Source organism: Scyliorhinus torazame, chromosome 14, assembly GCF_047496885.1.
Source record: "Scyliorhinus torazame isolate Kashiwa2021f chromosome 14, sScyTor2.1, whole genome shotgun sequence".
Lineage (NCBI taxonomy): Eukaryota > Metazoa > Chordata > Chondrichthyes > Carcharhiniformes > Scyliorhinidae > Scyliorhinus > Scyliorhinus torazame.
This window is the reverse complement of record NC_092720.1, coordinates 115476265-115548353: the sequence shown is the minus strand read 5'-3', so window position 1 is coordinate 115548353 and position 72089 is coordinate 115476265. Positions and strand designations below refer to the sequence as shown.

The 72089-nt window shown below is 50.0% G+C and overlaps 1 protein-coding gene and 1 pseudogene across 3 annotated transcripts in view; one reads left to right on the top strand and one right to left on the bottom strand.

Moving 5' to 3' along the window:
- Positions 1-16841: 16841 nt before the first annotated feature.
- LOC140389348 (ras GTPase-activating-like protein IQGAP2 pseudogene) lies at positions 16842-17876 on the bottom strand (annotated as a pseudogene).
- A 40109-nt stretch (positions 17877-57985) lies between these two features.
- Positions 57986-72089, top strand: part of uggt1 (UDP-glucose glycoprotein glucosyltransferase 1) — a 220278-nt gene continuing 206174 nt past the window's right edge. For 2 of the 3 annotated variants that reach the window (XM_072474684.1, XM_072474683.1), the window contains exon 1: positions 62926-63014. In XM_072474684.1, the coding sequence (XP_072330785.1) occupies positions 62939-63014 (76 nt within the window). In that variant the 5' untranslated portion in view covers positions 62926-62938. Of the gene's footprint in view, positions 58139-62925; positions 63015-72089 lie in introns of those variants that run through there. The other variant, XM_072474685.1, reaches the window with a different exon arrangement.

Below are 72089 nucleotides of genomic sequence, written 5' to 3'. Positions count from 1 at the left end.
TGTCGGATTTATTACCTAACATCCCAATCAGACCGTGATGCCTGGACTCTGTGCCTGAACACTGCGGGAAGAAACACCATGGGCGCAGCGGCCAACATCTGAACACCCAGGCGATGGGCACAGCACCTGGGACATTTCCGCGACCAGATGGTGGATGTGTGCACTGGGAGGGGGATCAGCGTCCCGGCCATGTAATGTTATGTGCAGGTGTCTGGGGTATACTGTCTGGGGCCTGGTGACCAGAGGCCCACACTGCGGCCTGGGGTGTATGGGCAGGGTCTGTTAGATGGCAGGGGATGCGCGTGATGGGGGTGGGGGGGGGGGGGGGGGAGGGGGGGGGGGAATGGAGTGTCTCAAGGTGAAGGACACCGCTGGTTGTGTAGCCACCTGGGTTGGCCACTTCCCGACTTAAAATGGAGAACCGCAAAGGCTGAAGGGAAATTCAGCCAACACAGGCAAAGACTAGCAAATACAGAAATCATGTATATTGAAACCTGCAAAACAACCAGACAGCACGGAAACCAGCAGCCATCTGCATAGCAATGCAGCAGCCATCTGCATAGTAATGAGTGATTCCAAGGCACAATGGCAACAGTTAAGGTGAATAAAGCCAAGCCAGACTCCTCGGCACCAGCAGGAGGCAAAACAAAGGGAGGCCAATGGACATTTAGGGACCGCCCAACGATCAGGGAACAACTCCAGTATTGGAGAAATCGATCCAAGTGATTGGAAAGTAGTCCAATCACTTGGAACCAGGTACGGGGTCCGCCCCGAAGGGCGGGAAGCCCCCGGGGACTATAAAGTAAAGCCCCCAAGTTCAAATCATCCTTCTTTGGCAAGGTCACTCAGCAAATTGAATCAACCCGTGAGAGTGATATCTCAGCTGCCGCCAACCAAGTAAGTCTCAAGTCAACGCTCGCTACGAGATAGGCGCTCCTAGCTACAAGTCCAGACCAGCTTTTGAATCCTGCAGACTGAGGACCTGAACAAAAGGCCATTTGTTCCCCTGACCTGGTGGGCCAGTCCGAAGCTAAGTATAGGCCTTTTAGTGATAGGAATAGCCTAGAAAGTAGAGTTTATGCATGAATAGTGATTTACTGTGTATAATAAATGTGTTTTGATTTGAATCTTACTAATTGGTGTGTTGAGTTATTGATCATTACTTGAACTTGAACCTCGTGGCGGTATCAGAAAGATACCTGGCGACTCCAGAGCAAAGGTTAAACAAACAGAGCAAATTACGAATTAAGAGCCAACCAAAAGTTAGCAACAGTTGTCAGTTGCTCACCCTCATCAATTCCACGGATATTACACGGGATGGATGATATCTTTGATCCTGCGGTGGCTGCCCTCACGGTGCTGCTGATAGGCCAGGCGGCCAGACACCGGAGAAGGAGGCGGCGGCAGCGTGGACAGAGGATTGAGGTGCTGGCCCATGTGCAGACTCCCACCCCACATCCTGAGGACAAAGCCGCCCATGAGGTCAGGGAGTAACCCAGCGGGGAGAGGCCAACAATGGCCCAAGCTGTACAGGCTTCGCTGGTCTTCTGAACAGATGACGGACAATGTGTGCCGCAGGAGGCTCTGTCTCAACAAGGGCCCAGTGGGGCACATGTGCCATGTCCTTGTGGACCTGAATCTCAAGGCTGCACCCTATCGACTGCATCAGCTCTGAGTAAACCCGGTCCAGAGGCTGACTGGGACCCAGCTGGATCCGGCTGACCTCCGACTGCTGTTTTGCCTGGGTGTTCCTGCCTCTACCTTATGAGAGGTATAGACAGGGTGAATAGTCAGAAGCTTTTTCCTCGGGTGGAAGACTCAATTACAAGGGGACACAGTCCAAAGATGTGCAGGTTAGGTGGATTGGCTATGATAAATTGCCCTGAGTGCCCAAAAAGGTTAGGAGGGGTTATTGGGTTACGGGGATAAGGTGGAGGTGAGGGCTTAAGTGGATCGGTGCAGACTCGATGGGCCGAACGGCCTCCTTCTGCACTGTATGTTCTATGATAGCAATGTTTAAGATGTATCTTGATAGACATTTGAACGGGTGGGGAATGGAGGGATACAGATTGTTTGGGTAATGCGTCATAGGTCTAAATAAGGAATCTGGATTGGCACAGGCTGGGTGGGCTGAAGGGCCTGTTCCTATGCTGTAATTTTCTTTGTTCATCTGATATGCATCAGCAACTGTGTGTTCTCACCAGAATGTGCCCCATTGCTGTCGCCAACCGAGGTGTGTGTCTCTGTGCTGATGGAGGGTGGGGATGACAGCTGTGCCATGAATATGGTGGTCTCCTCGAAGTTCCCCTCCGAGATGTTCTCTTGGGAGGCGGCTGGGAGACCATCCCAGATGGGCTGGTACCGGTGGATGGAGATCCTGCGAGATAATGGACATGTGGTCAGTAGAAGGGAAGGATCATTCTGTATGGCATTAACAACTCATGTCTGACATGTCATCTTGGTGGCGGCCGGTGGGTCCTCACCTCTGTGCCACACGGCAACCACTACGTCAGTGACCGATCTGTCCTCAGCCACCCCGCGACTTCCAGGGCTCGTTTCTTCTTCGGGTGGGTGAGGATTCTGATGCCCAGCACCTTGCTGCCTGCCTGGGCCCCCTCCCATCTGTTGTGGACCAACTTTTCCTGTGGGGACCCAGAGATGGCAAAGTGAATCGCACAATTCATTCATCACGGAGGAATGGGGGTGGGGTAGATGGGATGGGACGCAGGGGGGATGAGGGGGTGGGGTAGAAGTGGGAAGCACTGCTGGACATGGGTTGGGAAGGCACAGAATGGTACTGGGCAGGGTCGCTGCCAGGCACAAGGTCGTCAGGGGCAGTGCCAGGGGTTGGTGCCAACCCACGCATGTGGCCCGGTGGGAGGTCGTTGATCTTCTTATGGCACTGGGTGCCGGTTCTCCTGGTGACGCTTGCCGAGTTGACGCCCACTGCTACCTCCCCCCAGGTGACACTGGCTGCCCTGTGGCTGACCCTCTGAGCTCCTTGGGGGAACAGGGTATCCCGTCTGCACTCAACTGCGTCCAACAATCTGGCCAGGTCTGCATCCCCGAATCATGGGCTGGTCTCTTTGGTGGCATGGCTGCGAGCTGTGTGGGGTCGTCTCTGCGGGATTAGTTTAAGTGCTGTTGTTGGCGGGGAGCCGGCGGGCGTGGTCCTAGCGAAGCAGGTAGCAGGACCATCATTTGCAGCGTGAAGCATGTGGAGCCTCGTTAAGTGAGCCAATCAACGTTTGATACCGATGACAGCCTCACCAAGTCAAGCATCAGGAAGTTCGTGTCACTTCCTGCTCGCTACCACCCAGAAACCTTTCCATTATATCGCACCCTATGTTATTCACTTGGCAGCTTCCCTTCTGCAACCGACGCACATAAGTGAAGGGATTGGGCAAAAATAGAAGTTCTTCAAAAAGAAAGTGTTATTTTTGTATTTTGAAAGCAAATTCCAATTAAGGCATGTACATATGAAAGTTTAAATTAGATACAAATTACAACACAGAAGCACTCTTCAGCCAAATTGCCTGTGTTAGTATTTATTCTCCATCTCGTTTTACAGCACCATTCACATCTTTTTCCCCTTTTCCTGTAACCCCCGACCTAACGGCTGCACAGTGGTTAGCACTGCTGCCTCACAGCACCAGGTCAATTTCGGCCTTGGGTGACTGTCTGCGTGGAGCTTACACCTTCTCCCGGGTCTGCATGGGTTTCCTCCAGGTGCTCCGGTTTCCTCCCACAGTCCAAAGACTTGTGGGTTAGGTGGATTGGCCATGATAAATTGCCCCTTAGTGCCCAGGGATGTACAGGTTAAGGGAATAGGGCGGGTGGCTGGGGGAGTGGACATGGGTAGAGGGCTTTTTTTGAAGAGGTCGAATGGCCTCCTTCTGCACTTTGGGGATTGTATGATTTTATGATTCTAACTGACCTTGAGGAAGTTTCTAAACCCTTTCTAATATCTCGTCATCTCTTTTGAATAGCAGACACATGCTGAGGAACAATTCCTCTACCATGTGGCTAGATATTGTGTCTGAGGCTATGCAGTATGAGTTGACTGACTGTACCACCATGAGGTGCATCACAGCTAAATTTATTCCTTGCCCAGTACCGACCCTCACACACTTTCCAAGAAGATGAATTTCCTAAATTCGGAAGGCCTAACCTCCGAAGGCCTCTCCTCTCGTTTCTAAATCTAATCTCTCCTCCCTACCTCTCTGTCCTCTTTTAAAACACTCCTTAATACTTATCGCTTTGGTGAGCTGTTCTGATGCCCTAGATTTTTCCGCAGAGTGGAGACTCCACGCCTTATCCAAAAACACACCGATCCTGGATCCTGAAGATCCGTCTGACATCTTCTTGCGGGGCAGACTCGGAGAGGACGGCAACCACGCATGCGCGGGTTGGCGCTAGTTATGCGGCGCTGGCCGCGTCATGTATGTGGCGGCGCCTTTACGTGGAGACAAGGCCTGCCGCATGTAAATGACGCGGCTCCGCTCCTAGCCCATTATTGGGCCCTGAATCGGTCGGGATAGGGGCCGTTTCGCGCCGTCGTGAACCTCAACGGCGTTCACAGCGGCGTAGGCACTTTGGCGCGGGAGTGGAGAATCCCGCCCGGGGGACCTGAACCTCATAGAGCCATTTGAACTTAGTGCTGAGTTCGAAATGACCCTATTTTTGCTGCAGTGAGTTCCGTTTCCCATAGTGGGCAACTTACAATTCTTAAGAGACTTGCATCGAGTTGAAAACAAAATAACATTTGCAATTTCAATAACTGTTTATTGACATAACACTAGGGGCTATTACTATCGTATTATTATTGTTTGACTGCTTCCACAACATATCATTATCACATTGCTGGGGACTGGAAAACTATAACTTCACAGTTTGATTGACAGCACCAAGAGGTTATTAAGTGATGAAGGGCTGGGTTCTCCATCACCCACTGCCGATAGTGGAGCTCCCAATGCGGCAGATAATCCAGCATTGAGTAAACACCGGATTGGTGCCTTTCCAATGCTCTGGTCCCCGGTTGGTGGCGGCATCGAAATTCGTGATCGTGCCAACGGGAGGATCAAATGGGTCAAAATGACTCATTTGCATCCTGTTAGCAGGCTGGACACAGGACTCTCCACGTCTCTGTGATTCTCCGGGCCCTCTGGGCAGGGATTCACGTGGGCGTGGATTGAGAGAAGTATTTGCGAGCATGGCCCTGGCGTGCTGGACCTTGCAGTGGGCCAAGTGTGGAAATATTTGAGGTAGGTTCCCACAAAGTCCATCAGAGGACCCCCTCCCTACCACAATGCTAATCCGACCTGCCCCCACCATATATCCCCCTCCCCCACCAGAAACCTCATAGAAACCTGTAAACATCTAACAGGGCTAGACAGGGTTGATGCAGGAAGAATGTTCCTGGTGGACGGAGATTCCAGCAGCAGGTGTCACAGTTTGAGGATATGGGGTAAACCATTTAAGACTGAGTTGAGGAGAAATTTCTTCACCGAGAGAGTGGTAAACCTATGGAATTCTCCATCAAAAAAGCAGTTGAAGCCAAAACGTTGTATGGTTTCAAGAAGGAGTTAGATATAACTTTTGGGGCTAAAGAGATCAAAGCAAATGGGAGGAAAGGGGGAAGAGGTTAGTGAGTTGGACGATCAGCCACGATCATAACGAATGGCGGAGCAGACTCGAAGCGCCGAATGACATACTCCTGCTCCTGTCTTCTATGTTTCTATGTATGTTTCCATGTATAAGGAGACCCAGGATCTTCTATACTGCACCATTCTGCACTTTTTCTTCATTTAAATAATCTGCTTTTCAATTTTTCTTGTTAAAGTGGGAAAACTCACATTATGCTCCATTTGCCAATTTTTCTCCACTCACATAACCTGGGCGAAATTCTCCGGAAACGGCGCGATGTCCGCCGACTGGCGCCCAAAACGGCGCCAATAAGACGGGCATCGCGCCGCCCCAAAGGTGCAGAATGCTCCGCATCTTTGGGGGCCAAGCCCCACCATTGAGGGGCTAGGCCGACGCCGGAGGGATTTCCGCCCCGCCAGCTGGCGGAAACGGCCTTTGTTGCCCCGCCAGCTGGCGCGGAAATGACATCTCCGGGTGGCGCATGCGCGGGAGCGTCAGCGGCCGCTGACAGTTTCCCACGCATGCGCAGTGGAGGGTGTCTCTTCCGCCTCCGCTATGGTGGAGACCGTGGCGGAGGCGGAAGGGAAAGAGTGCCCCCACGGCACAGGCCCGCCCGTGGATCGGTGGGCCCCGATCGCGGGCCCAGCCACCGTGGGGGCACCCCCCGGGGCCAGATCGCCCCGCGCCCCCCCCAGGACCCCGGAGCCCGCCCACGCCACCTGGTCCCGCCGGTAAGGAAGGTGGTTCAATTTACGCCAGCGGGACAGGCAATTTATCGGCGGGACTTCGGCCCATCCGGGCCGGAGAATTGAGCGGGGGGCCCGCCAACCGGTGCGGCGCGATTCCCGCCCCCGCCGAATCTCCGGTGCCGGAGACTTCACGCCAGCCCCCGGCGATTCTCCTACCCGGCGGGGGGGTCGTAGAATGTCGCCCCCTATCTCTATCCCTTTGCAAATTGTTTGTATCTTCCTCACAACCAGCTTTCCTATCTACAATTGTATTATCAACAAACTTGGCTGCAATACAGTCAATCCCTTCACCCAATTCATTAATATACATCGTAAATAGTTAAGGCTCCAGCATTGATCGCTTTGTCACCCAATTGGTTGCAGTTTGCCAATTTGAAAATGCTTAATGTAATCCAACCCTGTTCTGCTAGACAATTAATCCTCCATCCATGCTAAATATTACCCCAACACCATGCGCTCTTAACTTGTGACACTTATTGAATGTCTTTTGGAAATTCAAATACATTATATCTACTAGTTCTCCTTTATCCATCCTTCTTCTTAAATCCTCAAAGAACTCTAATATATCTTTCAAGCACAATTTCCATTTCACCAAACCATGCTGACTCTGCCTGATTGTACTATGATTTCCTAAATGTCCTGCTTCTATCGCCTTGATAATGGATTTCAGCATTTTTTCAATGACAGGCATCAGGCTAACTGGCCTTTTCTGCTTACTGTCTTCCTTCTTTCTTTAATAGGGGTGTTACATTTTCAGTTTTCTAGTCCACTTGGCCCTTTCCAGAATCTAGGGAATTTTCAAAGATTATAGATAATGCATCCACTATCTCTGCAGACACTTGTCTAGAATGCAGGCCATCATGTCTATGGGACTTGACAGACTTTAGCCCAGTAACTTTTCTTGTACTTTTTCTCTAGTGATTGTGATTGTTTTAAGTTCCTCCCTCGTTTTTGCTCCCCACATTTCTGCTGATTTTGGAAACTTTTTTTGTGTCTCCTATTGGGAAAACAGATACAAAATACTTGTTCAAAGCCTCTGTCTTTGCCTCATTTTCCATTATTAAATCCCCTGACTCACCCTCCATGTCACAGTCCCAGGGGACCATATGCTGCTCTCCCTTTTGTGCTGACTGGTGGTGATTTAACTTTGGGGTCACCACACTTCAGCCGAGGGGCAAGGTTGAGTAGGCCAGGCCTTCATGAATAACTTCAGCTGGTACAGGAATTGAACCTGTGCTATTGGTTTCGCTGCTCCTCACAAAACGAGCCGTGCAGCGAACTGAGCTAACCAACCCCCACTGTTGGAACTACAATCTGGATGGATCGAGACTATAATACTATTAGATTATTGCTATAACCTGCCTGCTTACCACTGGCTGGGGACTAATGGTAATCCCACAATCCTTTGAGAGTATGAGCTTCCCCAATGAGGGGTGCGGCGAAATCATGAGCAGATTCCCTGCATAAATAAAGCTGGCCAGTTTGGAACCGGCTAGAGGAGAGTGAGCAACAAGGAGTTGCTGCTGTTGGAGATATATATGTTATTGTAAATAAATGTTATTTCTTTCTATCCTTCAACTCGTGCTGGATTCTTCGTGGCCCTCACAAAAGTTATAACCAAAGGAGCGCTTAAAGCTATGTTCATACCCAATTAGTAGAAAATCTATCTAAATTCATAAAGAAAATTTGAATTCAAAGTTATGACTCGACAAACAAGTGGACAATAGATGTGCCATTATAATACTGAATCAAAACATTAACTGGTTTATATTAGAAAATTATACTTGCCTTTTATGATTATGTAGGTGGAACTGTGAACAAATGCCAGCTTTGGTTATAATACTACTAAAAAAAGGAAAGAAAAAGCAAAAAAAAAAAATGATACTACTGCATTGGCAGTGCATGAACAGTAATCTCTGATGCTTTTATAAATTAAATTTAGAGTACCCAATTATTTTTTTTCCAATTAAGGGGCAATTTAGCATGACCAATCTACCTAACCTGCACATCTTTGGGTTGTGGGGGTGAAACCCACGCAGACACGAGGAGAATGTGCAAACTCCACACAGACAATGACCCAAGGCCAGGATTCGAACCCGGGTCCTCAGCGCCGTAGGCAGCAGTGCTAACCACTGTTGGATGGATGGATTTGTTTATTGTCACGTGTACCGGGGTACAGTGAAAAGTATTTTTCTGCGAGCAGCTCAACAGATCATTAAGTCCGTGGAAAGAAAAGGAAATAAAAGAAAATATATAATAGGGCAACACAAGGTACACAATGTAACTACATAAGCACCGGCATCGGATGAAGCATACAGGGGTGTAGTGTTAATGAGGTCAGTCCATAAGAGGGTCATTTAGGAGTCTGGTAACAGAGGGGAAAAAGCTGTTTTTGAGTCTGTTTGTGCGTGTTCTCAGACTTTTGTATCTCCTGCCCAATGGGAGAAGATGGTAGTGTGAGTAGGCCGGGTGGGAGGGGTCTTTGATTCTGCTGCCCATTTTCCCCAGGCAGCGGGAGGTATAGATGGAGTCAATGGATGGGAGGCAGATTCATGTGATGGACTGGGCTATGCTCATGATTCCCTGAAGTTTCTTGCGGTCTTGGGCCGAGCAGTTGCCATACCAGGCTGTGATGCAGCCGGATAGGGTGCTTTCCATGGTGCATCTGTAAAAGTTGGTAAGAGTTAATGTGGACATGCCGAATTTCTTTAGTTTCCTGAGGAAGTATAAGCGTTGTTGTGCTTTCTTGGTGGTAGCGTCGACGTGGGTGGACCAGGACAGATTTTTGGAGATGTGTACCTCTAGGAATTTGAAACTGCTGACCATCTCCATCTCGGTCCCATTGATGCTGATCGGGGTGTGTACAGTGCTTTGCTTACTGAAGTCAATGACCAGCTCTTTAGTTTTGCTGGCATTGAGGGATAGATTGTTGTCGCTGCACCACTCCACTAGGTTCTCAATCTCCCCCCTGTATCCTGACTCATAATTATTTGAGATCTGGTCGTATTGTCAGCAAACTTGTAGATGGAGTTGGAACCAAATTTTGCCACGCAGTCGTGTGTGTACAGGGAGTATAGTAGGGGGCTAAGTACGCAGGCTTGCGAGGCCCCGGTATTGAGTACTATTGTGGAGGAGGTGTGTTTATTCTTACTGATTGTGGTCTGTGGGTTGAGGATTCAGTTGCAGAGTGAGGAGCCAAGTCCTAGGTTTTGGAGCTTTGATATGAGCTTGGCTGGGATTATGCTGTTGAAGGCGGAGCTGTAGTCAATAAATAGGAGTCTGATGTAGGAGTCCTTGTTGTCGAGATGCTCTAGGGATGAGTGTAGGGCCAGGGTGTCTGCTGTGGACCGGTTGCAGCGGTATGCGAATTGCAGTGGATCAAGGCGTTTTGGTAGTATGTAGCTGATGCCCTTCATGATCAACCTCTCGAAGCACTTCATTACGACTGAAGTCACGGCCACCAGACGGTAGTCATTGAGGCACGTTGCCTGGTTTTTCTTTGGCACCGGTATGATGGTGGTCTTCTTGAAGCAGATGGGGACCTCGGAGCAGAGTAGGGACAGGTTAAAGATGTCCGTGAACACATCTGTCAGCTGGAATGCGCAGGCTCTTAGTGCGTGACCAGGGATCCCGTCCGGACCCGTCGCCTTCCAAGGGTTCACTTTCAGGAAAGTCGAGCTGACTTCGGAAGCTGTGATGGTGGGTATGGGTGTGTTATGGGCTGCTGGGGCACTCGACAGCGGATCGTTGGTTTCCTGCTTGAACCGAGCATAGAATGTTCATCAGGGAGGGGTGCACTGCTGCTGGAGATACTGCTCGGCTTCGCTTTGCAGCCCGTTATGTTGTTTAGGCCTTGCCACAACCGCCGAGAGTCTGTAACGCTATTCTGTGACTCAAGCTTGGTCTGATATTCTCTCTTGGCATCTCGGATGGCACTGTGCCACATGCCGCCCTTGTGATGCTTTTTTTTAACACCTTTGTGGTGTCACATCATTATAACATGATTCTTTCAATTTGCACATGTTTATTCATAGTAGTTTAATTAAATGTTGCCACTAATTTTACTCATTAACAAAGTCATATAGCCGCATTAGAAACTCTCACTTTTTGGCAACTTCTATGATGTGTCAGCATTAGTTGTCAATATTAAACCCAACAATTAAACCCTGGGCTGTGCGGTAGTATTATAACCAAAGCTGCAATAGTTGCCGAGGTTGTTATCCGAAGTTAGTCTTTCATAAAACTGAGGACATGAAAGAGTTTGAGTGTTTTAAAATTATTTGTTAATTTCTTGAATATTAAATTGCAGATAAAAAATTCCATTGAGGACTTTTAACCTCTGGCAGCGTAAGATTAGGTCTGTTTTTTAAAATTCAAGTCTGTTTTCATAATTCATCGTAAGAGGTTCACAAAAAGACTGACTACTTTCTACTGAAAAGGGAAAAAATTAAATGTTCTTTCTGTCCTTATAATGGCAACAGTAAGGAAGAGCTGCTCTGTACTCTTTGTGCAGCAGCTTCATAAACGTGTTCTTTTTGATTGCAGTTACCATGTGACTATACACAGCAACCAAAGCAATTCTTTCTTACTGTATCAAGTACAATTTCCTCCACATAATTTCAGCATTCAATATTGCATACTTGTCTCACTAAACACAGATGTGGACCAAACAAATAACAAATATGATTGTGATTGTCCAAAAACAAGTGATACGTTTTCATAGAATCCCTACAGTGCAGAAGGTGGCCATTCGGTTCATCAAGTCTGCACCAACCCTCCGAACGACCACCCTACCTAAACCCAATCCCCTGCCCTATCCCTAGAACCTCACCTAACCTTTGGAGCTACTGCGTACCTGTGGCGTTGTTGCATTTCTGTGCAACTGTTGTTTACCCGTGGCGCTGTTATGTACCTGTGGAGTTGTTGTGTACCTATGGAGATGTTGTGTGCCTATGGAGCTGTTGTGTACCCGTGGAGCTGTTGTGTACCTGTGTAGCTGTTGCGTACCCGTGGAGCTGTTGTGTACCCGTGGAGCCGTTGTGTACCCCTGTAGCTGTTGTGTACCCATGTAGCTGCTGTGTAACTGTGGCCCTGTTGAGTACCCGTGGAGCTGTTGTGTACCTGTGGAGCTGTTGTGTACCCATGGAGCTGTTGTGTACCCATGGAGCTGTTGAGTACTGGGCAGCTGTTGTGTACCCATATAGCTGCTGTGTACCTGTGGTGCTGTTGTGTACCCGTGAAGCTGTTGTGTTCCCATGGAGCTGTTGTGTACCCATGTAGCTGTTATGTACCCATGGAGCTGTTGAGTACCCGTGCAGCTGTTGTGTACCCATGTAGCTGCTGTGTAACTGTGGAGCTGTTGTGTACCCGTGCAGCTGTTGTGTACCCATGTAGCTGCTGTGTAACTGTGGAGCTGTTGTGTACCCGTGCAGCTGTTGTGTACCCATGTAGCTGCTGTGTAACTGTGGAGCTGTTGTGTACCCGTGCAGCTGTTGTGTACCCATGTAGCTGCTGTGTATCTGTGGAGCTGTTGTGCACCCGTGGAGCTGTTGTGTAACTGTGGCGCTGTTGTGTACCCGAGTAGCTGTTGTGTACCCGAGTTGCTGTTGTGTACCCGTGGAACCGTTGTGTAACCGTGTAGTTGTTGTGTACCCGTGGAGCTGTTGCGTACCCATGGAGCTGTTTAGTACATGTAGTGCTGCTGTATATCCATGCAGTTGCTGTGTCGCCATGCAGTTGCTGTGTAGCCATGCAGTTGCTGCATCTCCAGGGAGCTGCTGCGTACCCATGGAGTTACTGTATCTCCGATGGGCTCTTAACTATCCATGGTGATTTTAACAGTCTCTGGATCTCTTCAGGGTTCATGCAACTTTCAGTACCTGGGAACTGGTGATTGTTTCTGGTTGCACTGGATTACATTATGGAGAAGTGAATCTCCCATGAATCTGCATAGAAATAATGGTTGTAATGATAATGTTCTTATCCAAAGAATAACAGTGGAGAAATCTGAAGGGGAATGATGTTGACAAAGGAAGTCATATTGCATGTACAGGTGACGATGATGCCGTTGGTGGCCCCCAAATTAGGGCTGGTAAATTTTTTGCCACCTCCAGGACCAGGTAGAAGGCTGGGTGAGGACACAGACAGGTTAATGGCTGAAAAAGAAGCTTCTAAAAATTGAATCGAGCAAAATTGTCCCAACTATTGTGAGACCTCACCTCTACTAGGAGTTAATAATGTGTTTCCCTAATGTAATCTCTCTTTTACGGAATGATCCTGCCTCTGCCTGTTTTAAACGCAGCCAATTTAGATGCAGCAACTCTGGCTCCTTATTATTTGATATCATATGAATTTTATATAAAAGTTCATATTTGTGGTCAGCATTTCTAAATCATGATTCCCAGTTACCCCACAAAGCATTTGTTCAGATTCTCGTCTCTCTGCTTATATTACCTGTTGTGTTATATACTCTGGGATAACACAGGCTGCAACTCGATGCAGCTTTGACCGAAAGATATTCCAGACTTTGAAGTAAGTTGTGTAATGCCCCCTTGTGGTAGTGTCACCTCTGGGTGCCTTGACTGCCTATTGGTTGTGTCCTATTCTTTGTGTTCATTAGCTGTATGTCTGCATGTCATGATGTCTCTGGTGCTCCCTCTAGTGTTTACTTAGTTGTAGTGTATTTACATTAACCACTTGTGTATTTACAGTGATGCATATCACCACACACCCCTTTTTTCGTGTTACATATTTTTTGTACAGTATTATAAAAAAAATTATATTTATTCAAATTTTTGTCATAAAACATAATTTTTGCATAACCGTACGCGACAAATAACAACAAGGAAAAAAACAAAAAACAAATTTAACCATATATACAAAGAAAGGAACAATACAACGTAACGAACACCGCTCCCTACCCCGGGTTGCTGCTGCTGCTGACCTTTACTGCTCTCCTAAAAAGTCGAGGAACAGCTGCCACCTCCAAGAGAACCCCGTCATGGACCCTCTCAAGACAAACTTTATTTTCTCAAGACTGACTCCACCGGGCTACCAGGGAGGCAAAGGCCAATACCTCTTTCGCTACCTGAACTCCTGGATCGTCTTACACACTAAAGATCGCTACCTCGGGACCCAGCACCACCCATGTGCCTAAGATCTTGGACATTGCCTTAGCAAAACCCTGCCAGAATCCCTTAAGAGCCCGGCATGCCCAGAACATATGGACATAATCTGCAGGGCTTCCCGCACACCTCGCATATTTATCCTCTACCCCAAAGAGCTTGCTCATCCTGGTTGCCATAATGTGTGCCCGGTGGACCACCTTAAACTGGATTAAGCTAAGCCTGGCACATGATGAGGAGGAATTGACCCTGTTTAGGGCATCCGCCCACAGGCCTGCATCCAGCTCCCCTCCCATTTGCCCTTAAGCTACTCCACTGGGGCTTCCTCCGACTCCTGGAGTTCCCGGTAAATGTCCGAAACCTACCCCTCCTCTACCCAGGTGCCGGAGACCACCCTATCCTGTATCCAGCACGGAGGTAGCAGCGGAAATGATACCACCTGCTTTTTCAGAAAGGCGCGTACCTGAAGGTGAGTGAAAGCATTTCCAGGGGGCAAGCTGAATTTCTCCTCCAGCGTTTTCAGGCTGGGGAAGGTCCCATCTATGAACAGGTGCCCCATCTTTTTAATGCCTGCCCGATGCCAGCTTTGAAACCCTCCGTCTATCTTGCCCGGAACAAATCTGTGATTGTTGCGTATCGGGGTCCAGACTGAGGCTCCCTCCACCCCCCGTGCCTTCTCCACTGACCACAGATCTTTAATGCCGCCACCACCACCGGACTGGGGGAGTAGCGGGCCAGCGAGAACGGCAGAGGTGCCGTTACAAGTGCCCCTAGGCTGGTGCCTTCACATGAGGCCGCCTCTAACCGCTCCCACGTCGACCCCTCCCCCAATACCCATTTCCTAATCATGGCTATGTTAGCCGCCCAATAGTAGCTGCAAAAGTTCGGCAGCGCCAGCCCCCCCCCCCCCCCCCCCCCGACTCCAGGTACAGTCTCTTTACTCGCGGGGTCTTATTTGCCCATACGAATCCCGAGATGATCTTGTTCACCCGCTTAAAGAAGGACTTAGGGAGGAAGATGGGAAGGCACTGGAAGACGAACAGAAATCTGCGGAGGACCATCATCTTAATGGTCTGCACCCTCCCCACTAGAGATAGCGGGGGAATGTCCCACCTTTTGAAGTCCCCCTCCATCTGCTCTACCAGCCGAGATAGATTAAGCTTGTGGAGGGCATCCCACTTTCGAGCCACCTGTATCCCTAAGTACTGAAAGCTCTTCTCGACCAATTTCAGCGGAATCTCTCCCAGTCCCTTTTCCTGCCCCTTAGCTAGGATCACGAACATCTCGCTTTTCTTTTCGTTTAGTTTGTACCCCGAGAAATTGCCAAAGTCCCTCAGAATCTGCATGACCTCCTCCATCCCCTCTAGTGGGTCCGAAATATACAGGAGCAGATCATCCACATAAAGCGAGACCCGATGCTCCATCTCCCCCCCCCCCCCTGAACCAACCCCCGCCAGTTCTTTGAAGTCCGCAATGCTATAGCCAGTGGCTCTATCGTAAGGGTGAATAATAATGGGAAGAGGGGGCACCCCTGCCTTGTCCCCCGGTAGAGCCTAAAGTATTCCGACCTCACCCTGTTCGTGCACACACTTGCCACTGGGGCCTGGTAGAGTAGCTGGACCCAATCTATGAAACCCTCACCGAATCCGAACCTTCTTAGCGCTTCCCACAAGTACTCCCATTCCACCCGGTCAAAGGCTTTCTCCGCGTCCATTGCCACCATCACTTCTGCCTCCCCTCCCTCTGAGGGCATCATGATGATGTTTAGGAGCCTCTTAGGAGCCTCCGTACATTGGAGTTAAATTGCCTGCCCTTGACGAAGCCTGTCTGATCCTCCCCTATCACCCCAGGGCACAGTCCTCAATCCTAGCAGCTAAGATTTTGGCCAGCAGTTTGGCATCTACATTCAGGAGCGATATCGGTCTATAAGATCCACACTGTAGCGGATCTTTCTCTCGTTTGAGGATGAGTGAAATTGAAGCCTGTGACATTGTTGGGGGGAGGGTCCCTCTCTCTTTGGCCTCATTAAAGGTCCTTAGCAGGAGTGGGCACAGCAGTTCCGAAAATTTATTGTAGAATTCTACAGGGTAGCCGTCCGGCCCCGGGGCTTTGCCCGACTGCATGTCCCCTAAACTCTTTACCATCTCTTCCAGTTCTATCGGGGCCCCCAGTCCCTCCACCAGATCCTCTTCCACCTTTGGGAACCTCAGTTGGTCCATGAATTGCTTCATCCCCCCCTCGGCGGGGGCTCTGACTCATACAATTTACCGTAAAACGCCCTAAAGACTTTGTTCACACCTTCTGGTTCCATGACTGTGTTGCCCTCCTTATCCTGTACTTCCCCAATTTCCCTGGCCGCCTCCCTCTTGCGAAGTTGGTGCGCCAGCATTCTACTCGCTTTCTCCCTGTATTCGTAGACAGCCCCTTTGGCCTTCCTCAGCTGTGCTACCGCCTTCCCAGTGGTCAGCAGGTCGAATTCCGTCTGCAGCCGCCGGTGCTCTTTCAGTAGCCCCGTCTCGGGGGTCTCCGCCTAACTCCTGTCTACTCTGAGTATCTCCTCGACTAGCCTTTCTCTCTCCGCTCTTTCTTTCTTCTCTCTATGGGACCTGATAGAGATCAACTCCCCTCTGATAACTGCCTTCAGGGCCTCCCACACCGTGGATGCCACTACCTCCCCGTATCATTAGTTTCCAGGTAGTTTTTAATGTTCCTCCTTATCCGCCCACAAACCTCGTCGTCTGCCAGCAGCCCCACATCTAGCCTCCATAGTGGGGGCTGTTCTGTACAGTGTTAAAGAAAAATTGAACAAAAACAGGTAAATAAGTAATGACACGTACAAGTTATGATGATTGTGATGATGATACAAGATCAAAGAATAGTTATGAGGATATTGAAGATTATACAATACCAAATAATAGTTATGATGACGTTGAGGATTATACAATACCAAGTAATAGTCATGAGTCCAAAGTTCATGAATTTACACGGTCGAGTGGCTTTCTTGTACTGTTATGGAAGTGTCGATGTTGATGTTGTCATTCCCTTATGAACGCCGTCACTGTCCTGGTGTTTACGTAACCAAGACGTCATCAGGAGGTATTCAAATGGTCACTTCATTGTCTGAGGTGGACTCTTTTTTTATGCTTGTGGTAGCAATTCTTGATGACATCTTTCCTGACAGCTGGTTTGCTTGTCCGAAGTGTGGCAAACATGAATTGGTAAGATGCGTTGACATGCCATGGTATGCTTGCACTCTCGCCATTGTTCTGAGCTGAGCAGTAACATTGTCCTTCATGGGCAGAGTTGTACCCGTTCTTGTTCTATTGTTACATCATATGGCAGTTTACTGGCTTCACCAGTTTGCATCTCCATCTGATTCACCCACGCCTTGTACACTTCCACTGGGTTGGTGTTTATAGTGAGTGTATTATCCTCCATAATCTCTTTCACTACAGGAGAAAGCAGCTGTCTGAGTGCATTCTGCCCACGTGTGCCATGGTTAAAGGTGACCACCATCTTAATGACTGTGGGGTTTCCAGTTACAATATCTTGAACCTGGTCCACTTTAGATTTGATTTCCTCCTCCAAGGCAGTTTTAAAGAGTTTTAGTAGTTGACATTCTTCTCTCTGATTTGACGCATAGTTGTACAGGGAGAAGATGACAGTATCCATAAATTTAGTTGATTTGTTTTGAGGCATCTGGAAGATCAATTTGGCCAAATAAGTTGGATTTGTCTGAAGCAAGTAGAAAAGATGTTGGTATGCTTCCAGTTTTTTCCTATTTTCTTTGCTGAGCGATTTTAACCCTTGCTTGTCACCTGAAATTACTTCCACAGCCTGACCTCTGTTCTTCTTATCCATTTTCTTGCTGTGTGAATCACATCCTGTAGCATTATCTAGTTTTTCACTAGAAGCCTAATCTTAATGTCCATCTGGTTGAGATCTTTTTCTAGCTGCTGATTGGATCGGATTTTGGTGACAACCTCCTCCCTGATTCTTATAACTTCCAGCTCCTCTTGAAAGTCCAGGTCACTGTGATCCAGCAGGTGAACAAATTTACGCACAACATTCAATGGGGGTTCCCCTGCACTGATCAATGTTTTGTAGTCAACTTTAGCTTTATTTGCTCTGAGGAATGCCTGGATTTTAATTATTTGCTTTGTATGATCTTTGAAGTACTGACGCCTTGCACGATATGTTTTTCTTGCCCTCCACATCTACTTGCCTGGGTGCTGTTGCTGGTAGTCACGGATCTTTCTGAGTTGAACTATATAGATTCAACAGGCACTACTGGTACCATGATGTGTTATGCACTCTGGGATAACGCAGGCTGCAACTTGATACAGCTTTGACCAAAAGATACTCCAGACTTTGAAGTAAGTTCAATGCAAATTATTGAACCATTAGCACAGTTCTCTATGAGTTCGACTCTCCTGCTAATCTTTCTATAGTAACTCAGTCTAACTAACCAGTCTGCTCTAAGTCATGTGGTGGGTGTGATGCGTCTGATCTGCCCCTGCCCTACTCTCTAAGTGTCGTCTGTGGAAAGAAACAGAGTATGTGTGCCCTGTCTTTATATATGGGTTGTGTAATGCCCCCTTGTGGTAGTGTCACCTCTGGGTGTCTTGACTGCCCATTGCTCGTGTCCTAGTCTGTATGTTCATTAGCTGTATGTCTGCATGTCATGACGTCTCTGGTGCTCCCTCTAGTGTTTACTTAGTTACAGTATATTTACTTTAACCGCTTGTGTATTTACAGTGATGCATATCACCACATTACCTTTTTGTTCCTAGCAGGCTGACAGCTTCTCTCTTTGTGGGCATTGCTCCATTCACTTTGAAGTCATTGCTGATCTCACAGCCAATGAAAAAGTTCCAATCATGCCAGTTCTGATCAGTCACTTAGAAACCTTTCATGGCCAAATGAAAACAAAGTTCCCAAACATCAGACAAAAATTGCACAAAAGCCAGTAAACTAGACACTAGCTGCATGTTTTTTTTAAAGGAAGTAGTCAGCCTGTTCAAAAGTAAACTGTTAGGTTATAAATGTCAGGTAGTTATGCAAAATGGAGCTCAACCACTAAAAGTGGAAATTGGAAAATTTATGTGCTGTTTCCACGGATTGCACTCTTGAGGTTAGGTTCCAGGTACATTGTTGGAAGCGGTGCAACGTGTGTACCATGAACGAAGATTTCCCCACTCAACATTTCCACAGGACTGGAACAATCCTTATTAAAGTCACAAATAAATATCCTGGAGGCTATTCTCCGTAGCCGCTCGTCCCAGGCAGGAATCGCAATCGTCGGTTGAATTGGGCGTGACGGCCAAAACGAGATTCTCACCAGAAGTCAAACCCAGAAGTCTCCTGGTTCGCTCCACCGGCCCCAATCAGGTTCCCGCCGGCCCCTGATATGGGCCAAAGGCAGGTATATGGAGTTAAGCCACAGCACAGTCAAAATCTCATTTGGGTGACACAGTGGTTTGCACTGCTGTCTCACAGCTCCAGGGACCCGGGTTCAATTCCGGGTGACTAAGTGGACTTTGCACTTTCTGCCTGTGTCTGCGTAGGTTTCCTCTGGTTTGCTCCCACAGTCCAAAGATGTGCAGGTTAAGTGGATTGGCCATGCTAAATTGCCGCTTAGTGTCCAGAAAGGTTAGATGGGGTGACTAGGTTATGGGGATAGGGTGGAGGCATGGGCTTAGGTAGGGTGCTCTTTCCAAAGGCCGGTGCAGACTCGATGGGCTGAATGGCCTCCTTCTGCACTGTAAATTCTAAGTGGCGGGACAGGCTCAAGCGGCTGAATGGCCTACTCCTGTTCCTATGATTAGGCGGGCGAGAACATGCTTACTCCGAAGTTACATTTATTTTATTGGTCCGGAAGCCTGATTCACCGGCCTCCTGGGAAGCTCCAACCTCCCTCTGCTGGGAGTCAAGCGGGCATGAATTAGTGCAGGTCCTGACAAGTGGAGACCTGGCTTTGTGGACTCTGAGGCGTGACCAGGGCCCTCTCTACACTTACTTCCAGGGTGCCGAGGGGTGTCCTTCAATGGCGGTGCGAATCAGGGGGCTTGGGCTCTGCTGGAGGGTCTCAGGTCGGGGGACTTTACCCAGCTGGGGCCCGTGTGGTAGGCCTTTCGTCTTTAGCTTTGAAAATCATTCAACTGTCTGTCAGCATGCCAAGTTTGAAAGCTTTTAACTGTATTGTTTACATTCAATTTCACGGTCCATTACTTTCTTACAAGGTTCTTGATTGACAGGTCCAGGCTATTTCAAAGGAGGGGTGGCGTTGTTTGTTTTTATAGCTCTTCACAATCAATTTAGTCTGACGTGCTTCCTCTTTTGAGCAAGAATTCTTTTTAACTGCAGTGTTTTTAAAGAGGCAGTTTCATTGTTCTCGAGAGCTTTTTGGCTTCTCAGGGGTTTGAAAAAGATAAAGGAGGAACTAAATTGACTGTGAGAAAAGCACTTCAAATGTTTCCAACACATCACAGAAAGACTTTCACCTTCGGTTGACAGATCTTTGAACTTGACATACTTGAAAAGACATCAGAGGGTTTCAAGGCTACACGGAAAGATGTTTAGCCACAACTTGACATGCTGACAGACAGTTGAATGATTTTCAAAGTTACAGAGGAAAGACCTGCCACATGACCCCCATCCCAGAAAAGACTATCGACTTGACCCCTCCAGCCAAGCCCCAGTCCCCCCAACGCCCACCTCACCTGAAGAATGCCCCTCAGCATCCTGGAGGCAAGTGTAGAGAGGGTACTAACCTCTCTACACTGAAAGTGAACTCTCGGAAGGCGACGGGCCTGGACGGGATCCCTGGTCGTGCACTCAGAGCCTGTGCGGACCAGCTGGCAGAGGTATTCGCGGACATCTTTAACCTGTCCCTACTGCACTCCGAGGTCCCCACCTGCTTCAAGAAGACCACCATCATACCGGTACCAAAGAAGAACCAGGCAACGTGCCTCAATGACTTCAGTGGTAATGAAGTGCTTCAAGAGGTTGATCATGAAGCGCATCACCTCCATACTCCCAGAACGCCTTGATCCACTGCAATTCGTATACCGCTGCAACCGGTCCACATCAGACACCATTTCCCTGGCGCTACACTCATCCCTAGAGCATCTCGATAACAAGGACTCCTACATCAGACTCCTATTTATTGACCACAGCTCTGCCTTCAACACCATAATCCCAGCCAATCTCATATCAAAGCTCCAAAACCTAGGACTTGGATCCCACTCTGTAACTGGATCCTCGATTTTCTGACCAACAGACCACAATCAGTAAGAATGAACAACAACACCTACTCCACAATAGTCCTCAACACCGGGGCCCCGCAAGGCTGCATACTTAGTCCCCTACTCTACTCCCTGTACACACGACTGCGTGGCAAAACTTGGTTCCAACTCCATCTACAAGTTTGCTGACGATACAACCATCTGGATCTCGAATAATGATGAGTCAGGATACAGGGGGGCGATTGAGAACCTACTGGAGTGCTGCAGCGACAACAATCTCTCCCTCAATGCCAGCAAAACTAAAGAGCTGGCCATTGACTTCAGTAAGCAAAGCATTGTACACACACTGATCAGCATCAACGGGGCCGAGGTGGAGATGGTTAGCAGTTTCAAATTCCCTGGGGCGCACATCTCCAAAAATCTGTCCTGTCCACCCACGTCGACGCTACCACCAAGAAAGTACAACAGCGCCTATACTTCCTCAGGAAACTAAGGAAATTCGGCATGTCCACATTAACCCTTACCAACTTTTACAGATGCACCATAGAAAGCATTCTATCGGGCTGCATCACAGCCTGGTATGGCAACTGCTCGGCCCAGGACCGCAAGAAACTTCAGAGAGTCGTGAACACCGCCCAGTCCATCACACGAACCTACCTCCCATCCATTGACTCCATCTACACCTCCCGCTGCCTGGGGAAAGTGGGCAGCATAATCAAAGATCCCTTCCACCCGGCTTACTCACTCTTCCAACTACTTCCATCGGGCAGGAGATACAGAAGCCTGAGAACACGCACGAACAGACTCAAAAACAGCTTCTTCCCCACTGTCACCAGACTCCTAAATGACCCTCTTATGGACTGACCTCATTAACACTACACACTGTATGCTTCATCCGATGCCGGTGCTTATGTAGTTACATTGTATACCTTGTGTTGCCCTATTACGTATTTTCTTTTATTCCCTTTTCTTCCCATGTACTTACTGATCTGTTGAGCTGCTCGAAGAAAAATACTTTTCACTGTATCTCGGTACACGTGACAATAAACAAATCGAATCCAATCCAATCCTGGGCGAAATTGTCCGGAAACGGCGCAATGTCCACCGACTGGCGCCCAAAACGGCACAAATCAGACGGGCATCGCGCCGCCCCAAAGGTGCGGAATCCTCCAGATCTTTGGGGGCCGAGCACCAACCTTGAGAGGCTAGGTCGGCGCCGGACGAATTTCCGCCCCACCAGCTGGCGGAAAAGGCCTTTGGTGCCCCACCAGCTGGCGCGGAAATGACATCTCCGGGCGGCGCATGCGCGGGAGCGTCAGTGGCCGCTGACAGCTTCCCACGCACGCGCAGTGGAGGGAGTCTCTTCTGCCTCCGCCATGGTAGGGACCGTGGCGGAGGCGGAAGGGAAAGAGTGCCCCCACGGCACAGGCCCGCCCGCGGATCGGTGGGCCCCGATCGCGGGCCAGGCCACCGTAGGGGCACCCCCCCGGGGCCTGATCGCCCCGCGCCCCCCCCAGGACCCCGGAGCCCGCCCGCGTCGCCTTGTCCCGCCGGTAAGGTAGGTGGTTTAATTTACGCCGGCGGGACAGGCATTTTAGCGACGGGACTTCGGCCCATCCGGGCCGGAGAATCGAGCGGGGGGGCCCGCCAACCGGCACGCCGCGATTCCCACCCCCACCAAATCTCCGGTGCCGGAGACTTCGGCAACCGGTGGGGGCGGGATTCACGCCAGCCCCCGGCGATTCTCCGACCCGGCGGGGGGCTGGAGAATCTCGCCCCTTGCCTCCTCTTGGAGTCCAAGGTGCTATATTGGCATTGCCAAAGAGGGACACAAAGGGGCAGACTTGGGGGAGGGGGGCTGCTGGAGGATGGGACGAGGGGTTAAAGGGGGAAGGGCCTGAAGGGGGTCCACTGGAGAGGGGGCACCTGGCGAGCCCATAATGGTGTCGCTCACTTAAGGGGAACCGTACAGCGATTGGAGGTGGGGCATTGTCAGCGATTCTGGGGGAACTGCAATATTGTTCTGAGATTGGTGTCCCATCACTGACGAGCAGGACCTGTCAGGGGGTTCCGGCATCGCCCCTCTCAAGGCCAGTGAAAAACTCACCCCTCTCCAAAATGGTTTAAATGTCCCATTTGAATCCACCTGAGCAGTACTGCCAGTACCAATGGGAAATACTCTGATTTTCCCACTGGTGGGAGCACTTAGAGTGAATTCAGGAGAATTGTGCCCCCTATGTGACTGGGAACAGGATAAAGTATTCTTACTCACCCTTCTTTCCCTATTGGCAGGATTCAACACAGTTGACCACATGCACAGTCAAACGTGGAAAGCCGGAGGAAGGGCGGGGAACCCCCCCCCCCCCCCACCCCCCAAACCGACCAGGGGGCTGGGGAAGGGGGGCAACGAAGGGCGGGCTGGGGGGGGGGGGATGGCGGGAGGGACCGCACACCGAGCCAGATGGCGGCAGACTGTAAATAGGAGAACTTAATGGAAGGAAAAGACAAACCTTTCTGTCTTGCACAGTGAATGAACACGGCCAGCAATGTACATAATTGTTTATAAATTTTGAAAATGCCAATAAATTCTTTTTTACTATCTGTGGAAATCCGAAGGTCAGGGTGGCATGATGGCGCAGTGGTTAGCACTGCTGCCTCTGTAGCGCCGAGGACCCGGGTTCGATCCCGGCCCCGGGTCACTGTCCGTGTGGAGTTTGCACATTCGCCCTGTGTCTCCGAGGGTCTCACCCCCACAACTCAAAAAGATGTGCAGGGTTGGTGGATTGGCCATGCTAAATTGATCCTTAATTTGAAATAATAAAATTGGGTACTCTAAATTTATAAAGAAAAAGGAAATCCAGAGGTTTCTCTCATGATTCTCCGCTCTTCCACAGAGCGTGCTTGATCTGTCCCTGTGTTTAGAAATCACTGAATTGATGAGAACTTTCCATTTTACGTTGTTATTTCACTCAGAAGCATTGGCAAAACGGTTTAACTGGATTTTTGATAGTTTACTAGGGCAGGGAATGCAGAGATTCAAGAAGGTAGCTCATCACCACCTTCTCAAGGACAACTGGGGGTGGGCAATAAATGCTGGTCTAGCCAGCGACACCCACATCCCATAAATGAATTTTTAGAAAATACTATTTCAAAAAAAAATTTTGCATACCCAATTCCTTTTTTCCAATTAAGGGGCAATTTAGTGTGACCAATCCACCTAGCCTGCACATCTTTGGGTTGTGGGGGCGAAACCCACGCAAACACAGGGAGAATGTGCAAACACCACACGGACAGTGACCCAGCGCTGGGATCGAACCTGTAACCTCGGCGTCGTGAGGCAGCAGTGTTATCCAATGTGCCACCGTGCTGCCCAGAAAATACTATTGATGAACAGCCTTTCCAGCCCTGGAGAACAAATTTTATATTTGTGTGATGTCAAAGTAAAAAATTCTATAGTATCGTTAATAGAATGCGAATTGTTTTGAAAGTTTGCCTATATTCCAGCTTCTGATGTGTATATCTCAATTTTTATGTCAAACTCTGAAGTTTATTGAGAAATGAAGGAAAATCATGCAAATTGCTTCCTGGTTTGCTGTCTGTGAGAACTTTTCAATGTGGTTGGTTGCTTACCCTGCTGATAACGTTACTTTTGTTGTCCCCTAGAGACCCCCTTGACTTGGTCCAGATTCTAATTACTATTGGGAAAAGTGAAATGATCGCACAGAGATTGCCTAATTGCACTTATCAGGGGGAAGGCAACAAAGTGGAGTTAAGGACACAATCAGATCAGCCATGATCTTATTGGATGACACAGCAGGCTGGAGGGCCAAATGGCCTACTGTTTCTCCTATTCCTTATGCCCTTATGTTGAGGGCGATTTCCCCTGAGGTTAGCAAATAGTGCCATTGCTGACTGCAAACTCTGGGCCATACCTTGCTACATGACTTGATGTCAGATTGTGTATGATTATGCTCCTGTGAAACACCTTATGGTGCTTACTCAGTTAAAGGGACTAAATACAAGTTTTTGTTGCACTGCCGCTACTCAGCCAGACTCCTTCAACAGCTCTCGCCAGGCCTGTGACCTCTATCGCCTGGAAGATCAAGGACAGTAGGCAATTGAACACAGGCACCGACATGCCACCCGCCATCACTCCTGTTTCAAAGTCCTTCACTACATGGACTGCAGCATGAAGCAAGAATGTCTCGCTCACCGCCACCTTCTGATGGGTAATTAGGAATGGACAATAAATGCCAGTAAAGCCCACATCCCTTTAATGAGTTTTAGAAAAAAAAGGAGTGCTGTTCTCAATATTGCATCAGATCCAGGAGTAATTGATAGTGTCAGCGGGTGTCAAGAGGGAGAATGTATTCAATTCGACAGCGTTTGAGCAGCAAAGAAATTCTTTTCCTCTGCAAAAAATAGAGGCAATAATTAAGTAATAGAGTCTATCAGTCCATGAAACAGACTATCAAAATCCTATCTGGCATTTGACTGTGCTGAAGTATCTATGTAAAGCTCAACAGATATCTGTGTTTATTGTTCAATCATCCATCATCACTTAGTTTCATATAAATTTAATTGTGCAGATCTGGATTAAATGTAAATCATCAGTTGTGCATGAATGGAAGCAATACGTTCTGCAAAGTAAATTTCAATTAAAAGTATAATTCATACATATCTCCCATGATTTTGCAACAAACAGCTTGATTTCTTTGTTCTGGTACAGTCTATTAAACACAAATTTATCTCTACATTCATCTTGCCGAGTGAAAATCAGGCAGAAGAGAAGTTTACTGGATGACCAAATCCTTCAAATTCTTCAATAAAGTGGACAGTGGGCATTCCTACAGTATGCTGGATCTAGACTTTCAAAAGGCACTTCGCAAAGTTTCACCTGCAAGGCTATTTGTTAAACTGCTGAGTTAGCCCTGAGATGGATCGTAAAATAGGCTGAAGGATAGAAAGCAATTAATTGCGTTGGGATGCAGGAAGTATTGAATAGAGTGCACCAGGACTAGATATTGCTGTTCGTATGAAGACCTGGGACAGAATCTTGTGGAGGCTATTCTCACTTCTTTTAGGGAAGGCCAGGTTCTGACCTACCGAGAGCTGCCAATCAGGGATTGATAGTTCTTTTGCTCTTTCGCCGGGGAGGTGGTGGCTGCTGCCAGGACAACATTGAGGAGTGATCAAGTCTAGCGGCAAGTAATAGCAGAAAGGGCTTTGATCGGCGAGGGTTGCAGCGTATGGGGATTTAGAGGAGCAGCAAGTGCTCCCGTCAGAAACCACTCTGGCAATGGGATGAGGCTCTTACATGGTCATTAACTGGCCACCTAAGGCCCCTAACTGGTGGCAGAGTGGGAAGGCCGGCCTAGGGCCTTTCCACCCCAGATATAATCGGGGTGGAGACAGGAAGGTGGCGGGTCGCTCACACACCACCCGTGCTCAATTAAGTGCCCTCCCTGCCTCCAAACATACCATTAGAGACAGCAAGGGCCCTTGGATTCAGTGATTCAAAGTGTAGCGTTAAATTTGCAGCCGGTACCTTTTGTAGACCACAAATCAGTCCGGACTGAGTAGATTTAAGAAAACTTGGTTTATTAACACGCACTAGCATTTACAATATACACCAGGTCCCAACCTGGTCTGATCTATCGGTAGCACACCTGGCCGACATTATATAGAACTTAACTGTGGATGATTTAGAGTTCCCCGCCCTGTCAGCGGCAAGCTTGAATTTGGCAAGATTCAAGGGGAGGTTGATTACTCCAACCCCATAGGTCTCGTGCAGATTATAACCCCCCCCCCCCCCTCCCCCCACCACCACCACCAAAGTCAGAAGATTCCTCCAATGACTGCGGAGTAGGAAGGCGCCGGATCCTCTTCCCATCTGGCTGTGCTTCTGTAACTCGCGGTGATGAATCAGGCAGTGTTTACTTGGATGGTGAATGCCGCTTCTGATGTGAACAACGTGGTGGATGCACTGTCTGAGGTTGCTGCACTGTTTGCTCCCCGTCAGAGACCTCTGATGTCTGTATTTCCATATCCGAATCTGAATCTCGACCTCTCTTGTGTCGGCATCAAGACCTGCGTGGGCCAATGTTCTGGCCTCTTTGGGCATCAGATTTGGTTTGATAAGACCTTTCCGCCTTTGCGGAACTTTACGAAGAATTGGTTGTCTCTCGGGGCGGCACCCAGCGCCTCATAGTGCCAAGGACCCGGACTCAATCCCGGCCCCGGGTCACTGTCCGTGTGGAGTTTGCACATTCCCCCCCCCGCCCCCGTGTCTGCGTGGGCCTCACCCCCACAGCCCAAAGATGTGCCGGGTAGGTCGATTGGGCATACTAAATTGCCCCTTAATTGGGGGAGAAAAAAAAATTGGGTACTCTAAATTTATTTTAAAAATAGGATTGATCGTCTGGACCGAATGTGGTCAAGGTGCTTTTGCATGACTCAATCTTGCGCCTGTGCTCGATAAGGTGCCAGCCCTTTTTGTTGGACGATGGTCCCAGAGATCCACTGGGTGCCACCCGCATAGCTTCTAATATAGACGGTGTACAAAGAGTCTGGGCAGTTGTCGACAAACAGGGCAACGCCCTTGTAGCTCCTTACTGCGGCGCACTTTCCGCCTATATCAGGGAAAACCAGACTGAGACAGATCCGAAGCCTCCGGTCCATTAATAATTCAGCTGGAGCCATGCCAGTCGCTGCGTGTGGAGTGGTTTTGTAGCAGACCAGAAATCTGGCCAGCCTCGTGTCTGCGAACTCCAAAGACTGTTTCTTCAGTCCATGTTTGAACATGGACATTTCCACCAGCCGGTTCGACGCCGGGTTATACGGGGCCATCGGGTGTGCTGCACCCCATTGGCTCTCAAGAATCCCAAGAACTCTTCACTTGCAAAGGACATTCCATTGCCAGTAACTAACACTTCTTGGATGTCGTGTATACTAAAGGACCAACGCAGTTTTCCGATGGTCACCCTGGAAGTGGCCGCCGACATTTTATGGCCCTCTGACCACTTAGAGTGGGCATCGATCAGGAGGAGAAATATTGAGCCTTGAAACGGGCCAGCAAAATCGGCAAGCGTAACCACAGTCGCCCCCGCCATTCCCAGGTGTGAAGGGGTGCAGTCGGTGGAAACTGCTGATGCTCCTGGCATACGCCGCACTGCTGGGCCACACTCTCAATGTCAGCATCCATGCCTGGCCACCAAACATAGCTACTTGCTAACATTTTCATTTTGTACACCTGGGGGTGTCCGTTATGACCTCAAAATCAGGTCATGGCACTTATCGGAATGAAGACATGCACATCCCACAGCAGGATGCAGTCCTCCGTGCGAAACTCAGACATCTTTGTCGCGAATGTCCGCAACTCTCCTGGAAACCGTCTATTCTGACTCGCATTTAGGACTATATGTCGAACCATTAAAAGGACTGAGTCTGATTGAGTCCAGTCATGGTTCCGGGATTACAGGCAACAAATCCATAAAGTTGAGCGTGGCCATTACCTCGTCTGTTCTGGGAGGAGGAGGGCTCATATGAAAGGGCAGTCGGCTCAGTGCATCCGCATTTGTGATCAGGGTGGCGGTACAATGCTTAAATGAGTACTCAGGTGACCAGCAGGAAGGCCCAACGTTGGATCCTTGCGGAGGCGATGGGTAAAATCGACATGAGGGGGAGGGGCAGAGGGCAGGAGGGAGAAGACTGAGCAGTGGATTGTGGTCCGTGATGATCGTGAAACATAGACTGTACACATATTGATGGGAACTTGTTGATGTGCGCGTATCGACCACAGCTAATGTCCGATATCTGGATCACAATGTGAAGTCAGCTGCTTTTTTACTTACCGGAAAGCTTCTCCCTGCTGCCGTTTCCATGCCCACTCCTGGTTTTTTTCAAAAGGAGACGCGGGGTAGCCAACATAGATGTAAGGCTAGGGATGAACATGTCAAAATAGTTCACCAAGCCCAGAAAAGACCGAAGTTCCATGGCACTTTTGGAGTAGGAGCCTGCTGAATGGCGCGTACCTTTCTGCGACCGGGCGTACCTGGTAGCCCAGGTACACTACTTTTCTGGCTTGAAAAACACACTTCACTCTCTGCAGGTGAATGCCTGTCTCCCAAGAAACAACAAAGCACTTTGTCTAAATTATCTAAATGCTCCTGTTCAATCGCCCCCGTGGCCAACATGCCATCCAAATATACAGGTAGGTACGGCAACCCCTGCAAGATGCTTTTCCTCACCCTCTCAAATATGGCAACGGCTGACAACACTCCAAAGGGTAGCCTGATGTATTCATAAGGGCCTCTATGCATGTTGATAGTGACGTATTTGTGGGAGGCAGGATCCAAATCCAATTGCAAATACGCATGGTTAATATTGAGCTTGGCAAAAGAGCTTCCTCCAGTCAATTTTGTGTCTAAGTCCTCAATATGTGGCACTGAGTAATGATCCAACCGGGAAGCCCTGTTAACCTTTAATTTATAGTCCCCACACAATCGAACCGTCTTATCAGGCTTGAGTACTGGGACTACCAGCGCTACCCAATTGGCAAAAGGTACGGATTTGAGGCTCCCATGTCCTTCGAGCCTGCTAAGTTCGATCTCAACTTATACCAACAAAGCGAAAGGAACCAGGCGCGCTCTGAAATACTTCAGCTGTGCCCCTGAGTCGACCTGAATCTGTGTCATGGCCCCTTTTTTTTCCCAGGTCTGGGCTGAAAAACATCAGGGTACTTTCCCAGTACTTCGAATAGGCCCCAGGTCCCATCTGGAAAATCTGCTGCCAGTCTAGATGTCAGCGGCTCAACCAATCGTGGCCTAACAAATTGTCCCTTGACAATAATGAACGGAAGATGCATATCGAGGCCTGAACTGTCGGTACCATGCCTGGCCGACATTATACAGAACGTAACTATGGATGATTTGGGGTTCCCCCCCCTCTTTAGTGGGGGAGCTCGTAACTGGCGAGACTCACTGGGAGATTGATTGCTCCAATCCTGTAGGTCTCCTGCGGGTAAAAACAATGTCAAACTTGGAGGAGCCTTGGAATCAAAGGAGATCAGATATCACTAAATTACATTGGAGAGAATATGTAAATGGAGAGCGAGAGCAATAGTTGAAATTGAATGCAAAAAATGTTTGAAAAATAAACAATTGAGGTGTTCCACACAAATAATACATGTACGGTGAAAAAGACAATGCAGTTTCAGGGATAGCACAAAATGGTGGCTTTGATTGGCAGGCAGGCTAACATGAACATGATGGGAGGGAAAAGCTCTCAAATGTCAATTTGTCAGTGTTTTCCAAACGTAAGAATGCATCCAAATCTGGTAAGACTAAGATTATATGAACAAGGGTCAACGGATGAAAGAATAGAGTCAAGTTTCATATTACTTACTTGATCACCCCATGATGTGTTATTGAGCTTCCTGGGTCTTGGGCTATGGGAGGAAAGGGCATGAGTCCAAAGTGCCCATTGCCTCCTGCTATCTCTGACCTACAATGCCTTTCATAGGCTCAGCTGTGATTTTCCATTCCACATGCACATCCTAACGCACCCCACACACTAGAATCATAGAATCCCTACAGTGCAGAAGGAGGCGATTTGTCTGTACCGAGTTTCTGGCCCACTCCCCAGCCCTGTAACCCCACCTTCACCTTTGGACACTAAGGAGCAATTTTAGCATGGCCAATCCACCTAACTTGCACATCTTTGGACTTGGGAGGAAATCCGAGCACCCGGAGGAAACCCACGCAGACACAGGAAGAATGTACAAACTTCACACAGTCACCCAAAGTCAGAGTTGAACCCAGGTCCCCGGTGCTGTGAGACAGCAGTGCTAACCACTGTGCCACCGTGCCAATGCATTTGTCATGTTAACTCAAGTAAATTTTTGATTTTCTTGAGTGAGAGTGCAACCCATTTTTAAAAAATGCATTTTATTGCAAACATATTCAAAAGTACAAAAACATGAATAGATCGGAGAACATGCTCCATATCTCACAGATTACAGTTTGTACAAGTTTTTCCCTCTTTTCACCCCCCTCCCTCCTGCCCGTACACCCCCCCCCCCCCCCCCCTGCACCCGCAATGAACAATTCCTCAAATATGGTCGCGAACAGTCCCCACTGTGTCTCAAAGCCCTCTGTTGATCCCCTCAATTCAAAATTAATCTTCTTAAACCAGAGGAGGACATGCAGGTCCCCTAGCCAGGCCATCACCCCACTTGCGACGTTGTCGACTGCCATTCCAGCAAAATCCTTTGCCGGGCAACTAGAGAGACGAAGGCCACCACATTGGGCTTCATTCCCTCCATCAGCTCTGGCATTTCCGATAACCAAAAATTGGCCACCATAGTGTCTGGCCCAGCCTCTACCGCCATAACCTTTGCAAGCATCCCAAACACTCCCTCCCAGTCTCTATCCAAATTCTCACAACCCCAGAACCTATGTACGTGGTTCACTAGTCCTTGCCCACACTTCTCACACTCATCTGCCACGTCCTGGAAGAACCCACTCATCCTCGCCCAGGTCATGTGCACCCTGTGTACCACCTTAAACTGTATCAAACTCATCCTCACACACGAGGAGGTCGACTTCACCCTGTGCAGTGCCTCACGCCACACTCCCCATCCTATGTCCCCCACAACTCCTCCTCCCATTTCTCCTTGATCCTCACCACCTACGCTTTCCGTGCGCCTCCAGCCACCCGTATATGTCCTCGATCCTACTCTCCCTTGCCACGTCCGGGAGCAGCAAACGTTCCAATAGGGCATATTTCGACAGCTTGGGAAGCCCTCTCCTTACCTTCCGTGCAAAGTCCCTCACTTGCATATACCTGAATTTGCTTCCCTTCAGGAGCTCTACCCCCTCCCGCAACTCTTCCAGAATTGTAAACCTCTCCTCCAGGTAAAAATCTCTCGCCCTCATCAACCCCATTTCTCTCCACCTCCTATACATGCCATCCGTCTCCCTCAGCTTGAGCCCGTGGTTCTAACACAACTGTGTTAACACCGACATCCCCTCCACCCTAAAGAGTCTTCTCAGCTGGTTCCACACCCTAACCATGGACTGTACGAGGGGGCTCCTCGGTGCCAGACGTAGTGTCGCTGCCACCATGGCCCTCAGACTGGACCCCCTACAGGACTCCTCCTCCATCCTGACCGATTCTGACCCCCCTCCTTCCCACCGCCACCTCACTTTCTCCTCATTCGCTGTCCAATAATAGTGCAGCAGATTCGGTAATGCCAACCCACCTTTCTGCCCTCTGCCTCAGTAGCAGGGCACTCTCACGAGGTACCTTCCCTGCCCATATAAACTCCAAAATTGCTGTGTCCAGTTTCTGGAAAAAGGCCTTCAGAATGAAGATTGGGAGGGTCTGGAATACAACTAGGAAACCTGGCAGGACATTCATTTTCAACGCCTGAACCCTCCCCACCAGTGTCAGGTGTAACGTATTACATCTTCTAAAGCCCTCCTTTACCTCCTCCACCAATTTAGTTAGGTTCCATTTATGCATTGTCTCCCACTCCCCCGTTTCCCCCAGATACTTAAACCTGGCTACACTAAATGGCAACATCCCTAAATTGTCCCCCCAACCCGCCTCATTCACCGGAAACACCTTGCTTTTTCCCACATTCAACTTATAGCCCAAGAGGGCCCCGAACCTCTCCAGCGGGTCTGACACGAGCAACAGCAGGTCATCTGTATGTAGCGACACCCGATGTTCCCTACTCCCCCTTGTAATCCCCTGCCACTGTTGATCCCCTAAGGGCCATTGCAAAGGGCTCTATCACTAGTGCGAACAGCAGCATCCACAGCGGACATCCCTGCCTCGTTCCTCTGCGAAACCCAATGCATCCGTACACTCGCAACTTGGGCCACATATAGCAGACAGACCCATGCCTCAAACTTCGGCCTGAACCCAAACCTTCCCAGAATCTCGAACAGGTACCGCCACTCCATCCGGTCAAAAGCCTTCTCCATGTCTATAGAAAACATTACCTCCGGTACCTGTCCCCTCGACGGGGTCATGATCACAATTAGTAACTGGAATATTAATATTACTGGAACATTGCCTACCCTTCACGGAGCCCGTTGGTCCTCTGCAACCACCCTCGGAATACATCCTTCCATCCTCACGCCACCTTCACATCTGTACTTTACAGTGATATGGGCCTGTATGACCCACACTCTAGCGGGTCCTTCCCTTTCACTGCGTGTGTTTGTGTCTCCGGCAGCTCCCCCTTGTCCAGCACCTCACTAAATGCCCCCAATAAATGTGGTGCCAACTCCGTCGCTAATTCCTGATGTGTTGGGTGTTCTGGATCACAAACAGGTCACCGACACTGGAAGTGGTGCAACTCTATTTTATTATAAGGTTAACTATATTAACATACTTGAACTGTGGGTAAATGCAACACCAGCTTTAACTGTTGACCCTTGCCTAGTCCTAACCAGGTGATGCACTCAGCACATGGTGAATGTCTGTGTTGCAGGCTGTGAGCTCTGTGCTCCGAGCTGGCTGCTACTAGAATGAGAGGGAACTCTCCTGTCCCCTGTCTTTATAGTGCGTGTCCTCTCACTGGTGATTGGCTGCGGTATTGTGTATGCTGATTGGTCCCACTGCATGTCCATCAGTGTGTGTGTGTGTGTCTGCACCATAATATACTGGTGTATATTATGACAATTCCTTATCGAAATCTGCCGGGTAACCATCCGGCCCCGGGGCCTTCCCTAAAATCATCCCTTTTATGCTTTCCATCGCCTCTCGCACCGTAATGGCTCCTCCAGTGCCTACCTCCTTTCCTTGTCCAGCTGTGGAAATTCCAGCATGTCCAGAAACCGCCCCATATCCCCTTCCTCACCCTGGATCGTCCCTATATAATTTCTCATAGGACTCACTGAACGCCTCATTTGACATCCCCACCTTCGACACTACCTCCCTTTTGTGAGGGCCACAAAGAAAGAGAAAGAGTTGGGTATCTCATTTAGAGTATTATACTTTTGTGAGGGCCACGAAGAATGCAGCACGAGTTTTTTTTTAAATTAAATATTTTATTGAAAATTTTTGGTCAACCAACACAGTACATTGTGCATCCTTTACACAATATTATAACAACACAAATAACAATGACCTATTTTATAAACAAAAAATGAATAAATAATAAATAACAAAAAATGAAAACTAGCCCTAATTGGCAACTACCTTGTCACAAGTAACACTCTCCAAAAATATAATTTAACAGTCCAATATATAATTATCTGTAGCAACGACTTATACATACTATACAGTATATATTAACAACCCTGAGAGTCCTTCTGGTTCCTCCCCCCCCCCCCCCCCCCCGATCCTGGGCTGCTGCTGCTGCCTTCTTTTTCCCATTCCGTCTATCTTTCTGCGAGGTATTCGACGAACGGTTGCCACCGCCTGGTGAACCCTTGAGCCGACCCCCTTAGGACGAACTTAATCCGCTCTAGCTTTATAAACCCCGCCATGTCATTTATCCAGGTCTCCACCCCCGGGGGCTTGGCTTCTTTCCACATTAGCAATATCCTGCGCCGGGCTACTAGGGACGCAAAGGCCAAAACATCGGCCTCTCTCGCCTCCTGCACTCCCGGCTCTTGTGCAACCCCAAATATAGCCAACCCCCAGCTTGGTTCGACCCGGACTCCTACTACTTTTGAAAGCACGTTTGTCACCCCCATCCAAAACCCCTGTAGTGGCGGGCATGACCAAAACATATGGGTATGATTCGCTGGGCTTCTCGAGCACCTCGCACACCTATCCTCCACCCCAAAAAATTTACTGAGCCGTGCTCCAGTCATATGTGCCCTGTGTAATACCTTAAACTGAATCAGGCTTAGCCTGGCACACGAGGACGACGAGTTTACCCTGCTTAGGGCATCTGCCCACAGCCCCTCCTCGATCTCCTCCCCCAGCTCTTCTTCCCATTTCCCTTTTAGTTCATCTACCATAGTCTCCCCTTCGTCCCTCATTTCCCTATATATATCTGACACCTTACCATCCCCCACCCATGTCTTTGAGATCACTCTGTCCTGCACCTCTTGTGTCGGGAGCTGCGGGAATTCCCTCACCTGTTGCCTCGCAAAAGCCCTCAGTTGCATATACCTGAATGCATTCCCTTGGGGCAACCCATATTTCTCGGTCAGCGCTCCCAGACTCGCGAACTTCCCATCCACAAACAGATCTTTCAGTTGCGTTATTCCTGCTCTTTGCCACATTCCATATCCCCCATCCATTCCCCCCGGGGCAAACCTATGGTTGTTTCTTATCGGGGACCCCCCCCAAGGCGCCAGTCTTTCCCCTATGCCGTCTCCACTGTCCCCAAATCTTCAGTGTAGCCACCACCACCGGGCTTGTGGTGTAGTTCCTCGGTGAGAACGGCAATGGGGCTGTCACCATAGCCTGTAGGCTAGTCCCCCTACAGGACGCCCTCTCTAATCTCTTCCACGTCGCTCCCTCCTCCTCTCCCATCCACTTACTCACCATTGAAATATTAGCGGCCCAATAATACTCACTTAGGCTCGGTAGTGCCAGCCCCCCCCTATCCCTGCGACGCTGTAAGAATCCCTTCCTCACTCTCGGGGTCTTCCCGGCCCACACAAAACCCATGATGCTCTTTTCAATCCTTTTAAAAAAAGCCTTCGTAATCACCACCGGGAGGCACTGAAACACAAAGAGGAATCTCGGGAGGACCACCATCTTAACCGCCTGCACCCTCCCTGCCATTGACAGGGATACCATATCCCATCTCTTGAAATCCTCCTCCATCTGTTCCACCAACCGCGTTAAATTTAACCTATGCAATGTGCCCCAATTCTTAGCTATCTGGATCCCCAGGTAACGAAAGTCCCTTGTTACCTTCCTCAACGGTAGGTCCTCTATTTCTCTACTCTGCTCCCCTGGATGCACCACAAACAACTCACTTTTCCCCATGTTCAATTTATACCCTGAAAAATCCCCAAACTCCCCAAGTATCCGCATTATTTCTGGCATCCCCTCCGCCGGGTCCGCCACGTATAGTAGCAAATCATCCGCATACAAAGATACCCGGTGCTCTTCTCCTCCCCTAAGTACTCCCCTCCACTTCTTGGAACCCCTCAACGCTATCGCCAGGGGCTCAATCGCCAGTGCAAACAATAATGGGGACAGAGGGCATCCCTGCCTTGTCCCTCTATGGAGCCGAAAATATGCAGATCCCCGTCCATTCGTGACCACGCTCGCCACTGGGGCCCTATACAACAGCTGCACCCATCTAACATACCCCTCTCCAAAACCAAATCTCCTCAACACCTCCCACAAATAATCCCACTCCACTCTATCAAATGCTTTCTCGGCATCCATCGCCACTACTATCTCCGTTTCTCCCTCTGGTGGGGCCATCATCATTACCCCTAACAACCTCCGTATATTCGTGTTCAGCTGTCTCCCTTCACAAACCCAGTTTGGTCCTCGTGGACCACCCCCGGGACACATTCCTCTATTCTCATTGCCATTACCTTGGCCAGGACCTTGGCATCTACATTTAGGAGGGAAATAGGTCTATAGGACCCGCATTGTAGCGGGTCCTTTTCCTTCTTTAAGAGAAGCGATATCGTTGCTTCAGACATAGTCGGGGGCAGTTGTCCCCTTTCCTTTGCCTCATTAAAGGTCCTCGTCAGTACCGGGGCGAGCAAGTCCACATATTTTCTATAGAATTCGACTGGGAATCCATCCGGTCCCGGGGCCTTTCCCGCCTGCATGCTCCTAATTCCTTTCACCACTTCTTCGACCTCGATCTGTGCTCCCAGTCCCACCCTTTCCTGCTCTTCCACCTTGGGAAATTCCAGCCGATCCAAGAAGCCCATCATTCTCTCCCTCCCATCCGGGGGTTGAGCTTCATATAATTTTTTATAAAATGTCTTGAACACTCCATTCACTCTCTCCGCTCCCCGCTCCATCTCTCCTTCCTCATCCCTCACTCCCCCTATTTCCCTCGCTGCTCCCCTTTTCCTCAATTGGTGTGCCAGCAACCTGCTCGCCTTCTCCCCATATTCGTACTGTACACCCTGTGCCTTCCTCCATTGTGCCTCTGCAGTGCCTGTATCAGCAAGTCAAATTCTACATGTAGCCTTTGCCTTTCCCTGTACAGTCCCTCCTCCGGTGCTTCCGCATATTGTCTGTCCACCCTCAAAAGTTCTTGCAGCAACCGCTCCCGTTCCTTACTCTCCTGCTTCCCTTTATGTGCCCTTATTGATATCAGCTCCCCTCTAACCACCGCCTTCAACGCCTCCCAGACCACTCCCACCTGGACCTCCCCATTATCATTGAGTTCCAAGTACTTTTCAATGCACCCCCTCACCCTTAGACACACCCCCTCATCTGCCATTAGTCCCATGTCCATTCTCCAGGGTGGGCGCCCTCCTGTTTCCTCCCCTATCTCCAAGTCCACCCAGTGTGGAGCGTGATCCGAAATGGCTATAGCCGTATACTCCGTTCCCCTCACCTTCGGGATCAATGCCCTACCCAGCACAAAAAAGTCTATTCGCGAGTAGACTTTATGGACAAAGGAGAAAAACGAGAACTCCTTACTCCTAGGTCTGCTAAATCTCCACGGGTCTACACCTCCCATCTGCTCCATAAAATCTTTAAGTACCTTGGCTGCTGCCGGCCTCCTTCCAGTCCTGGACTTCGACCTATCCAGCCCTGGTTCCAACACCGTATTAAAATCTCCCCCCATTATCAGCTTTCCCATCTCTAGGTCCGGAATGCGTCCTAGCATCCGCCTCATAAAATTGGCATCATCCCAGTTCGGGGCATATACGTTTACCAAAACCACCGTCTCCCCCTGTAGTTTGCCACTCACCTTCACGTATCTGCCCCCGTTATCCGCCACTATGGTCTTTGCCTCGAACATTACCCGCTTCCCCACTAATATAGCCACCCCCCTGTTTTTCGCATCTAGCCCCGAATGGAACACCTGCCCCACCCATCCTTTGCGTAGCCTAACCTGGTCTATCAGTTTCAGGTGCGTTTCCTGTAACATAACCACATCTGCCTTAAGTTTCTTAAGGTGTGCGAGTACCCGTGCCCTCTTTATCGGCCCGTTCAGCCCTCTCACGTTCCACGTGATCAGCCGAGTTGGGGGGCTTCCTACACCCCCCCCCTTGTCGATTAGCCATCACCTTTTTCCAGCTGCTCACCCGGTTCCCACGCCGCTGTATCTCCCCCAGGCGGTGCCCCCCCGCCCATCCTCTCCCATACCAGCTCCCCCCTCTCCCCAGCAGCAGCAACCCAGTAATTCCCCCCTCCCACCCCCCCCCGCTAGATCCCCCGCTAGCGTAATTACTCCCCCCATGTTGCTCCCAGAAGTCAGCAAACTCTGGCTGACCTCGGCTTCCCCCCGTGACCTCGGCTCGCACCGTGCGACGCCCCCTCCTTCCTGCTTCTCTATTCCCGCCATGATTATCATAGCGCGGGAACTAAGCCCGCGCTTCTCCCTTGGCCCCGCCCCCAATGGCCAACGCCCCATCTCCTCCACCTCCCCTCCTCCCCCCATCACCACCTGTGGGAGAGAGAAAAGTTACCACATCGCAGGATTAGTACATAAAACTCCTCTTTGCCCCCCACATTCGCCCCACCACTTTGTTCGAACATTCTTTTTAATAACCCGCTCATTCCAGTTTTTCTTCCACAATAAAAGTCCATGCTTCATCTGCCGTCTCAAAGTTGTGGTGCCTCCCTCGATATGTGACCCACAGTCTTGCCGGTTGCAGCATTCCAAATTTTATCTTCTTTTTATGAAGCACCGCCTTGGCCCGATTAAAGCTCGCCCTCCTTCTCCACCTCCGCACTCCAGTCTTGATAAACGCGGATCACCGCGTTCTCCCATTTACTGCTCCGAGTTTTCTTCGCCCATCTAAGGACCATTTCTCTATCCTTAAAACGGAGGAATCTCACCACTATGGCTCTGGGAATTTCTCCTGCTCTCGGTCCTCGCGCCATCACTCGGTATGCTCCCTCCACCTCCAACGGACCCGCCGGGGCCTCCGCTCCCATTAACGAGTGCAGCATCGTGCTCACATATGCCCCGACATCCGCTCCCTCCACACCTTCAGGAAGACCAAGAATCCTCAGGTTGTTCCTCCTTGCGTTGTTTTCCAGTGCCTCCAACCTTTCCACACATCGTTTCTGATGTGCCTCCTGCGTCTCCGTCTTCACCACCAGGCCCTGTATATCGTCCTCATTCTCGGCTGCCTTTGCCTTCACGACCCGAAGCTCCCGCTCCTGGGTCTTTTGTTCCTCCTTTAGCCCTTTGATCGCCTGTAGTATCGGGGCCAACAGCTCTTTCTTCATTTCCTTTTTGATCTCTTCCACACAGCATTTCAAGAACTCTTGTTGTTCAGGGCCCCATGTTAAACTGCCACCTTCCGACGCCATCTTGGTTTTTGCTTGCCTTCCTTGCCGCTGTTCTAAAGGATCCACTGCAATCTGGCCACTCTCTCCTCCTTTTTCCATCCGTATCCAGGGGGGATTCCCTTCTGGTTTACCGCACAGTGTTTTTAGCCGTCAAAATTGCCGTTGGGGCTCCTATCAAGAGCCCAAAAGTCCGTTTCACAGGGAGCTGCCGAAACGTGCGACTCAGCTGGTCATCGCCGCACCCGGAAGTCCTGCAGCACGAGTTTTAAGGATACAAAGTAATAACATTTATTTACAATAACATATATATATATAACAGCAGCAGTCACTTCCCTTGCTGCACACTTCTTCCTGCTGGTTCCAAACTGGCCAGCTTTATTTATACTTGGAGTTTACTAATGGTTTCTCCGCCCCCCTCATTGGGGAAGCTCATACTCCCACAGGATTGTGGGATTGTCATTAGTCCCTAGTCCCCAGCCAATGGTAAGCAGGCAGGTTATAACATCCCTCCCCCCCAAAGTCCAAGGAATCCACCAAAGACCCTGGCGAAGGAGGGTGTCGGACTCGTTTTGCCGCAGGCCGGACACCATTTGCACGCGGCGCTGGATCAGGCGGTGTGTAACGAGACGGAGACCGACGCTTCCATGATGAACGGCGTAACGGTTGTACATCCACGGCCCGTGGACCCGAGGATTCCCCTTCTGGTGCGTCCTGTGTCTCCATCTCGGAGTCAGAGTCTGCTGCCTCCGTCATGTCAGCGTCTCTATCTCCATTCGGTTCTGTAACGACCTGCGCAGGCTTCGAGTGAGGCACCAGTGGAAGATTGTGAGGACTACCTTCCCTTGTCTCTGGTCTCTGCGGCTGTAGAAATGAGCTCCGGGGGCGGGGAATCCTTGGAGGAGATAGTCTTCTGGACCGAACGTGGTCTACATGTTTGCGCTGGAGACAACCCTGGGCTTGCACCTGGTAAGATATAGAGCCCGTTTGGCGAAAGATTACGCCAGGAACCCACTGGGCACCACCAGCAAAATTCCGAACGAACACTGGGTCACCGGGCGCAAACTGCCGAATCGGCCGTAAACAAAAAGCGAGCCAGTCTCGTGTCCATTGATCCGGAAGACTGCTTCTTTAGTCCTCTTGTGAATGTCAACCCATTAGAAGCCGGGTGGTGAGGGGCAGTGCGGATATGGCGTATGCCGTTCATCTTCATGAACCTCGCAAACTCCTCACTCGTGAATGGAGTGCCGTTATCCGTGACCAGCACCTCGGGGAGGCCATGCGTGCTAAAGGACAAACGCATCTTTTCAATTGTTGCGCAGGACGTTGTCCCCTGCATCTTATGCACCTCTAGCCATTTAGACTGGGCGTCGATTAATAGAAGGAACATGGATCCTTGAAAAGGGTCTGCGAAATCTGCATTCAAGCGTGCCCAAGGCAGCTCTGGCCATTCCCAGTGATGTAGGGGCGCGGCCGGCGGAAGCTTCTGATGCTCCTGGCAAATGGAGCAGTTTTGGGCCTCCTTCTCAATGTCGGTGTCGAGGCCTGGCCACCAGACATAACTCCGGGCCAACATTTTCATTTTGGTCACACCTGGATGCCCATTGTGCAAGTCCCTTAGTATCAGCTCCTGGCCTTTTTCCGGGACAATCACACACATCCCCCACAAGAGGATGCCGTCTTCCACGCTGAATTCTGACAGCTTGGAGGAAAATGCCCGCAACTCGCCTGGGAGCTGTCTATGCTGCCCACCATACAGGACTATGTGCCGAACCTTTGACAGGACTGGCTCCGTCTGGGTCCACTCACGGATCTGTGATGCCATGACAGGCAAGGTGTCCATAAAATTGAGGGTTGCAACCACCTCACCGGTTGTGGAGGTCGACATGGGGCCGGTCGATAAAGGCAATCGGCTCTGTGCGTCGGCATTTGCTATCTGCGTTCCTGGTTTGTGCTCCAGAGAATACTCGTATGCAGCAAGCAACAAAGCCCAGCGCTGGATCCGTGCGGAAGCAATGGGCGATATTGGCTTATCCTCTCTGAAAATTCCCAGCAGAGGCTTATGATCAGTCACGATAGTGAAATGGCGGCCATACACGTACTGGTGGAAGCGTTCCACCGCAAAAACCACTGCCAGGCCCTCCTTCTCGATCTGCGCGTACTTTTTCTCCGCTGCAGTCAATGTGCGGGAGGCGAAAGCTATCGGTTGCTCGGCCCTGTTCTCCATCTTGTGGGAGAGGACGGCCCCAGTACCATACAGGGATGCATCACATGTGACGAGCAAAGGCTTTCCAGGATCATAGTGGGTTAGTAACCCAGACGACGACAATTGTTGCTTTACCCGCCGGAAAGCGGTTTCTTGCGGCTGACCCCAAACCCAGGTGTGATTTTTCTTTAGCAGAAGGTGCAACGGGGCCAGCGTAGTTGCCAGATTGGGGAGGAACTTCCCGTAATAGTTTACGAGACCGAGAAAAGAACGGAGATGCAAAGTGTCAGTCGGGGCGGGGGCCGGTTGAATCGCACGTACCTTCTCTGCGACGGGGTGCAAACCTTCGCGGTCCACCCGATAACCTAGGTAGACTACTTCCGTTGCCTGAAATACACACTTTGTGCGACGTAAACGGACTCCAGCCTCCGAAAAGCGTCTAAGGACAGCCTCCAGATTTTCCAAATATTCCTGCTCCGACGTCCCTGTAATCAAAACGTCATCTAAGTAGACAGCAACATGTGGTAAACCTCTCAAAATGCCCTCCATAACACGTTGAAAAATAGCACAGGCAGAGGATACTCCAAAGGGCAACTGTGTATATCATACAGGCCCCGGTGTGTATTTAAAAAAAATAAAAATGTTTTATTTAAATTTTTTTCCCAAACAACAATTTTTCCTGGCACATGAGGAAGAGGAATTTACCCTGCTTCGGGCATCAGCCCACATACCCTCTTCTATCTCCTCCCCTAGTTCTTCTTCCCACTTTCCTTTTAGTTCGCCCACCGACTCCTCCCCCTCTTCCCTCATCTCTCGGTAAATCTCTGACACCTTGCCCTCTCCGACCCACACCCCTGAAAGCACCCTGTCCTGTATCCCCTGTGTCGGGAGCAATGGAAATTCCCTCACCTGTTGTCTAGTAAACGCCCTCACCTGCATATATCTCAAGAAATTTCCCCGGGGCAACTTATACTTTTCCTCCAATGCCCCCAAGCTCGCAAAAGTCCCATCTATAAATAAATCTCCCACCCTCCTAATTCCCAACTGGTACCAGCTCTGAAATCCTCCATCCATTCTTCCTGGGGCGAACCTATGGTTGTTCCTAATTGGGGACACCACCAGGGCTCCCCGCACCCCTCTCTGTCGCCTCCACTGTCCCCAGATATTCAATGTTGCCGCCACCACCGGGTTCGTGGTAAACTTTTTAGGTGAGATCGGTAGCGGCGCCGTCACCAGCGCCTCTAAACTCGTCCCTTTACAGGACTTTCTCTCCAGTCTTTTCCACGCCGCTCCCTCACCCTCCATCATCCATTTACGTATCATTGCCACATTGACGGCCCAATAGTAATCGCCCAAGTTCGGTAGTGCCAATCCTCCTCTGTCCCTACTACGCTGAAGGAACCCCCTCCTTACTCTCGGAACTTTCCCTGCCCACACGAAGCTCGTGATGCTCCTGTCTATTTTATTAAAAAAGGTCTTGGTGATTAGTATAGGGAGACATTGAAATACAAATAAGAACCTCGGGAGGACCATCATCTTAATTGCTTGTACCCTGCCCGCCAGCGATAGAGGCTGCATGTCCCACCTCTTGAAGTCCTCCTCCATTTGTTCTACCAACCGTGTCAGATTAAGTCTGTGCAAGGTTCCCCAGCTCCTAGCGATCTGAATCCCCAGGTATCGGAAGTTTCTTTCCACTTTCCTTAGAGGCAAGCCTTCTATCTCTCTACTCTGGTCCCCTGGATGTATCACAAATAATTCACTCTTCCCCATGTTTAGCCTATACCCCGAGAAATCCCCGAACCCCCTCAAAATTTGCATAACCTCTATCATCCCCCCCGCTGGGTCCGACACGTATAACAATAGGTCATCCGCGTATAACGAGACTCGGTGTTCTTCTCCCCCTCTAATCACCCCTCTCCATTTCCTGGAGTCTCTCAACGCCATGGCCAGAGGTTCAATTGCCAACGCGAACAACAATGGAGACAGCGGGCATCCCTGTCTTGTTCCCCTATATAGTCGGAAATACTCCGATCTATGTCGACCTGTAACTACGCTTGCCGTTGGAGCCCCATAAAGAAGTCTAACCCAGCTAATAAACCCGTTCCCAAACCCAAACCTCCTTAACACTTCCCATAAATACTTCCACTCCACCCTATCAAATGCATTCTCTGCGTCCATTGCCGCCACTATCTCTGCCTCCCCCTCCACTGGGGGCATCATTATCACCCCTAATAGTCGTCGCACGTTAACATTCAGTTGTCTCCCTTTTACGAACCCTGTCTGGTCTTCGTGCACCACCCCCGGGACACAGTCCTCTATCCTCGATGCCAGTACCTTTGCCAACAATTTGGCGTCCACATTCAATAATGAAATGGGTCTATAGGACCCGCACTGCAACGGATCTTTATCCCTCTTCAAAATTAACGATATCGTCGCCTCCGACATCGTCGGGGGTAGAGTCCCCCCTTTCCTGGCCTCATTGAACGTCCTCACCATCAACGGGGCCAACAAGTCCACATATTTTCTGTAATATTCCACCGGGAACCCGTCTGGTCCTGGGGCCTTCCCTGCTTCCCAGTCCCTTAATAACCTCGTCCACCCCAATCGGTGCCCCCAGGCCTACCACCCCCCGCTCCTCCACTTGCCCCGGTGTGTATTAATCGTTACATAGGGTCGGGAGGCAAGGTCTAGCTCCAACTGTAGGTAGGCGTGACTCATATCTAATTTTGTGAAGGAGAGTCCGCCTGCAAGCTTCGCGTAGAGATCCTCTATGCGAGGCATTGGATATCGGTCGAGTTGGGAAGCCGTATTCACTGTAAGTTTATAGTCGCCACACAAGCGAACTGTGGCATCTGGCTTCATTACAGGTACAATTGGTGCTGCCCAGTCAGCAAAACGGACAGGCCTGATAATACCCAAACTCTCCAAACGAGTGAGCTGCCCTTCTACCTTCTCGAGCAAGGCGTAAGGCACTGGGCGCGCCCGGAATTGGCGCGGCGTGGCTCCTGGTTCGACTTGGATACGGGCTACGGCCCCTTTTATTTTCCCCAAACCAGGCTGGAATACATCTGGGTATCGTCCTAGCACCTCAGTCAACCCTTCAGAAACTGTTTGGAGGATGTGCTGCCATTGCAACCGCAAATGGTGCAACCAGTCCCGACCCAACAGGCTGGGCCCATGGCCGCGCACCACGATAAGTGGGAAACGCCCCTCCTGGCGTCCATAAACAACAGGGGTCATTGTAGTTCCTGCAATGTCCAGTGGTTCCCCCGTGCAGGTGGCCAACCTGGCCTGTGTGTCGGTTAATGTAAGGGTCTGTATACGCTGCTTGATGCGGTCGAATGTCCTCTGGGCGATCACGGAGACCGCTGCGCCAGTGTCCAACTCCATCTCAAGCGGGTGACCATTGACCCGTACTGTCACCTTAATGGGGGCCATACGGGGAGCTGCCACACAATGCAGCTGCAGGCAGTCGTCCTCCGTCTCAACGTCCTCAGGAGTAGTCGCCGCAGGTTCATCCACATGGAAGGTACGACCCCTGGGCTGGTCCCAGTTAGGGCCCCTGGGCTGGTCCCAGTTTCGGTCGGAACGACGGCGCCTCTGGCGCCCCCAGGACCGGTGTCCGCGACGGGGTCGGCGCCTATAAGTTTGACATGGACATGGCTCCTCATCCATTGGTTCTGGAGAAGGCTCCCTTCGGGGAGGAATGTCCGACGGCCAGTGGCGTCGGTCCGGATGTCGCCTCGCCCAAGGTACCGCAGGAGTGCGGGGGGTCATTTTCAGACGGAAGGGGTTGCGTCCCAAGGCATGCACTTCCATTCCCTGTAGCTCCTGCTCTCCTCGTTCTGCACTCTCTCGGGACAATACTATTTGAATGGCCTGTTGAAAAGTCAATGTTGGCTCAGCTAACAACTTTCTCTGGGTGGCCGCATTGTTAATACCGCAAACCAAACGGTCGGGTAACATTTCTGACAAGGTCTCACAATTCTATAGTGTAGGTTAGATGGCTTTTGTTTCGGTGCAACATCGTGGGCCGAAGGGCCTGTACTGCGCTGTATCGTTCTATGTTCTATAGTGTAGGTTAGATGGCTTTTGTTTTGGTGCAACATCGTGGGCCGAAGGGCCTGTACTGTGCTGTATCGTTCTATGTTCTATAGTGTAGGTTAGATGGCTTTTGTTTCGGTGCAACATCGTGGGCCGATGGGCCTGTACTGCGCTGTATCGTTCTATGTTAATAGTCACAGTACTCCGCAATCCTGCGTAGCCTGGATATAAAATCGGCAAGGGATTCTCCAGGGGTCCTCTCAGCGGTATTAAACCAGTAACGCTGGACTATCGTGGACGGGGTTGGGTTAAAATGTTGCCCCACTATATTCACAAGTTCATCAAACGTTTTGGTGTCCGGCGCAGCTGGGTACGTAAGGCTCCTAATCACCCCAAACATATGCGGGCCACAGGTGGTGAGCAATATGACCACCTGGCGCTCGTTTTCGGTGATATTATTTGCCCGGAAATAGTAACGGATCCGTTGTGCGTACTGGTTCCAGCTTTCCAGCGCAGCATCAAAAACATCCAAACGTCCATACAGAGGCATGGTATAATAGAAAACAACTTCCAACCTGTATCCAACAAAAATCCAGGGAGGTGGCTTCAGCAGTGTAGACAGCTATTCACTTTAACCCTCGTCGCCAGTTTTGTGAGGGCCACAAAGAATCCAGCACGAGTTTTAAGGATACAAAGTAATAACATTTATTTACAATAACATATATATATAACAGCAGCAGCAACTTCCCTTGCTGCACACTCCTTCCTCCTGGTTCCAAACTGGCCAGCTTTATTTATATTTGGAGTTTACTAATGGTTTCTCCGCCCCCCTCATTGGGGAAGCTCATACTCCCACAGGATTGTGGGATTGTCATTAGTCCCCAGCCAATGGTAAGCAGGCAGGTTATAACACTCCCCCTTCCCTGTCCGTACTTTCAGGGTCTCTCCAGACGCGGCCGGCTTCTGCAGCTGATTGGCTAGCATGTGGCTCGACTTCTCTCCATATTCATATTGCACTCCCCTCGCTCTCCATAGCTGCCCAACAGCCTTTCCCGTTATCAGCCTGTCGAACTGCCCCTGTAACTCCTTTCTCTTCACCAATCCCTCCACGTGAGTACAATCCTGTTCCAACAAGTTCTCTTCCAGTGGGAAAATATTGCGGACACATGGGGATATAGTACCGCAATTCATGTTTGATGTGTTATGTACTCTGGGATAACAAAGGCTGCAACTTTGACCAAAAGATACTCCAGACTTTGAAGTAAGTTCAGTGTGATTTATTGAACCATTAGCACAGTTCTCCATGAGTTCGACTCTCCTGCTAATCTTGCTATAGTAACTCAGTCTAATTAACCAGTCTGCTCTAAGCCATGCGGTGGGTGTGATGCTTCTGATCTGCCCCTGTCCTTCTCTCTAAGTGTCGCCTGTGGAAAGAGACAGAGCATGTGTGCCCTGTCCTTATATATGGGTTGCCCCCTGTAGTGTTACCTCTGGGTGTCTTGGCTGCCCATTGGTTGTGTCCTATTCTGTGTGTTCATTAGCTGTATGTCTGCATGTTATGACATCTCCGGTGCTCCCTCTAGTGTTTACTTAGTTGTAGTGTATTTACATTAACCCCTTGTGTATATACAGTAATGTATATCACCACAATGTTCTTGGGGGATGTTAATGAAGCCTTTTATAGATTGATATTAACTTTGCCCTCAACTTAATATCTCCAGCACAGGGGGTGGGATTCTCTGATCCTGGGGCTAAGCATTGATGCCGTCGTAAACGGCGGAGGGTTTTACGACGGGGTCATCAAGCCCCTAGGAGCAGCGATCCTGCGCCGCACAGGGGGCCAACACGGTACTGGGAGCCTCATGCTGCTCCAGCTGCCAATACGGGCGCCAACGCAGCCGGCGCGAGTTTGCGCATGCGTGATACAGCCAACGCAAGTTTGCGCATGCGCTTTGATTGCCGTCTCCACGCCGGCCCTGACGCAACATGGCGGAGAGCGACAGCGGCCCGGCACGGAGGAACATAGGCCCCCACCAGGATAAGCTCACCCGCCGCTCGGTAGGCACCGATCACAGGCCAGGCCACCGTGGTGGCCCCCCCCAGAGTCGGAACCCCCGCCCCCCCACCAGGCCACCCCCCACAACATGAACGCCAAGGTCCTGCCGGGTAGGACCATATTAGAACGGCGGTGGCTGGACTCGACCTAACCGGGCACGCACTCGGCCCATCGCGTGGGAGAATCGGCTGCGGCTCCCGACGACGCCGCGCCTGCGCCAATTCTCCGGTCGCTGGAGAATCGTCGGACCGGCGTTGCGTGATTTGCGCCCCCCCAGGCGATATTCCGACCCGGCGCGGGGTCGGAGAATTCTCCCTGGGGCTTAACTGGTGACCATGGAAACAGGATTGAGCACTAGTTCAGGTGATCATTTAAACTTCTCCACTTATTGCAACTGATGCCCTAAATTGCTCTGGCAAATGTTTGGCAGGGGACGGTTGTATGGATAGTAGTTACTTCCAAGATGAAAAGATCAGGATAAATAGTGTGCTGAATGTGTTTGGCAACACAGCAGAATAAGAGGATTATCATGGCAGTGACAATGTGTTGTGGTGGGATCGGGATGTGCACAGTGCGGGGCCACCACCACTGGAGGGTTTACCCATGTTTGAGAATTTACTGATGGGTGCTTAGCTTCCTTGATCTCTTCAGATTGATAGGGATAAGTGACATGTTAGACTCCAGAATCGGTACTTGTCATCCTATTTAAAGCAACAAACAAGTTGGATTCAAAGTCTGCACTATGGCGTGCATGGACACATTGGAGAACTTTGATCAGCACAACTCAAAGCATGGAAGCACCCACTCTCCGCATTAGAGACATTCTTGCAACTCCCTGTGCTACCAATCCACTAGCAATCGAAATGGACTCCTCCATTCTCTCTACTATTGTGGAGAGTGCACCTGTCACAAATATCTGTACTTGGCTAAATTGCTGATGCACATTTAGCATTCATTCTCCTTTTCAGTGATAATCCTCAGGGTTCAGCATCTTCCGCTGAGCAGAACTTGGGAAGAATTGTCTTCCCCCCCTGACTCCACCACCCTCCCCTGGATGTATGTCACCCGACAGGGCCCCGTCAGAAGTGGGTTCCTCTGAGGATTCACCCTCTTAGCCATATTTACTGCATGGGAGGAGACTCTGAATGATTAAATAAGGAGTCATAATTTTAATAATCAACATACTCCATCTTCACATAGTTCAGTCATTTTTAAAAATTCTTTCACAGGATGTGGGTATCAGTGGCTAGGCCAGTATTTATTGCCCATCCCTAATATCCCTTGAGAAGGCGGTGGTTTTCTTGAGCAACTGCAGTCTATGAGGTGTAGGTACACCCACAGTGCTGTTAGGTAGGGAGCTCCAGGATTTTGACCCAGTGATAGTGAAGAATAGGCCAATTATTTTCACATCAGGATATTCTGTGGCTTGGAAGGGAACTTTCAGGTGGTAGTGCACCCATGCGTCTGCTGCCCTTGTCCTTCTAGGTGATAGCGGACACGGGATTGGAAGGTGCTGTTGAAGGAGCCTTGGTAAGTTGATGGAATAAAGAGAGCATATGTGTGTCAGTCAAAATTCATAATTCTGTCATGAGCAATCTGTGAGCTCCTGTCTCTCCATCTTTGACTATAAGAGGGCCACAGATGTGCCACTTATCTCCGCTGCATCACTTAGTCAGACTAATTGTGGTGGCCAATCTCTGGTATTGCCCCCTCCCTTGTTATAGGCTTTTGTATTTTACGAGGGACGGCACGGTAGCACGGTGGTTAGCACAGTTGCTTCACAGCTCCAGGGTCCCAGGTTCGTTTCCTGACTTGGGACGCTGTCTGCACATTCTCCCCATGTCTGCGTGGGTTTCCTCCGGGTGCTCCGGTTTCCTCCCACAGTCCAAAGATGTGCAGGTTAGGTGTATTGGCCATGCTAAATTGCCCTTAGTGTCCAAAAAGGTAAGTTGTGGTTACAGGGATAGGGTGGGGGTGTGGGCTTGAATGGGGTGCTCTTTCAGGGGAACGGATGTCGGCTCTTTTATGTGGACAAGATGTTGGAGCAGCTAATGGGCAATTAGGGATGGGCAACAAATGCTGGCACAGCCTGTGACGTCCACGTACCATGAATGAATAAAAAATAAATTAAAAAAACACCAAACACAAGTAAAATCATAGCAACAACTAGATAAAACATTAAGTATTTATAAAAGCAGTGCTGGAGGGCTGGTCTTCCTGTTGCTGAACACAATCTCAGCTGTACAATGTTAAGGGATGCCATTAACTGGAGTGTTAAGCTCGAAAATGGCAGGACAGAGGCCACATCAATGTGATGCTCGAATTGACATCATGATCTGCTTGCTCTGCAGACTTACAGTGGGCAATCATTGCACATGCAAATTCCATCACCAATATGGTGTCCAACATATTTCACCCCATGTGCCCCTGTACATGTGTCCCATGTACATGTGTCAGAGACACAATATTGGAGCTCGAGAGGCACTCATGGTGTCCAGGAAACAGGTGGCCAATGAGCCCAATTTCTATCCCTGAGACCATAAGACCATAAGACATAAGAGCGGAAGTAAGGCCATTCGGCCTGTTCTCTAATGATAGGCATTTAAATAGTGGATGTAATCGGCTCACACTGCGCACTCATGTTTAAATCATTTGAACCGCTTCATTACATGACAGCCCTGAAATCACTGACTAAATGTGAATATATTTTATGTGGTGTGTAATGGATGGTGAATGGTTTTGTAAAACCCTTCTCCCAGTCATGTGATTCACAACATTCTGCTGATTACTGAGGAAAACAAAACCATTAATTGCATCTGTTTACATTAAAATGGCCTTAAACAGCACAAAAAGAACTGGGTTTTTTTCAGTGTCATGAAATCTCATTAACAAGCATCATTGGCAGAAGGAACTTAAAGTACCGATATAATTCCAGTGTGCTGGCAGAGATCGAGCGTATTCGGATAGTCTTGTTAGATTGTGTATTTCCACAGATCATTTGTCAAAAGACAATAAGGCAACTGTTGTACGGGAAGCAGCCAACAAGGTGGATTTGTTTTTAATGCAGCACTTTGAGGTGGAATGCAAGTAGGCTTATCGCCGCTCCACAATTGTCCTATAGTGTCAAGGAATTGAAGATTAATCTCCTGAACACTGCTGTGAACAAACGGAGAACAATTGTCGGGTGTTAAAAAGTGATGAATTCTCTAATTTCTTTGAACATTTTCATTTATTAGTTGCAATGGTATCGGATATGGGGAGAATGGCCACATTCTGGACCAGGTAAACAGAGGATCGTGTGGTGCAACCTCCAGGAATACATCCGACCAGAGTTGGTAACTCGAAAGCTCAGCACCCACTTCATTGACGTTTACCCTCTCAAATGGCTGTAAATCAGGACTTCCTAAACTGGGGGTCGTGAGAGGGGATTCTGGAGATACGGGGCTGGATTCTCCGTTTCTGAGACTAAGTGCTGATGCCGTCGTGAAAAGCGTGGACTTTTACGGCGGCAAAAGCGGTGCGACAGGTGCAACTATTGAACAACTCTAAAGGGGCTAGCACGGTCGCCACGTGAAAAGCCACTGTTTGCAATGGAAACGGCGCCGGATTTGCCAGGTCCGTGATTGCCGCGATTCATCCCCTCCCCCCCCCCCCCCCACACTGTCACAACCAACATGGCTGGAAGGAGAGCAGGGCCGTGGTTCAGGGATGCAGAGCTGGAGACCCTCCTGGACGCCGTGGAGGAGAGGCGGATGGTCCTGTACCCCGGCCCGGAAGGAAGGTCGTCAGGCACTGCCTTTCGCCATGCCTGGGCGCAGGTGGCAGACGCGGTCAGGGCCGTGCGCAATGTCGCTCGGACCGCCACCAGTGCAGGAAGAGATGACTGCACGACCTCCAGGGAGGCCAGGGTGAGTTGGCAGCGATGTGCCCCTGGCACCAACCCCCTTACCCCTCACACACATGGTAACCTGGAACCCCCCCCACTCCCGGGGGACGGCTGGACCCCCACCCTACCCCACAAGCCTGCACCCATGCCAGCCGCAATGGCTACTGATGTCATCATCTACCAGTAGTGATCTCTGTATATGTTTATACATGGTTAACATGTAATCAGTATAGTCAGATGATCACTAGAGGGCAGCACCACAGGAGGTATAAAACCTAGCTCAAGCTGTTTTCCCACTCTCTTCGGATGTGTTGTAGCTAGAGAACAGAAGTGTAGAGTTGAACTCAGAGTGCAAGTGTTATTTTCATAGCAAATCTAATTCTCTAATGTTAATTTGATTACTAGTATAAGTATTAAAGAATCAAACTCACAAATTGATTGATTAGTTACTCACTAAATTATTTGTTATAACTGGACAACTTCGAGTATTCATCATCATCTAAATTAAGATTTAATCGGCATCAACAAATGAGTAACATATATTACTTCAGGTAAATAACACTACCCAATCCCTGGGCTGCATGCGCCGGACTGTCTAACAGTGTTGTTGTTTCTGTTTGCCACCCCCTCCGCCCCCCCCCCCCCTTTGTGATGAAAGTTTAAAAGAAGCACTATTAAGACAAACTGATTTAACACTGAAAAATGCGATTGAAAAATGTATTTCGCATGAGCAAAGTAGAAATCAGTACCTTGAGTTTTATCACCAGGAAAAGGGCGCGAAAGTCCACCACGAGGTCGAGAGTGTTAAAATGCTGTCGCAGGCAGCTAAGAAGCACGTTCAGGATGGCAGCTATCTTGCGCACATACACTCCAGCCCAGGACATGCGCAGTTCGTACAAAAATGCGGGACTCAGGAACAGAAGTCCGTGCAAGAGCGAACGTGCACCAAGCGTCAGATAGACAATGTCATGACATGCGACCGATGTGGTAACGCCCACTTAAAGGGGAAATGTTCTGCACAAGGAAAAAGATGTTTAAAGTGCACCAAGCTTAATCATTTTGCTTCACAATGCAAGTCAACAGCGATTTATCAAACTCCAACAAAGAAACAACAACATTTCAATGTTCGCAACATTGATAATACGGAGACTGAAGAATCCAAAGAAGATTTTTCAAATGAAGAGAAATTTTTTACTTTGGAGGATACATTCTTCGTGGGAATCATAGATACATCAGAGGAACTTCAAGCAACAAAGGAGACTCCTCAGCCTATTAATGATATTGACTCTAACAGTGAATGGACCTCAACAGTTCAAGTGAACAACTACCCGATAGTGTTCAAGCTTGACACTGGAGCTTCAGCTAATCTCATGACAAGCAAAGATCTTGCATCACGAGATGATACCTTCTGCATGTCGGCTGAAAGACTATGGGCGGGATTCTCCCGCAATTGGCAGGATTGCCCGACGCCGGCACCAAGAACGGCGCGAACCACTCCGGCATCGGGCCAACGAATCCTCCGCACTTCCGGGGACTAGGCTGGCGCCGGAGGGGTTGGCGCCGCGCCAACTGGCTCCGAAGGGCTGTGCGAGTTGGCGCATGCGCAGAACCGCCAGCGTGATTCCACGCAGGCGCAGCCCAGCCGGCGTGGAAGGAAGGAGTGTCCCCACAGTACAGGCACGCCTGCAGATCGGTGGGCCCCGATTGCGGGCCAGGCCACTGTGGGGGCCCCTCCGGGGCCGGATCCCCCCGCGCCTCCCCCCCACCCCGAGGACTTCAGTAGCCGGCCTACAAGCCAGGTCCCGCCATGATGGACTATGTCCATTTCACGCCGGCGGGACTGGCCAGGAACTGACGGCCACTTGGCCCATCGGGGCCCGGAGAATTGGCGGGGGGGGGGGGGGGGGGGGGGGGGGGGGGGGAGGCCGCTGCCAACGGCCCCGACCGGGCCGGTGTAAACCCCGCCCCCGCCTGAAAACTGGCGTCAGAGAATACGGCAGCCGGCGGCGGGGCAGGATTCACGCCGCCCCCCCCCCCCCCCCCCCCGGGGATTCTCCAACCCGGCGGGGGGTCGCAGAATCCCGCCCGGCAACCAGATTGCTTCAAAAGGATTGTGCCATTTGAAAGTTGCTAATAAGGTCAAGACAGTACTACGGTTCAAGATCATGTACGACCACAAATCTTCGCTGTTAGCTGCACAGGCCTGCAAAGACTTGCGGCTTGTCCAGAGAATTTTTATGAATTCAAAAGAAACATCAAGATTAGATGATGTACAGAAATTACTCAGTGAATATCCTGACGTATTTTGAGGTATGGGTACATTACCCTAACGAAAAAAGATTTTGCTAAAGAAAGATGCGAAACCCGTCATCCATCCGCCAAGGCGGGTACCAGCTCCCTTGCGTGAAAGGCTGAAAAATGAATTAAACCGATTACAGTCTCAAGGAATCATCTCAAGAGTCACACAACTGACTGACTGGGTCAGCTCATTGGTCTGCGTCAAGAAACCATCAGGTGATCTCAGAATATGTTTGGATCCCAAGGATCTAAACAAGAACATTCGTAGGGAACACTACGCTATCCCTAAGCGAGAAGAGATAACTTGTGAGATGGCAAATGCTCGCATTTTTTCCAAATTGGATGCCTCGCAAGGTTTCTTCTGGCAGATGCAGCTAGATGATTCGAGTAAATTTCTTTGCAAGTTTAACACTCCGTTTGGAAGATTCCGTTTGGAAGATTCTGTTATAACTGCATGTCTTTCGGGATCATCTCTGCCTCCGAAATATTTCATAGAATCATGGAGCAGATGACAAAGGGTATAGAAGGTGTCAGAGTCATACAGGTGACATTATTACATGGTCGAATACGGAAGACCACATAGCCAGATTAAAACAAGTGTTTCGAAGAATCCACAAATATGGATTGAAACTGAACCAATCTAAGTGCAGGTTTGCATGTTCTTCTTTAAATTTCTTTGATGATACCATATCAGCTCAAGGTGTCAAGCCAAAGACAACGTTTCTGCAATCCAGAACATGCAGCAGCCGAAAGATAAAAAAGCTGTTCTTCGATTTCTCGGATTCCTCAACTTTTTAGGCAAGTTTGTATCCAACTTGTCAACGAGGACGTCAGCTTTACAAAACTTAATCAGGAAAACTACAGAGTTTGAATGGACTCCCACGCCACCAAAAAGAATGGGTGGATCTCAAACATCAACTGATGACAGATCCAATTCTGACTTTCTTCGACCCAACCAGACCTACAAAGATCTCCACCAACGCCAGTCTTGATGGAATCAGTGCGGTGCTTTTGCAACAAGGTGACCAAGCAGACTGGGTTCCAGTACGCGTCCAGAGCAATGACCACCACGGACTGCAGGTATGCACAAATAGAAAAAGAATGTCTTGGACTGATCACAGGCATCTCAAAATTCCATGATTATGACGATGAGCTTCCCGAGTTCATTGCAGAGACAGATCACAGACCTCTTATCAATATCATTGAGAAAATCCTCAATGATATGACCCCTCGCCTGCGAAGAATGATGATGAAGTTGAGGAGGCATGGCTTCACACTAGTCTACACTCCTGGAAAGGACCTTGTCATTGTTGACACATTGTCCAGATCCACTGGTACTACAAGCTCATCTCTAGAGTCCATGGACGATATTGAAGTTCAATTCTGGGGGGGGGGGGGGGGGTTAGCACAGGGCTAGATCGCTGGCTTTGAAAGCAGTCCAAGACAGGCCAGCAGCATGGTTCAATTCCCATACCAGCCTCCCCGAACAGGCGCCAGAATGTGGCGACTAGGGGCTTTTCACAGTGACTTCATTTGAAGCCTACTTGTGACAATAAGCGATTTTTATTTCATTTCAGGGCAGTACGGTAGCATTGTGGTTAGCACAATTGCTTCACAGCTTCAGGGTCCCAAGTTCGATTCCGGCTTGGGTCACTGTCTGTGCGGAGTCTGCACATCCTCCCCGTGTGTGCGTGGGTTTCCTCCGGGTGCTCCGGTTTCCTCCTACAGTTCAAAGATGTGCAGGTTAGGTGGATTGGCCATGATAAATTGCCCTTAGTGTCCAAAATTGCCCTTAGTGTTGGGTGGGGTTACTGGGTTATGGGGATCGGGTGGAGATGTTGACCTTGGGTAGAGTGCTCTTTCCAAGAGCCGGCACAGTCTCGATGAGCCGAATGGCATCCTTCTGCACTGTAAATTCTATGTTAAATGCAGATGTGCAAGGAGAATCTTCCGGCATCTGACGAAAAACTGAAGCAGATTTGTCTAGAGACGCAAAAAGATGCAACCTTGCTCCGAGTTATTCATCATTTCCAGCATGATTGGCCAAAGGGACACTGTCCACAATTTCAAAATCTCCAACCTGAATTAACTGTACTTGATGGAATACTTCTTAGAAATGACCAGATTGTCAACCGCTAACTCTCAGGTCAGAAATGTTCAGCAAGATCGACGAAGGACATCTGGGAATCGAAAAATGGAAAAGAAGAGCACGACAATCTGTATATTGGCCAGGAATAAATGAAGACATAACTGACATGGTAATGATGTGTACCACGTGTCAAAAGCATCAACCAGCACATTGTCAGGAGACACTACAGCAGCACAAACTAGCTACGTCACCTTGGACCAAAGTCGGCATAGACTTATTCCATGCTGAAGGAAGGGACTATGTTCTAATCATTGATTATTATTCTAACTTTCCAGAAGTGATGAAACAGTTGGGTGAATGGCTCCCATTTTTTGTGGAAGCCCTCTTCTGATCCACAGATGGTGAATTTGATTTTCTCCATTTGGGGAAATTCTGATAGGTCGGACAGCCAGTCTGCAGCTTTAGGTGGTGCTGCTGATTGCCAACCAAGCAGGGTTCTGTGGCGAACGATCATGGTGGCAAAGGCAAGGGCATCTGTCCTCCTCCCCATGACGAGATCTGGCTGGTTTACCACTCTTCTTGACAACATTGTTACCGTTGCTCTTTAGTCTAATATTATCCTTAAGTTATCAGGTTAGTGCTGAATCACTTTCCCCAAGGCTTACCTATTCAATAAGGGAATGGATATGTTTAAATCCATTTAAATGTTGACCATTACTTATCTACCATTATATTTTTAAATCTAGTTTCCAGTTTACTTTAGCCAACACGCACACACACCCCTTATACCTAATTTGCTTGGTTCAGATTTAAGACCCTGGATTTTCTCTGAACAATATCATTTTCATATTCAATATAAAATTAAACTATATTATGATCACTCTTGCCCAGAGGCTCTTTACTACAAGATTACTAATTATTACACAATTGGTTTATTACACAATACTAGATTTAAAATAGCCTGCTCTCTGGTTGGTTCCTTGACATACTGATGTAGAAACCTATCTTGAATGTATTCAATAAACCCATTCTCCAAGCTATTACTGCAAATTTGGTATGTCCAGTCTGTATAAAGATTATAGACCCCGTAAGTTGTGTTTACTTGCTACATTTGTGGGGCAGACAGGAATGTGGCGGAGACCACAACCAGATCGGCCATGATCTTATCCAATGGCACAGCAGGCTCAAAGAGCAGAATGGCCTACTCCCAAGTCCTTCCTATATACTTACGCTTAAAGCTTGCCGATTTATATTCTGTCTGACACTACTATGAAGTTGCCGAGGAATTACCAGTGTTTTCTGTCCCTTGTTCTTTTTGCTTCTGTTTGAACTGATTTAATATCTTTTTTGAGCTTAGATCCGTTGGATTGGATTTATTGATTGTCACGTGTACCGAGGTACAGTGAAAAATATTTTTATATGTTCTCTTTATACTGATACGATCATCGATATAACTTGAATTCTAATTCTCACTTCGAAAAGATAACTATCATGAAATAATTACTTCCCCAGCCTGGTCACTCAACAACGACATCTCCAGAATGAGATAAATCATATTTATTTCAGTCTGTGCTGTTAAAATATTTAGTCACGAATGCTTTGCACATTCAGGTACACTGCACTAGCTTGTTTTTAAAAAAAATATTTAGAGTACCCAATTAATTTTTCCAATTAAGGGGCAATTTAGCATGGCCAATCCACCGAGCCTGCACATCTTTGGGTTGTGGGGGCGAAACCCAACCAAACATGGAGAGAATTTGCAAACACCACATGGACACTGACCCAGAGCCAGGATCGAACCTGGGACCTCGGCACCATGAGCCTGCAGTGCTACCCACTGCGCCACCGTGCTGCCCTACTAGCTTGGTTACCTTCACTGCCTCATTCTGCTTACTTTTACCCAAATTGTTATTCTGCTCTTCAGCATTTGTCTTGTTTCATGCTGCTTATGAAACCTCCCAACTACACTACCAACTTTCGGTTCTAGCTCAGGTTCGGCACCGCCCATCCCCCCCCTCTCTCCTCCACCCTGCAGTACCACCCAAAACCCAGCAGGGGGAAATCACACTGAGTCAGAGCCCAGAATGAGGGACGGGGAGGGGGGGGGTCCTTCTAGAAGACAGTCGCCTGCCTAACATGCCTGAAATGCGACGGCCTTTTAAAGTTGATTTCGGTTTCGCTCCCAAATTATAATAATTTGATGGAAGAGGCCGTGAACGGCTGCGTGCCTCTTTTGACCGAAGAAATGGTGATCGTCACTTATATACTCCCGGCTCGGTCAGGCCACCCGCCCCGGGGTGAGGGTGGGGTCCTCGCGCAGGTTGCTGTGGAGATCTAAGATGGCGGCGCTCTGGCTCGCCGGCTCCGGTGAGTAAAAGGAAGGGGGCCCAGAGCGGCTCGGCTGGAAGAGGGAGTCCGGCCGCTCACCAGCGGGGTAGGGAACGGCCGTTCACTTTCCGTGGCTGAGTTGTGTGAGGGGAGGATCAAGCGGGGCTGTGCTGTCAGTGCGTTCCGCTGTCATTTCCTCAGTTGGCTTCACCGTCGGTTGTTGGCCGCTTGACGGAGGGGGCGGGGCGGTTCCCGCTGTTGTCCAGTTTCATTGTCGTTCTCTTCCCCCCCCCGGCGTGGACAGAGGGCTTGGGCTGTGATTGATAGCGGGGCCGCCCAATCAGGGCGGGGGGCGGGTGTTTGCTCTGCCGGGCTTTGACCAATGGGCGCAGGGAAGTTCCAGGTTCGGTGGCGCGGCGAATCCTGATTGGGGGAGGGCAGCGGGATGCTCGCGTGCTTCGAATTTGAGCCCGGAACTGCCACCCGCAGCGCCAGTTGCACCCCCCCCCCTTCCCCCATTATTAACACTGCAATGAAGTTGCAAACAAGCCCCTTGACGCCACACTCCGGGGCCTGCTCAGATACACTGAGGGAGAATTCAGAATGTCCAATTCACCTAACAAGCAGGTCTTTTGGGACTTGTGGGAGGAAACTGGAGCACCCAAAGGAAACCCAGGCAGGCATGGGGAGAACATGCAGACTCCGCACAGACAGTGACCCAAGCTGGGAATCGAACCTGGGACCCTGGCTTTGTGAAGCAACAGTGCTACTCACTGTGCTGCCGCGAAGCGGTGGCGTGGGTTCCCCAGAACACTGCAATTACCGTGAAGCGGTGGCATAGGTGCCCCAGAGCACTCCCAATTACTGTGCGGCAGTAGCGTGGGTGCCCCAGAGCACTGTGCAGTTGTCATACCATTGTGGGAACCACTATGCCACTGTGTGACATGGGATGGCCCGGAGCACTGTGCAGTTACTGTTACGTGCCATGGGCAACTATTGTGGCATGGGTTCCCTGGAGTATTGTGCAACTACAGTATGGGCAACTTGGCACACTGCCACTGGGGGATGGTCACCTTGGAGTACAGTCAGTTGAACACCCCATAATAATCTTTATTAGTGCTACAAGTAGGCTTACATTAACACTGCAATGAAGTTATTGTGAAAAGCCCCTAGTCACCACACTTCAGCGCCTGTTCGGGTACACGGAGGGAGAATTCAGAATGTCCAATTCACCTAACAAACACGTCTTTCGGGAAGCCGGAGCACCCGGAGGAAACCCACGCACACATGGGGAGAATGTGCAGACTCCACACAGACAGTGACGTAAGCCAGGAATTGAACCTGGGTCCCTGGTGCTGTGAAGCAACAGTGCTAACCACTGCTACCGTGCTCTCTGTCACTGTGGCACTGGTGCCTGAACATGGTGCAGTTTGCAACACTTATATGGGCACCCCAGAGCCACTGGTATGGGCACTCCAGAGCACCGTGTAACACCTGCAGCACTAAGGCGTGGGCACTCTGGAGCACCATGTAATGCATGGACAAACAAAGAACAAAGAAATGTACAGCACAGGAACAGGCCCTTCGGCCCTCCAAGCCCGTGCCGACCATACTGCCCGACTAAACTACAATCTTCTACACTTCCTGGGTCCGTATCCTTCTATTCCCATCCTATTCATATATTTGTCAAGATGCCCCTTAAATGTCCCTATCGTCCCTGCCTCCACTACCTCCTCCGGTAGTGAGTTCCAGGCACCCACTACCCTCTGCGTAAAAAACTTGCCTCGTACATCTACTCTAAACTTTGCCCCTCTCACCTTAAACCTATGCCCCCTAGTAATTGACCCCTCTACCCTGGGGAAAAGCCTCTGACTATCCACTCTGTCTATGCCCCTCATAATTTTGTATACCTCTATCAGGTCGCCCCTCAACCTCCTTCGTTCCAGTGAGAACAAACCGAGTTTATTCAATCGCTCCTCATAGCTTATGCCCTCCATACCAGGCAACATTCTGGTAAATCTCTTCTGCACCCTCTCTAAAGCCTCCACATCCTTCTGGTAGTGTGGCGACCAGAATTGAACACTATACTCCAAGTGTGGCCTAACTAAGGTTCTATACAGACATCCTGGAACACTGTGGCATGGCCACATTGAACCACTCGGACACCCGGAGCACTTCGCCACTGTGGCACTGGTGCCTGATCACCCTGCAGTTTTTACATTGGTACCAAAATACATTGGGCCAGAGGTCAAAATAATGTTGAGGTTAATGCTACCTTCTGTTGGTCATGCATAACTGTTGTAGCAACTTCAAGCGAGGGGCAGATTTATGGGGGGATGCACATCTTGAAAAATTTCTGTCCAGGTCATGCTGTTCTTGTTAGCTTCATTAAAATGGCAGCTTGCTGTCTTGGCATTGAATGATAAGCAGTTGCTGTATTTGAAGTATCTACGAACTAAACCCAATACTGGCCTTGCTTTTGCAAGTGGAAGTACCCCTTTAATGTTATGATAAGTGTTAGTTACTGCCAATTTCGAGGGGGTGGTGGTGTTAGTAAACAAGCTGGTGGCATTTGAGATGGGGAAAATTGTGGCAGATTCAGTGGGGGGGCGGGGGGGGGGGGGGAGGTGGGGTTCGTGATGGTGAGTGGGAAGCTGGAGGGGATGCCAGTGGTTTTGGTGACTGTTTATGTCCCAAACTGGAACGATGTAGAGTTTATGAGACGGGTGCTGGAGAAGATCCCTGACCTGGACTCGCACCGGTTGATTGGAGGGTGGGGGGAATTTTAACATGGTCATTGAGCCAGGTTTGGACCTCTCGAGATCGGGGAAGAAGTCTTCGGTTGCTAAGGAGCTGGAGGGGTTCATAGAACAGATGGGCGGGGGGGGGGGGGGGGTTGGCGATACTGGATGTACTCCCGGATTTACCTTTTTGTGCTGGACAAGGCATTGCTGGCAGGGGCGGTCGACTCGGCGTATTCGGCAGCTATGATTTCAGACCACACACCGCACTGGATGGATTTGTGAGTGGACTAGTTGGATGGGGAGCTGCATGTGGCTTTGTTGGTGGATGAGGAGGTGTGCAAACGGGTGAGCGCTGCCATCCGGGGGTATGTAGAACTCAATGATAAGGGGGATGTTACGGCAGCCATGTTGAGGGAGGCACCCAGGGCAGTAGTTAATAATCTTTATTCGTGTCACAAATAGGCTTACATTGACGCTGCAATGAATTTATTGTGAAAATCCCCAAGTCGCCGCAATCCGGCGCCTGTACGGGTACACTGAGGGAGAATTCAGAATGTCCAATTCACCTAACAAGCAAGTATTTTGGAACTTGTGGGAGGAAACCGGAGCACCCCGAGGAAACCGGAATGTTGGGGGGAGTTTATTTCGATTTGGGTGCACAGGGAAAAGGTGGAATGAGCAGAGGTGACAAGGTTGGTGGAGGAGATTCTGAAGGTGGATAGGAGGTACTCGGGTCCCCAGAGACAGGGTTGTTGAATGAAATGGAATGAAAATCGCTTATTGTCACAAGTAGGCTTCAAATGAAGTTACTGTGAAAAGCCCCGAGTCGCCATATTCCGGAGCCTGTTCGGGGAGGCTGGTACTGGAATTGAACCCGCGCTGCTGGCATTGGTATGCTTTACAAGCCAGCTATTTAGCCCACTGTGCTGTTGTTGAAGGAGAGGCAGAGGCTCCAGGTGGAGTTTGAACTGGTGTCTACGGGGAAGGCGATGGGCCGTTGTGGAGGGTCAGGGGGACAGTGTACAATTACGGGGAGAAGGCGAGCAAGATGCTGGCCCATCACCTTCGAAAGCAGGAGGCGGTGAGGGAGATTAGAAGAATGAAGGACGGGACGGGAAGTGTGGTACTAGACTCGGTGGGAGTGAATGGGGTGTTCGAGGAGTTTTATAGGAAGCTATATGAGTCGGAGTCCCTGGCTGGTGGGGGGGGGGGGGGGGGGGGGGGGGAGAGAGAGAGAGAGGCTGTGTAGGAAGGGAGGGAATGCGGCAGTTTCTGGATGGGTGGAGTTTCCCAAGGTGGACGAGGACCTGGATGAGGGAGATGATGGAGAGTATGGGAGCGATGCAGGCAGGGAAGGCCCCAGGCCCGGACGGGTTCCCGGTGGAGTTTAATTAAAGGTTTTGAGGCGGGATCTGGGGCCCATGTTGGTGAGGGCATATAACAAGGCTAGGGAGAGGGGCGTACTCACCCCTACATTATCGCAGCCGTCCATCTCCCTGATACTGAAGAAAGATAAGGATCCGGAGCAGTGCGCCTCCTACCGTTTGACATCGTTGTTAAATGTGGATGCCAAGTTGCTGGCGAAGGTGTTGGCTTTGCGAATCAAGGACTGTGTCCCGGGAGTGATAGGTGAGGATCAAACGGGGTTTGTGTAGGGGCAAATGTAACAAAGTTACTTAACGTGATTATGATGCCCCTGGAGGGACAGAAAGTTGGGGGTGGCAGTGGCAATGGCATGACCGGGTGGAGTGGGAATATCTGTGAGAGGTGTTGGGATGGTTTGGGTTCGGGCAGGAGTTTGCGGATTGGGTTTGGTTGCTGTATAAGGCGCTTGTAGCAGACAAACCGGATGAGCTTGGGGTATTTTGGGTTGCACCGTGGGGTAAGGCAGGGGTGCCTGCTCTCCCCGTTGCTTTTTGCCCTAGCGATAGAGCCATTGGCAATGGCGCTTAGAGGGTTTGGAAAGGGATTGTGGGGAGGGGGCTGTCGAGCACAGAGTTTCGCTGTTGATCTATATTTCAGCCGCATCGGGGGAGTTGGCAGAATTATGGAGATTTTGAAGGACTTTGGCTGGTTTTCCAGATACAAGCTGAAGATGGGAAAGAGCACGGTGTTCCCGATTGAGACCAGAGGAGTGGAGGTTGGGGGAACTGCCGTTCAAGATGTTGGGGGTGAGTTTCGGGTACTTGGCCATTCAGGTGGCGTGGGGCTGGGCACAGCTGCAGAAGTTCAATTTGGCTCGGTTGGTACAGCAGATGAAGGATGAATTCAAGAGGTGGGATGTGCTGCCATTGTCGTTGGCGTGACAGGTGAAGATGACAGTGCTGCTAAGGTTCTTGCTTATATTTAAGGACCACCCGATCTTTGTTCCGGTCAATTTTTTAAAAGTTCAATGCGTTGATCTCAGGGGTTTGTGAGGGCAGGGAAGTCCCTGTGGGTCAAGAGGGCGTTCTTTTGGAAAGGGGGCGAGGAGGGGGAAGGTTGGCTTTGCCGAATATAATGAATTCTACTGGGTGGCTATCACTATAGTTAAAAAATGGTTAATGGGGGAGGGGTCGGTATGAAGGCGGGTGGAAGTGGCTTCTTGCAGGGAAGCATGTTTGGGGCATTGCTGACGGTGCCTCTGCTGTTCTTGCTGGTCAAGTGCTCCGCAAGCCCAGTGGTGGTGTCGGCCTTGAGGGTATGGGGCAGTGGAGGCAGCACTTGAGACTGCAGGATGCCTCGGTGTGGGCACCGATTTGTGACAAACATAGGTTTGCACGGGGTGGGGGGGGGAGGCTGGACGTGAGGTTTCAGGGGTGGTGGCTGGTGGGGATCTGTTTGCAGGGAGCAGCTTTGCGAGCTTAGTGGACTTGGAGGAAGAATATGAGCTGCCAAGTGGGAATGGGTTTAGGTACTTACAGGACCTGGACTTTGTGATGAGGCAGGTGCTGTCCTTTCCTGGGGTGCCTCTCTTGGGGCTGCAGGATAAGGTGCTGTGGAGGGAGGGGGTAGGGGAGGAGAAGGTGTTCAAGTTTTTTAATGAGCTGATGGACTGGGAGAGAGCCCCGATAGGTGATGTGAAACAGAAGTGGGAGGAGGAACTAAGGGGGGTGGTGGAGGCTGGGACGTGGGAAGAGACCCTGCGGAGGGTGAATGAATCCTCGTTGTGTGCAAGGCCCAGCCTTATTCAGGTTAAAGTAGTTCACAGGGTGCATATGACGGTGGGAAGAACGAGTAGGTTCTTTGAGGGAGTAGAGGACGGGTGTGGACAGTCGCGGGAAGGCCTGCGAACCATGTCCACATGTCTTGAGCGTGTCCGAAACTGAAGGGGTTCTGGCAGAGGTTTGCGGATGTAATGTCTGAGCTGTTGGGGGCCAAGGTGGAGCCCAGAGGTAGCGATATTTGGAGTGTCCAGGGGGCGAGAGATGCCTATGTTTTGGCCTATTCCTCCCTGATAGCACGGAGACGGATTTTGCTTGGGTGGAGACGCGAGGAGCTGCCAAAACGAGGGCTCTGTGTCCTGGCGGAATTCCTGAGGTTGGAAAAGATCAAGCCCGTCTTGAGAGGGTGATGGGTTCTCTTGGAGGTGGAAGCCGTTCATTGACTTCTTTAATCATTGAGATGTCGGCAGAGGGGAAAGGGAGGGAATAAGTGGGTTAAAATAGGGAAGGCAGGACGGGGTGGAGAAGGACAGAGGGGTGTAGGTGTTGGTTATTTATTATGTACCATTTTGCTTCTGCTCTTATTTGTTGCGTTTGTTTATATAAATGCCTTTTTTAAAAAAAAAAGGTTAATTGCTGCTAATCTCTGGCACTGAAAATGAACAATTATAAATGTGGAAACTATTTTTTATTTTCATCAAGAATTCACCTTGATATCACATTTCTGCTTTGGGTATTAATTGTGGAAATGTTATTTTTACTTTCTGTTTTTCTCCCAACCCAATTTTCCCTCAATTCAATTTTCTTTCTCTCCTTTCGCTTTCTGTTTTTGATTTTACATTGAATTCACCTACTATAATTCACACTTCCATCTCAGTACTTTCACTGTTAATTTCATAATCCTTCAATCTGATTGGTTGAGGTAAACATTTTTTTGTATACCGGATGCACAGTTTCACTTTTTTAAAAAAAATATTTTTATTAAAGTTTTCGAACACAATTTTCCCCCCTTACAAATCAACAAAAATGGTAACATGATAACTGATAGATAACATTGTTAAAATAAAATAGTGAACTAACAAAATAACACAAAATAGTGCTCCCCTCCGCCCCCTCACCCCATCTAGAACACAAACAATTGACCCCCCCCCCCCTGGGCTGCTGCTGCTGGCTATCTATTTTCCCCCGAACGTTCCGCTAGATAGTCGAGGAACGGTTGACACCGCCTAGTGAACCCTTGAGCCGATCCTCTCAGCGCAAACTTCATCCGCTCCAGTTTTATGAACCCCGCCATCTCGTTTATCCAGGCCACCACGCCGGGGGGGGGGGGGGTTTCGCTTCCTTCCACATGAGTAAAATCCTACGCCGGGCTACTAGGGACGCAAAGGCCACAATATCGGCCTCTTTCGCCTCCTGCACTCCCGGCTCATCCACTACCCCAAATATAGCTAACCCTCAGCTTGTCTTAACCCGGACCTTCACCACCTTCGAGATCACTCTTGCCACTCCCCTCCAATACCCCTCCAGTCCCGGACACGACCAAAACATATGTCTGTGGTTCGCTGGGCTTCCCCCGCACCTCCCGCATTTGTCCTCCACTCCGAAGAACCTGGCAACCTCGCTCCCGTTTTGTGTGCTCTATGTAGCACTTTAAATTGGACCAGGCTAAGCCTGGCACATGAGGAAGAGGAATTTACCCTACTTAGGGCATCAGCCCACAAACCCTCCTCAATCTCCTCCCCGAGCTCTTCTTCCTATTTTCCCTTCAGTTCTTCTACCAGCTCCTCCCCCTCTTCTCTCATCTCCCGGTATATTTCGGACACTTTGCCCTCCCGACCCCCCCCCCCCCCCAAAGCACCCTGTCCTGGATCCCTTGTGTCGGGAGCAGCGGAAATTCCCTCACCTGTTGTCTCGTGAACGCTCTCACCTGCATATACCTAAAGATATTCCCCGGGGGCAGCTCATACTTTTCTTCTAGCGCTCCCAAGCTCGCAAACGTCCCATCTATAAATAAGTCTCCCACTCTACTAATTCTTGCCCGGTGCCAGCTCTGGAACCCTCCGTCCAACCTCCCTGGGGCAAACCTATGGTTGTTCCTGATCGGGGACCACACCGAGGCTCCCAGCACACCCCTCTGTCACCTCCATTGCCCCCAGATACTTAATGTTGCCGCCACCACTGGGTTTGTGGTAAACTTTTTCGGGGAGAGCGGTAGTGGCGCTGTCACCAGCGCTTTTAAGCTCGTTCCTTTGCAGGACGCCATCTCCAGCCTTTTCCACGCCGCCCCCTCTCCCTCTATCATCCACTTACGGATCATCGCCACGTTGGCGGCCCAGTAGTAGTCTCCCAAATTCGGCAACGCCAGTCCCCCTCTGTCCCTGCTACGTTGCAGGAACCCCCTCCTTACCCTCGGGGCCTTCCCTGCCCACATGAAGCTCATGATGCTCCTATCTATTTTTTTGAAAAAGGCCTTAGTGATCAATATAGGGAGACATTGAAACACAAATAGGAACCTCGGGAGGACCATCATCTTAATCGCCTGCACTCTGCCCGCCAGTGACAGCGGCTGCATATCCCACCTTTTGAAATCCTCTTCCATTTGCTCCACCAGTCGAGTCAGATTGAGTCTGTGTAAGGTTCCCCAGCTCCTGGCTATCTGAATCCCCAGGTATCGAAAGTTTCTTTCCACTCTCCTTAGCGGCAGGCCATCTATCCCTCTACTCTGGTCCCCAGGGTGTATCACGAAAAGCTCACTCTTCCCCATGTTAAGCCTATATCCCGAGAAATCTCCAAAGTCCCTCAATATCTGCATAACCTCTATCATCCCCCCCCCCCCCCCACTGGATCCACCACATATAGCAGTAGGTCATCTACGTAGAGTGACACTCGGTGTTCCTCTCCCCCTCTAACCACCCCTCTCCATTTCTTGGAGTCTCTCAGCGCTATGGCCAGTGGTTCAATTGCCAGCGTGAACAGTAATGGGGACAGCGGGCATCCCTGTCTTGTTCCCCTATGTAGTCGAAAATACTCCGACCTTTGCCGATTTGTGACTACACTTGCCATTGGGGCCCCATAGAGGAATTTAACCCAGCTGTCAAACCCCTCCCCGAACCCAAACCTCCTCAGCACCTCCCATAGATACTCCCACTCTACCCTATCAAATGCCTTCTCTGCATCCATTGCCGCCACTATCTCTGCCTCCCCCTCTGCTGGGGGCATCATTATCACCCCCAATAGCCGTCGCACGTTGACATTCAATTGTCTCCCCTTTGCGAACCTTGTCTGATCTTCGTGCACCATCCCCGGGACACAATCCTCTATCCTCATTGTCAGCACTTTTGCCAGCAACTTGCCGTCCACATTTAGGAGTGAGATAGGCTATAAGACCCGCATTGCAGCGGGTCTTTATCTCGCTTCAGGATTAGTGATATCGTCGCCTCCGACATTGTCGGGGGTAGGGTCCCCCCTTCTCTGGCCTCGTTAAAGGTTCTTACCAGCAGCGGGGCCAACAAGTCCATATATTTCCTGTAAAATTCCACCGGGAACCCGTCAGGTCCCGGGGCCTTCCCTGCCTGCATGTTCCCCAGCCCTTTGGTCACCTCGTCCACCCCAATTGGCGCCCCCAGGCCTGCCACCTCCTGCTCCTCCACCCTCGGGAACCTTAGTTGGTCCAGAAACTGCTGCATCCCCTCTTTTCCCTCCGGGGGTTGGGACCTATATAACTTCTCTTAAAAGGTCTTGAACACCTCATTTACCTTCCCTACTCTCCGCACCGTGGTTCCCGTTTCGTCCCTAACTCCCCCTATTTCCCTCGCCACTGTCCTCTTTCGAAGCTGGTGGGCCAACAGGCGACTCACCTTTTCCCCATATTCATATGGGGAAAAAGGGACTAGGGATAACCCTGGGAATTACAGGCCAGTTAGTCTTACTTCGGTGGTAGGCAAAGTAATGGAAAGGGTACTGAAGGATAGGATTTCTGAGCATCTGGAAAGACACTGCTTGATTAGGGATAGCACGGATTTATGAGGGGTAGGTCTTGCCTTTTCTCATTAGAACGGAGAAGGATGAGGGGCGACTTGATAGAGGTTTATAAGATGATCAGGGGAATAGATAGAGTAGAGTCAGAGACTTTTTCCCCGGGTGGAACAAACCATTACAAGGGGACATAAATTTAAGGTGAAAGGTGGAAGATATAGGAGAGTTATAAGAGGTAGGTTCTTTACCCAGAGAGTAGTGGGGGCATGGAATGCACTGCCTGTGGAAGTAGTTGAGTCGGAAACATTAGGGACCTTCAAGCAGCTATTGGATAGGTACATGGATTACGGTAAAATGATATAGTGTAGATTTATTTGTTCTTAAGGGCAGCACGGTAGCATTGTGGATAGCACAATTGCTTCACAGCTCCAGGGTCCCAGGTTCGATTCCGGCTTGGGTCACTGTCTGTGCGGAGTCTGCATGTCCTCCCCGTGTCTGCATGGGTTTCCTCCGGGTGCTCCGGTTTCCTCCCACAGTCCAAAGATGTGCAGGTTAGGTGAATTGGCCAATGATAAATTGCCCTTAATGTCCAAAATTGCCCTTGGTGTTGGGTGGAGGTGTTGAGTTTGGGTAGGGTGCTCTTTCCAAGAGCCGGTGCAGACTCAAAGGGCCGAATGGCCTCCTTCTGCACTGTAAATTCAATGATAATCTATGATTAATCTAGGACAAAGGTTCGGCACAACATCGTGGGCCGAAGGGCCTGTTGTGTGCTGTATTTTCTATGTTCTATGTTCTATATCTCATCCCCTGTGCCTTCCTCCACTGTGCCTCTGCCCTCACTGTGGTCAGCAGGTCGAACTCCGTCTGGAGTCGTCGCCTCTCCCTGTATACTCCTTCGTCCGGGGCCTCCGCATATTTTTTATCCACACTCAAAATCTCCCACAGTAATCTTTCCCTTTCTTTGGCCTCTGTTTTCCCCTTGTGAGCCCTGATGGAGATCAACTCCTCCCTGACCACCGCCTTCAGCGCTTCCCATACTACCCCCACTCGGACCTCCCCATCATCGTTGGCCTCCAGGTACCTTTCGATACATCCCCGCACTTTTCCGCAGACTCCCTCATCCGCCAATAATCCCACATCCAGTCGCCAGAGTGGACGCTGCTCCCTCTCCTCTCCTAGTTCCAGATCCACCCAATGTGGGGCATGGTCTGAAACAGCTATGGCCGAGTACTCCGTTCCTTCCACCCTCGAAATCAGTGACCTTCCCAAAACGAAGAAATCTATCCGGGAGTGTACCTTATGGACGTGGGAGAAAAAGGAGAACTCTTTGGCCAGCGGCCTAGCAAATCTCCACGGATCTACTCCCCCCATTTGGTCCATAAACCCCCGAAGCACCTTGGCCGCTGCCGGCCTTCTTCCGGTCCTGGATCTAGATCTATCTAACCCTGGGTCTAGCACGGTGTAGAAGTCCCCCCCCATTACCAGGTTTCCTACCTCCAGGTCCGGGATGCGTCCCAGCATCCGCTTCATAAATTCCGCATCATCCCAGTTCGGGGCATATACGTTGACCAGCACGACCTCCATTCCCTGCAGTCTGCCACTCACCATCACATATCTGCCCCCGCTGTCCGCTACAATGTTCCTAGCCTCGAACGACACCCGTTTCCCCACCAATATGGCCACCCCTCTATTCTTTACGTCCAGCCCTGAGTGGAACACCTGTCTCACCCATCCTTTCCTTAACCTAATCTGGTCCGCCACCCTCAGATGCGTCTCTTGAAGCATGGCCACATCTGCCTTCAGCCCCTTTAAGTGCGCGAACACTCGGGCCCTCTTAATCGGCCCATTTAGGCCTCTCACATTCCACGTGATCAGCTGGACTGGGGGGCTGCCAGCCCCTCCCCTGTCGACTAGCCATCACCCTCTCTTGGCCAGTCCCACCCACCCGTCCCTCAGGCGACGCATTCCCGCCTCAACCACCTTTTCTCTTACCAGCTCCCCTTTGATCTCCGCAGCAGCAACCCAGTTGTCCGTCTCTCCCCCCCCCCCCGCGCCCCCCGCTAGATCCCCATCTACCATGGTTACTCCCCCCATATTGCTTCCGAAAGTCAGCTGACTTCAACTGACCCCGGCTTCTCCCGCTCTCTCCTTGACCCCCCCGTGTGAGGAACTCCCATCCTCATTGCGCCTATCTTCCCGCCATCATGTCTCTGGCGCGGGAAAAGAAAAAGAAACCCCGTGCTTTCTAGTGTCATCCCGCCCCCCATGGCGTAGCTCCCCATGGCGTAGCTCCCCCTGCCGCCCCGCTCCCATTCCCCGTCCCCCGCCTGTGTTTCTTCTTCCCCCCCCACCGGTGCCCACATTTATCAGTGTCCCCCCCTCCCCAATTTACACCTCTATACATCAGCATTTTCGTTTCCCCTCCAACATCAGTCCCTCAGTTCTGGTCCAGTTTCTCTTTTTGAATGAAGGTCCATGCTTCTTCTGACGTTTCAAAATAGTAATGGCTGTCCTGGTGCGTGACCCACAATCACGCCGGCTGCAACATCCCGAACTTCACTTTCTTCTGATGCAGCACCTCCTTGGCTCTATTGAAACTCGCCCTCCTTCTCGTCACCTCCGCACTCCAATCCTGATACACTCGTATCACCGCATTCTCCCATCTGCTACTTCGTACCTTCTTGGCCCATCTCAGAACCACCTCTCTATCTTGAAGCGGTGAAATCGCACGATCATCGCCCTAGGTGGTTCTCCAGCCTTTGGTCTCCTCGCAGGGACCCGGTGGGCCCTTCCACTTCCAAGGGGCCCGAGGGGGCCTCAGCTCCCATTAGCGAGCGTAGCATCGTGCTCGCGTAAGCCCCGCCGTCAGCTCCTTCCACTCCCTCGGGGAGACCCAGGATCTGGAGGTTCTTTCTCCTTGGTCTGTTTTCCAGGACTTCAATCCTTTCGGTGCACTTCTTATGGAGCGCCTCGTGCGTCTGCATTTTGACCGCTAGGCCCAGGATCCCGTCCTCGTTGTCCGTTACCTTCTGCTCCACCACACGGAGCTCTATCTCCTGGGCCTTTTGTGTCTCTTTAAGCCCCTCGATTGCCTTTAGCATCGGGGCCAGCACCTCCTTCTTAAGCAGCTCCACACACCGTCTTAAACATTCGTCCTGGTACGGTCCCCATGTCGCCTGGGCTCCCTCCGGCACCATCTTGCTCCTTTCTTTCTTCTGCCGCTGTCCTCGAGGATTCTCCGAGATCTGGCCACCGCCGCCGATACTTCTCTTTTCCGCTGGGGGGGACTCCCTGTTGCCTCACCCCACACCGGGTTTCGTCACAAAAGAATTTCCCGTTGGGGCTCTTAAAAGAGCCCGAAGGTCCGTTTGACCTGGAGCCGCCGAAACGTGCGGCTTAGCTGGTCATCGCCGCAACCGGAAGCCCACAGTTTCACTTATAACAGCAATATTAACTTGTACTTTCAGAAAGTTGCCATGCAATAAACAAATGAAACCTAAATGTCCAAGGGCATGTCTTAAAAAGACCAAGTCTAACTAAGAGCTTGTTATGGCCCAGAGCAATTGCAGCATGGTTACCCAACAGGTTGCATTCAGAAAATTGATACACGTTTTGATAATATGTGCGGAATATAAATTGTATAAATTAATGGTATAGCAGATGAGGATATTTAGAGACCAGTGGCTGCTAGGCATTGAGGTCCCGGTATGTGACCACAGGCTCATATTCTTGCACAATGCAGCCCCATCAATCAGCTGATACTTTCACCATTTTATGGTGGATGATGTATGCCCATGCTGTGACCATGAAGATTGTGCCAGTGCACTGCCATGTTTCATGGTGAATTGCACTGTTTACTAAGCTAATTGTGAAGGATTCCTGAAACATTATTCTGTCTAGTGCAATTCTCAGTTGTCTCGTAGTGATTCTTACCTTGTGAGGAGGGAAAGAAAGGTGAGTTGTTTGGAACCAAGGCAGCACTTTGTCATTTAATGGGAGGGCCATCCTGGTTTGCTAGAGGCAGTGGGAAGCTCTCCTGGCAGGCAGTGTCATTTGAGTGTGTTAATCCCCAAACTACCCTCTATAAAACATAGGCCCCCTCTGCTTTGGCTTTGTCAACCTTCTATA